The following is a 64341-nucleotide window of genomic DNA, read 5'->3' as shown; positions in this document are numbered from 1 at the left end:
ACCTTAGGAAGATGACAGGTATCAAAAACTTAATAGAACACGCAGAGAGGGTGACATGTCTCCCCAGAAGCCTGGGGCGCTGAGACCTTCAGAGATAAGCCCGCTTAGCAGAATCTAAATTAATATCGAACCAGCCAATAGAGATCACTACATAATTAAACAGGAAATTACACTAAAATCCCCATGGTAAGGTCTGAAAAAACGGCTTGCCATGCTGCGAGTGTTAGTTACAAGCCGGGTTCCACTATCTGTAACCTCCTGCCCTTCAGGAGGCTTCTGAGGAATGGTATAAAAACAATGAAGAGGGACTAACCCTGTCTATGGTGTATTCTTGGGGCAGGGAAAGCCATTGGCCTAGTGAGAGGCTACGCGCGGCTGCGAGTCTGGACGAGTGGAGAGACTAGGCTGACGGAACAAAGGCAATAGGTGACGCGCACCCTTCTAGAGAAACCTGAGGATGAAGCCATAGGTCTTGCCTCATACAATGGCATAGCCATCCCAGATCTACGTAGTCGCAGTGTACACTGCACTTGGAAAAGAGGTTGCCACCAAGTCGCCCTAATCACATAAGAAGACCTGGAAGGGACCCTCTTCTCACAGCCGCTAAAATCTAATAAACAACAAACAGAGAGATAAAATACATGATTGGTCCAAAATGGCTGAGACAATGAGAATCGCTAAACGAGGGAGTGACAGCAGAAGCCCGTCTCTGAAGTGCGCGTCAGCTCACTTTGTCCTTATCGAGAGAAGAGTAGACGCCACCTAGGGGCAAATTGTGCTCTGGACACTTTGAGTTCCCACCCACCAACCAAGTTGGTGAAGAACAAAAATCCCAGCCTCCGTGAAAGAACAAAGGACCCACTCGGTCCTTAGGCCAAAAAGGAGATTGGCCACCACAATCCATCTTTTTCAGATGGTGAGGTTTCGTTGCACGGAGGTAGCAACTTGCCTGGGAATGGAGTCCTGCAAAGACTAAGAACACGTGCTGAGGCCTCCTGGCTCTCAGTTAAATCTATAGCTTGCAGCACCCGTTGCATGAGTCGTGATATTGGTTTTATAGTTGTCTGCAGGAGATGAGAACAGCTCATCCAAGCCATGAGAGCACTCGACCAGTGGACCTGACTCGCCTTCCCCTTCCCAATAATGCTCGTGGAATGCATGGCAATAGCAAATAGGACTGCCTGCCCATCCTGAGTGTCTAGGATGAGTGGCGGCCCATGGTACCGCAGTATTGCAAAGGATAATCAACTGGAGTGAGGAGAGCCGCCATGGCATAACATTAAACCACCTGTCGATGCCAACATATCTTGTGGAGCCATAACTAGCTCCAACGCTCTAAGTTCATGCGTCTCCTCCACTCGACAGCGCTCAAGTTCATGCTCAAGGCCTACTGGCCAACTCATCTAAAGAAGAAGCTGAATCCGGTCTCTGGCAGATGCAAATACGTACTGTGGTGGTTGCACCTCAATCTGTCAGAAGGTAGGAAAACAACTCGTGATTACGGGCCAGCACGGCCCCCTCGCGGTGAATTCCTGCCAGAAATAAACAGTCAAATAGGAGGAGTGAAATTGGATCAAGGAAGAGCAGATATCGGGGAGACTCAGGTCCTCTGACGCACCTCCAGGGAGTACAAAGAGAGCCCACTGGCAGAGCCGGCAGCTCGGTCACCACAGGTAACTCCTCAGACCATGTCACGCACCAGTAAGCACATTGGTTGCAAGAAATAGATGGGAGCCAGGACTGTTTATCCGAGGTCTTCACACACGCAAACCGGATACTAGAACTGGGAGGCTCATACGTCGTGATCCTCCTCAGCTGAACCAAGATTCACAGGGCCATACTCAACTGTGAGCACGATTCGTAGAAGGATCACTCTCTCGTCCATTAAGCTCTAGATGAAGCCTTGTCCGGAGAGTGACCTTGCTCTAATGTAAAGCCTTGCTTCAGGCTAACACCTTGTTTCCATTACGTGTGATGGTTCCATAGGCTCAGGAAAGATCGGCCGCTTTGTAAAACCGATGTATGGGGGCCAAGAGAGTGAGAGTGGTTCCTAGCCTGATCTGGTACGTGGGCTCATCTCCTTTGCGTCCACAGGCAGATGTTTCTGCGAATACAAAATTCCAGCCTCGATAGAGTTGGAGGAAAAAAACAGAGCCTCAATCAACAGGAGAGCAAACATTGATGTCGCGCGCATCAAAGGAGTGCAAGTACAGAGGGTAGCCTTGGTTATCTGTTTGATCTGTAAAAGCGGTCCAAAGACCTGTGGCCACCTTATAAGACAACAGAGCGACTATAACTTCTTTAGAGCACCTCCCCACACGCACCCCCTGATAGATCTAGAGCGCAAGGCTGTCTATCTGGACCCTTTCTGCGCCTGCACCCGGCCCACCCAGACATCGATACAGTCGAGCACGAATCTGGAAGCCTCACCGTTTCACCGGATCTCGCACGACTCAAGAAGACTTCGAGGACAAACACTGATACATGCGCACTGAGACACAAGTACCCTCCCCAACCAACAGCACAAGCAAAAAACACCACATGGACACCTTCGAAGGCGTCAATGACAGGCTGGCGACCTGAATACATTCTAAATGCTTCCAATCCGACAGGCACAGCAGAATTGGAAAACAAATCGCTTGCCTCAAACTAGTCGTGCAGAACGCAAATGCCATCCACAGCCTCTGAAACCGATCCGCCCTGAGCATTACGCAAGTAAAAGACGGAACAAGGAGGTGCGGTCCATCCCGAACAGGTCGACGTACCAAAAGCGAAGGCCGCCAACAACCATGCCAATACCGTAAATAAATCCTACCAGCACCGCCTCAAGCCAATGAGGAATACACTAAGAAACGGCACAGCTACCAGGACACACCATACGCACTAAACACTGAAAAATCACTATACCTCAGGAGCCCAACGCAGGTAATCTATTCTACTACCGGCCCAAGACCACAACCCCCGGAAAAGCCTAGACGCCAAACCATGTCACTCGCACTGAGGCACCTCACGTGCGAAAGACTTGTCTCGATATGTTGCGAACTCCTACTGCAACCTATGCTCACTAGCACCACCCGACACCAACTTGATTTACTGAGGGAAACTACAAATCGCCATTGTGATCTTCCAGACACCACCAGAGCCACCCAAGGAGTAAGGCTCTTTACACCAACGATCCCACAGCGAAAGAATAACAAGAGGTCAGGACAGTATCCCTAGTGATGTCCAATAGCACAACCGTGGCTCACTTGAACTCGTGCCTTCTATACCACAGCCACACACACACCTTTCTCACAACTGCGCGCGCATCGACCACTACACTATCTCCCGATCAGTCGCACGCCCCGCCTCGGCCACCCCGGCAGGCCCCACAATTGACGGCACACAAATGATTTTGCTATGCCTTAACCTAGTAAACATGACGCCACCCCAGCTCTGTCATCAGCGGGGCCCCCTCTTCCTACATACTGCACATATATGACAGCTCATCATTGGACCCATGGGAAGGAGAACTCTGGAAAAATCCACCAACGTTCCAACAGCTTCCACCACCATCACCTCAGCTGGACCAATCGTACACGGGAGGTCCACTTCGCTAGACACCACGTGCATTAAGTATGGTCACAGTTAACACCTAACCCTATAGAAAACACCGACCACTTAGCCTACCGTCATGTCCTTCCACTCCAACAGGCAACATCACACGATCCATTGTCATATACCCAAGCACTGAGTAACAACCAGAGGGATCACGCTCACGTCTGACATCTGGCCGCAAACCCCGACTTGGAGTCATCCTGAGGGGCCATTTAGATGTGAGATTGTCACGCGAGCAGGGGTTGGTCTAGAATGATCTCCTGAGGTCCCTTTCCAACCCTAATAATAAATGATCAGCAACTGCATCTGCCTAACCCCTGCAGAAGAGACCACACCTTACAAAAGCCTCCACCATACGTTCTCAAAAACTACAATACCCACACACGTAGAAATAGAGGATAACAGATCAACAGAGCAACGTGTACCCAGTAAAGCTCCACTGCCAGAGACAAACCAGAAAGAAAGAACAGACACTGCCATTACATACAGTCCCCAGCTAAATACCGTCCTGCCAAGGCACAGATCTAAGGAGTCCGACCTAGGAGCAACAGGTAATCCCGAGACCAATGACGTCTCTCCGACCATCTAGTGCACTAGTACAGGATTGCGGACGAGCCCATCTGCCACACAGAACACAACGCGATGCGCCAACGCATGAAAAACATACCGACACGACAGTAAACGCTAACTAACACCCGAAAGTGGCTATTCTATCACAGGAGTCAAGACATAGCAAGAGTCAGAGACCAAGATGAATGGACCAGTCCTGCCAACAAACCCGATGTACCAAATCTAATCTGACCCACACAGCAGTATCTGACACGCGAGTGACACATGCACAAGGACCTGAACACGCAGAGATCAGTCGGCCTACAGGCACCCACAAACCGTTCGATGGCTAGCATGCCGACGCCGACTTCAATTAATATACGCCATCATATCCCAGCGAATGCCACACACTCTGCTAAACGTACAATGGATGGAAGCAGAGTCGAAAAGAAAGTGCGGGAGCACGCCTTATCGACACACAAAAAGGGAAAACAACAGGAATGCGATCGCGAACACAACACCTATTCTAATCAGTATATTAGGGCAGCAACGGCAGGCACATGAGGAGCACAAAACAACTACGTAAACGACACATCCGTCCGCCACAACCCCTCGGCAGCACGCAAATGAAAACCGAAACCCTTGCAGGACAAACGAATAGCGACGGAGACCTTCATAGATCGCGCGCCATGGCAGCTACCATCCTAGCAGTCTAATTCACGAGAAAAAAAAGGTCACAGGACCCGAGACGTTCAAGAGGAAATCCGGTAGGCAGAGCTGCACGTCTAATTGGGCGGGCTAAAATAGCGACAGCTGACTCGCACGCACACTACAGCGTCTAGGAATACAAACACAGCTAGTGAATCTTTGCCAACTACGTGAGCAGCGGAGGCTATCTTCTCCCCCCTTCCGGAGAGGTTGCAGCACACTCTCAACAACAGGACTGAAGAGCACAGTGGCTCAAATCAGCTCCGAGTTGGGCAAACTAACTGTGTGAGAGTATACAAACAGACTTGCGCACATAATAAATAAGTAGTCGACTGACCCACACTGGCCATGTAGAATGCTACCAGGGGACGAACCATGCAATCTGATATGAAGTGGTATTACCACCCCACAACAGCTCATGGCCCGACAGCGGCTGTTAATCGATAAGGTGCCACAGCAAAAGCAACAACACAAATGGATCCTTAAGTACTTGTGAGTGCTGCCTTTACCATCTCAGACGAATGGACTGCTTACGGCAAGATCAACAGGGATATTGATGTATTGTTCGCCAGAAATGGCACGTTTTGCGATCCCGTAAGGAGCATACAGCGCTCCAGCGAGAACTTCTCTGGGCAACGAGAACATCGATAAATAGAGAGACCAGAGTCACATCGTTCGGTTAAGTGGGTACCAGGCGCAGTCACGATTGAGCACGTGAAATGAAGGGAAGAAGGAACAGGAGAAATGAGGCGGACTGGGGCTCTCTTGAAAAGTCACCCAGTGGACAGAAAGGGGAGAAATAAACACCTAACTATACAGAGGCTAAACATAGGTCAGATTTGAGTTACTCTATAAGTTGACATAGAAGAGTACATGCACAAGACAAACAGGATAAAAGACGTGAGCGATACACTCATGAACAGAAGTCCACAGACACTATCAATTCCAACATGCAGCGTGTTCCTGGGATGTATAATCTGAAGAGCCTAACGGGTGAGCATTTGAGGTCAGTAAAACAGGTACGGAGACATACGGCACGTTGCAGAGTGAGATGACGCGACGGAGCGAGGAGTATAACACTGATATTGGTCTATACGGTAGGCTACGAGACTGCCATCTGTAGGTCGGGGCACAGGCATGTGACGCACCAAGCGTGGCAACCATCGACTGTCATCATAGTCCTTCGCGACTTGTCCTGGAGGGGGATCAGCCCTTGTTTGTACCGCGTGGAAGCATGATGAGTGTGCGAGCTGCGTGAGGTAGAGACTCGAGCCTTTTATCAGTACTATGGGACGCGAAAACACCTAATACAGAGTAGGTGAGATTAACCAAACAGAAATTGCAGCCAAGCAAGCTCGGTATCGCAGACAAGGTAGCCATAGAGAGGGCATGGCTTCCAATACTCAGAGGTGTCATTGCTAGCACAAGAGTAAAACAGTAGATTCCTTTAGGGACCCACAAAGATCAGATATCGACAGTATATACTCACATTTCGAGATAAAAGCGCGCATGACGCGGCCGGGAGCCTATATTCTTGCGGGATCAAGATGTTTCGCGACCTGTCCGCCAATATGTAGGGTGCAGTGTGGGTAATTGTGTGTCAAATCAAGAGACACGATCGCAATCATTTTCCCTTGTACAAAGTGCTGTTTTGCTCTGCGACTTTTAAGGGGCGTAAATTGGTTGTGGGATCAATCGAGGTAAAGAGTGAAGACGGAAAGCGCTGCGACTAATATAGTGAGGGCATAGCATTACATAGGAAAAAGTGATGAAAAGAACATGCGTGAAAAGGCAAATAGGGGGACCCTCATGGAGCTGTATCCACGTAAGCCAAAGGTGATTGTTGCATTCGACGCATGGCGTGGGGGTTGAGTTGGAGAGGGAGAAAACAACATTGCAAAAGATTAAATGAGATTTATATAAATAGGGAACAAAAGGCAAAACCCCGGAGTGATTCAGTTGTTTGGGTGGTTGATGTTGTGTCTGATTAATACTGGGGGGAACATCGTTACGATATAGGATCATTCATGACTTTGAGCGTACGGACTTTCCTGCGGTGTACTAAGCATATTTGTTTTGGTTCCGTCTTTGTACGTGTATCGTTTTTCAGGGTGTGCAGTATGATTCAGCTTCATGCCTGCACGCATCCAGTAGTGTGCGCGCATATGATATGTTACAGCCCGGACGCGTAGATCACTCAGAAGCTTACTCCCCCTTGGGGTTTTTCCCCGGCCGGACCAATTGTAGCCACTGTCCAGGCAGCTTAATGAGTTGTCCTAGGCTGCTTGGTTACTAGTCTGTACAGGGGGAATCGAAAGCCATGCAAGACAGTCCAAAACCTTACTAATCAAGAGTAGCACATTAGCTAAGTCACAAGCTGCGGATCGTGCAAAACTCTAAACCTAGGATGACTTCTGACATGCAGCACGTACCACTTACCTTGCAAACTAGAGGCAAAGTGATCTCATATTTTCTGCACACAACATTAGCAACGTCTGCACATCCATGCGGTTCATCTTTTTGTGATGGGAAATGCCCGTTAAAAGCTCTGGAATCTCAGCTCCCTTGAGCTCAGAAAGCGGAAGATCTCCTTCAGCCAATTCTTTAAGTATCGAGGATGCGACAGCCAGGCTGTTAGGGGCTTCAGAGCACAGATGCGCGTGCACTTACTGAAGATGCTACACAGAAGGAAGGCGGCCAGAGGAAAGCTCAGGGACAACACTCTTCGATAGATAGTGTATGCGATGAGGGGCGTAATGTACTGCTGTAAAGATTCTCAAAACTTGCCCAGTAGAAGCTCAGTGCCCATTACATGAAGTTGGGGGAATGCCTTCATAGGTTTGAGGAGTGGCGCACTAACCCAGATTGCATCAATCCTGACGCAATAAAAGAGGTTAGGATTGGTCCCGCTTGAGGCAGGGATTGACTAATACTCCAGTCCGCTTCAATAACAACCGATATTCTAGTCAGTATAAGCCAATACGGCGATTTTGGGTAACACATTTAACATTGGACCATCAGCAATTTGGTAGACCCTCCAGGCAGCTGTTTACCACCTGGGCCTGGTCGCCTCTGCGTTCTATTTGTAAAGATGTCTGTTACTCCATGCCCTGTAGGTGCTTGACTCTTATCAGCCCCTACAGGCTTGGTTATAATCCCATGATCCTAACTCTCAACATTTCCCACACAACTATCTTATCCGCCGGTCCGCTCCGTTCTCCCCGCCCCAGAGCCTTGCAAGGGCAGCGACTTACACCCAGGGCGGCGGAGGAAAGCAGGGCTGCCCCCGGGCGTCAGCCTCCACCAGCCCCAGCGAGGAACGGAGAAAAGAGCGCAGCGGTGGTCTGGTGGCAGCGGAGGAAGAAGAGGACCCCGATGCTTCATATGCTGGGGAGGTAAGCAAGTGCTTACCCCAACTTGGTCTCAGGTGCCTGGGCTCCTGCGCCCTTGGTCCTTGCTGTCCCTGGCTTCCTCCTCCCTTGTAGGCCGGGATGGCTGGAGAGAACAGCAAGCCTGCAGAGCTGAGCTGCCCCCATGTGCCCCAGGCACCCCCCAACCCAACGCCACCCCACGGCCACGACCCCCACTCCGAGCCCAGTCCCTCTGAGCTGGAAACCCCCTCACCCCCATCCCTCCCACAGCCCTGACCCCGCCCAGCTCCAAAGCCCAATCCCTCTGAGCTGGATAACCCCTCACCCCATCCCTACCCCAGCCCTGCACCCCCCAGCTCCGAGCCCAGTCCCTCGAAGCCTGGAAACCCCCTCACCCCATCCGCTCCCACAGCCTGATCCCCCACTTCGACCCAGCACATCTGAGCTGGAAAACCGCCCTCACGACCCATCCCCCCTCAACACGCCCTACCCACAGCTCCGGCCCAGTTCCCTCTGAGCTAGAAACCCTCACACCCATCCCCCGCACACGCCACTGACCCCAGCTCCAAGCCAGTCCCTCTGAGCTGGAAACCCCCTCACCCCGTCCATCCCCCACAGCCCTGACCCCCCAGATCCGACAAAGTCCCTGATGAACGCTCAGTGTTTGCTCATTCTCGACAATCGCTCTTGACTCTCGCCAGTTTCCTGTGGACCAGTGGTGAGCGAAAGCTTCTCCAGAAAGCTCAAGTTGATAAAAACATACATGCAACCGAACAACAGATACAGTTGCAACTAAGAGCTTGGTCATACGGTTGCGAATCGTACTCTACTCCTATTGTCAGTATGTAGAATTAATACAATCTACGACCATGACATCGGAGACAGTCCGTCCGCTACCAGCAAAGCGTAGGCGCTGCCGTACGGAGGAATACTGTGTGATAGATATTAGATAAGACTTAGCAGAGAGCGCAAACCGAATCTAAATTATACCACAGTCCTCTGTGACCGTGGTTGTGTAGTAGTCGTGAGTGTTAATTTCCGGGGGGGTCGGCAAGGGAGTGGGAGGAGTTTTGGGGCCTAGGGCGCAATCATGATCGCCCTTGAGCAGCGCCCCTGGTCGAGGGCGTCAGTGCGCGAAGGTTAAATGGCACAGGCAGACGGTGAGATGGGAAACAACTGTAACCATCTCTGCTACCCAGGTTGCAATTGGCAAATAATGCGCTATGTAGCACTGCAAGTACCGCCTCTGTCAGCGCATCCAGTTACACATACGGTGACAGGTGACAAAAGGTAAGATGGTTGCCCAATGCTATGGCATGCTGCCAGGACAATCCAGGGAAAAAGGGCGCGAAATGATGGTCGCCGTTGCTTCACAGAGGAAGGAATGAAAATGACGACATTTACACAGAATCACCCGCGACACTGTTTTTGCCACATCATGCATGAATTCTTGGTTGAGATCGCCAATGGGTGGGGGATGACTGCAGAATAACGTGCGATAGCTATGAATAGCTTTACCCACAGTGCAACGCTGCGGAAATCGACACTACAATGGTGCACTGTGGGATACTGCTCGGAGGCCAATACCATCAATTTGCGGCCACACTAACCCTAATCCGATATGGTAATACTGATTTCAGCGCTACTCCTCTCGTCGGGGAGGAGTACAAAAACCAGTTTAAAGAGCCCTTTATATCGATATAAACGGCCTCGTTGTGAGGACGGGTGCAGCCTTAAATCAGTTTAACGCTGCTAAAATCGGTTAAAACGCGTAGTGTAGACCAGGCCAAATTAACCAGACTTGCAATAACAATATCCCTCTGTGGACGAAAGCATTTGCGAAGGTCTAATAGAAATATTTCAAACTGATCTTACTGAAATCCAGCCTCCATTCACAGTTCTGTAATATGATCCTGTTTTCTTCAGTCATCTGCAAAAATCCTCAATGGGCAAGTTTCCACTCCTTTTAAACTTGGCAAAGGCACATATCCAGGTTATCCATCACAACTGCTACTTAATTCAAAGACTGCTGAAACAATAGTCATGAGGACTAGACAGGCGTATCACCTAATATTTCAACTTACAGAGTTTCAGTGGATGAAATTTCAGCCTCTTTGTTGATTCCAGAATTATTTGAAAGTCGATCTCAATTTTCTTGAATGGCTGCTGACCAAGTTAATGGAAGAGACAAGGCAGGTGGGGGAGAGTAATCTGAAAGTGAACTTTCAGTAGTCTTGATTCACTGTGTACATGGCAAATTCAGCACCTTTAATTCCATCATGCTGAAAAGATAGTTAAAGATTTTGGCATAAGTATTTCTGCCAATATAAAAACAAAATTTTAACTAAATGGCTCTATAATAACATCGACTGCTTACTGCTATACTACCTTGAGCCCAGTTTACTGCTGGTGTGAGAAGAAAGTGAAACTTCAGTGAAGCCAAGAGAGGGACACCCTCTTACACCAATGGAGAATGTAGCCAAAAGTTGGTCTGTTATAGGTAGTACATTTTGGGAAGCAATCAGCCTTAGTAAAATGGTTATAATACTGAAATGTAATACATTATTATGACACATCGGTACTTTTATTGCTTTTAAATGAGGGCTGTGGGCAAATGTTACATGTCCTTTCACTCACCTGTCACAATTTGGCCCTTAATATTTCTCTTTTTCACTGTGTAATTACTGGAAAGAGGAGTAAAGAAAACATTCAAGAAAAAATATTTAAAATTAAAAATCAGATCTGACCATATGGAGGGAAAGCTTTGCTAACTCCATAGCGAAGGCGAAGCGAATGGATTAGGGGCAAAGAATTGCTGGCGGTGTTTGTTACTTAGCAACTTCAGATCAAGGCAGATAGTATGTAAACAAGGCAAATCTGTTTGAGGGAGAAATGAAGTTTTGCCTGGGCCTTCTAGGTTAAAAAAAATGGAAACAAAAAGAGCTAGTCTTCTGAATGATTCATCGTCACTCTGATCATATTTGGTCTTTTAATAGAAAAGTCTTTTGAGTCAAAACCAAGATTTGCTGAATAACAAAATAGTCTGTTTCCAATGGCATGTATAGGACACAATCTTGTCCCTGCTGAAGCAGTAGGAATGCTTAAGATGCTTACATTCATTGATATACATGGTGCAGGTCTGATTTCTGGTACCACAAAATGTGCAGCTATGTACAGAATCAGATATGCTATGCTAATACTATGAGTGGCGTAACAGGAGGAAAGTGTTGTTGTTTAAGTAGAAAGAGGGCCAATGATCTTCCTCATGGACAAAGGAACATCAAACTCCTAACACATTCAGCAGATGCTGCCTTTTATTAACTATTATATAGCTTGCTATGCGCCACTGCACCTTTTGGCCATAAAGCTGTGATCTAGCCCACGTTATATAAATAACAGCATGTGCACAGAACAAGTGATTGTATAGCACGTAAGGCCTAATTCTGATCTCACACCTGTGAAAACCAGGAGTAATACCTCCACTAAAGTCCATGATATTACACTGGCATGAAATTGGTGTATATGAGATCAGAATGCACCCCTCAGTCATAGATGAAGATTAAGGAGATGGATATTGACTTTATGACAGGTATCTCACTATTTCCATCTCTTATTTATGCCTTCAAAAATACTAGATTATCAATACAACTCTGAAAAGTTTCAGGAATTTTTTTTAATGGACACTTACTATAGTTCTGATAGTCTCCTCAGCATTGGAATTATTCCAAGACTAGGCTCTAGCAGTTCAAGAAGGAGTCCCTGGCACAATTCATGATGGAAGAGAGAAGATAAAGTGAAGGAACCTCAGCCTCAACCCCAATGGCAGAAGAACCACTAAGTAAATGTGGGACCCATTCCTTAGCTCGGAGAGAGGATTCCCAACAGTAGACCTGATTCTGAGCTCACTTGCACCAATGTAAATAGGAAGGAACTCTATTGACATCAATGCAGTTACAACAGTGTAAAGTTGATATAAGTTAGAGAATAATCAGGTTCAGCAAGCCTCATCAGAGGAGAGACCATGGAATTACTCTTGATTTCCCCTGGTGTAACTGAGATCAGAATATGGCTCTCAGCTTTTAATATTTGTATCAAAGTGTTTTAAATTTTAACTCATATTAATTTTATATCCTGTTCTTAATTCATTATAACTTAAACTAACTACTGTAAAATTCAGTATCTTCATTGTTACATGCACTGTGGTTGTAGCTGTGTCGGTACCAGGCTATTAGAGAGATCAACTTTTGGATCTTTCATTGGACCTGAAGAAGAGCACCATATAAGCTTGAAAGCTTGTCTCTCTCACCTACAGAAGGTGGTCTGATAAAAGATATTATCTCACCTACCTTGTTTATACAGCACAATTAACAGATAAGAAGTAAATAATATTGTGTACTTATTAATCAACACACTGAATTGTTTTTCTTTATGCTACTCTAGTTCTGCTCTTTAGTCAAGCATATTTAACTGTCATTTTTCAAAAAAGGACAATATACATAAAGACACTCCTGCATGTTTTAGCTACACCCTACGTTTTAATCGACTTTAAATAAGTTATTTTCTACTAATTTATGAATTTTCAAAAAATGTATAAAAATTGTAGACAAATATGAGGAAAAATTGAAAAAAAGTGTTTAGTCTGGAGAAGAGAAGACAAAGGGGACATGATAATAGTCTTCAAGTACGTAAAAATTGTTACAAGGAAGAGGGAGAAAAATTCTTCTTAACTTCTGAGGCTAGGACAAGCAGTGGGCTTAAACTGCAGCAAGGACAGTTTATGCTGGACATCAGAAAAAAACTTCCTGTCAGGCTAGTTAAGCACTGGAATAAATCGCCTAGGGAAGTTGTAGAATCTCCATCATTGGAGATTTTAAAGAGTAGGGACGGTGCTCATCCCTAGTCCTGCCTTGAGTGCAGGGGACTGGACTAAGAGATCTAATTAGGACCCTTCCTGTGCTATGATCATTTCTCCTGGACCTACTTTGTGTGGCTGCTCTCACAGTCACAGACTGACATCACCTGGTAAAACACCACCAGTGTCAGCTTTCCTTAAGCCAGGTCTCCTGCCCCAGCCCAGGGAAACCGAGCAAGGGGGATGGAGAGAGTGGGGTGGGGGCGGGGCGGAGCAAAGGGTGAGCTTTTCTCCCGAGCTTATCGGCGCCACAGCAGCTGATATGAGCGCCTGGGAAGAAAAGGGCGGGGTGCTGCTCGGCCGCGTTGCATTTTGGGTAACGGCTGCCGGTCTAAGAGGCTGGCACCATGGGCCGTTATCTTTTCCACGTGACAGCCAGTGGACGGGGATCAGCTGATTGGTTCTCACGTGACCTGCTGCAGCTCCCGGGATCCTACTCTGGCAAGCCGGGGCCGCGCCGCGATGGCGGAGCCGGGCGGCGAGGAGGAGCGGCCGTTGCTGGGTTCGGCGCACAATGACTGTCCCCAGCGCCAGGCGCTGCCGGCCCTCTGCGACCCGCGGCGGCTGGCCCACCGGCTGCTGGTCCTGGTCTTCATGTGTTTTCTGGGCTTCGGTAAGTCCCGCCAGCGGCAGCCGGCTTCGTGCCTCCCCTCTGCCCCAATCCTCCTCTCCTCCCCTGCCCAGTTCCTTAGCGGCAGGACTGGGACCGGGCGCCTCGTCCGCCCACGGTTACGAGGGCGGCAGAGCCTCACGCTGCCCCACCCACGCGCAGTTCCCTGCGTAGCATAACTCCGCGAGCAAAGCTGCGGCGCGGCACTGCTGGGCCAGGGACTCGCTGCAATATTTCTAAAGTGTCGGTGGGAGAAACAGCCGCCCCAGCCTTGGGTCCTGTCCCCACAACAGGGTCCCTGTTATCCCGTCTTGGTTCCTGGGACCAAACCGTGTCCAGGCTGTGCTGTAAACGCTAAACCTACAGTCGTGTCCTGTCTGTACAGGCAGGAGTCAAGCCTGTTGCTTTAAGTAGGATTAAGAGTCTTGATGATCATAGAATATCAAGGTTGGAAGGGACCACAGGAAGTCATTTAGTCTAACCCCGTACTCAAAGCAGGACCAAGCCCCAGATGGATTTTTACCCAGTTCCCTAAATGGCCCGCTCAAGGATTGAACTCACAACCCTGGGTTTAGCAGGCCAGTGCTCAAATCACAAAACTATCCTCCCTACTACATTATATTGCAGGACTTGTTAGAGATTAGCAGGCTGATAGGTTTAGCATCTGTTCTTATTTCTTCCACCTTAAGTTTTAAAAATTCTTTTATATAAACCTTCCCTCTTGTTTTATTTTCTTCCGAATTTGAGATGAGGTTCCCTGACATGAATTTTGCTGTGTAGGCAGGTGCTAAGTTTATTTTCTTTTGGCCTTCCTTGTTTTTCACCACACTGTGCCAAAACATACAAACCTATTATTGATACAAATGTGCCTTTCTTGAGTTTGAAGCCTCCACAAGTTGTGAACAAGAAAATCAGGGCTGTGTCTGCTCTGTTTCCCTGCATAGAAATTATCACTGCACACCAAAATCATTGTCTACCTCTCAGCTAGTATAAACTTTCACAGCTTGTGATTTAATATGACAGTTCTTAGAGTTGAGAAGTTTCATTCCAAATGATTGTGGCTATTGTGCACTGAACTTGATGCAAACAGTATGTAGAGACACATTCAAGTTAAATCTTACTTTACTAATTCTTTGAGTTACTGAAAGCTTAATTCACTTTTCTCTTTTTGTACTTTATTTTCCTTGCCCAGGTTGGATGGAGTAGTCACTTATTTTTCAGTCTGACTTTCTGGTGCACTAGTGCAATGCTACAATGTTTAAACTGTGACCACTGCACAGGAATGTTTGAATCCAAACACTCTTTGACTGATGTGTTTACTTTTTTTAAAGTAATTAAAACATTTGCAGTAGGCTTTATTGACTTCTTACAAAAGTAAAACCTGTCAGAAGCATGGACACCTTCAGTTTAAAGAACCGCATTTTAATCAAATACTGTTTGTGTTTTTTGAAGGTTCATTGTTTATTCAATACAGATATGAGCAGATTCCTGATAGCAGGAAGGGGCTCCCGTTATCAAAAGAAAAATGGCTTCTGTATGAGCACTGGCACTTCATGTAGTTTTGCAGTAACAAACCTGGGGTATGGCTAGTATAAATGCAGAACAATAGATGTTCCGGAGAGGCAGTAATGGTTAAGATAAGTGTTTCTCTGATCAAGGGCCAGTAATGATGCTGTGGTAATTTAACTAATTAATTTAAAAGAAAAATCTTTCCAAAAAGTTATATATTGCATTAATGTGAAAGAGAACTTGCTTTGATTCACAAGAGTAGTTACTATTTAAGTATGTGAATGCTTTATATTGTCTGCTTAACTTATTTCCTAGCAGTTTGTTAAACAAACTGAAGATGAATGTCACTGGTTGGATTTTTTTTTTTTTTTTGACATTTAGTAAGAAACTTCTTTTAACTGGAAAGATTAATAGTTTTAAAGCTGTTAAATAGCACTGTAAATATACCATTGTTTTTAAATTTATCACAGACTTTTGCAATATTCATTAAGTTCTAAGAGAAATGAACTTAGTAGACAGAAATGGAAGCAACTTCTATTATCTGTGACATGAATTGTTGCAAATGTCATTAAAATACAATTCAACTTGATTTGTTGCAACTTCCACATGGAAAGTAGCTAAATCATCTTTATTAAGATAATCTTAATTTTGTATTCAGTATTTCTAAATAGTTTGTCTAAGCTTATTTAGTATCTTCATTCTCTTTGTAGGTAGTTATTTTTGCTATGACAATCCAGCAGCTCTGCAGACTCAGGTTCAAAGGGTAAGTGGCAAAAATTCCTTATATATTATAACTGACTCTTTTAGGGGGATTGTTTTCAGTAATAAGCTTACTTCTGAATAACATATAAAGAGGACTTTAACCATGCATTAGTGGAATGAGGAAATCATCCATGTAATTTAATTAACCAGTGGGTTGACTACTTATCTTTTTTTAACAAGAGCATTGTCAAGTACTGTAGTTGAAGTTTTAAATCTAAAACTATTGTATATGTGCAATATTTGGCGTTCCTTATCAAGGTGAGAGTTCATGAACTGGAGTAATACACTCGGTGTACATGCAAATAACCGGATACTCATGAGTGTGACCTTCTTGTGGTCTTTCACAGTGTGTTCTACATGAGCCACAACCTGTCTATCTGGAATAGTACATTTGCATGTCCATTTGTCTGTGGTCAGTTGCACCTGCCAGCTCCTTCTTTATTTAAAAAAGGGCTGGGGGAGGGGGTAGAACTATGGCTGAGACTTGGTGCTGATTTTTCCCGAAGGAACCATAACTCTCCCATGCTGCATGTATTGAAGGCATTAAGGCAGTGTCCACACTTCGGCCCTTACAGCGGGACAGCTGTGCTGCTGTAAAGTCTCCTGTGTAGTCACTTGATGCCAGCGAAGGAGTGTTCTGCCACCAGCATAGTTTAAACCACCCCCAACAAGTGGCGGAAGCTACCTCCTGCTGACCTAGTGGTTTTGTTGGTGAAACTTATGTCCCTCAGGCATGTGGTTTCCTCCTACACCCCTTAACAAAAAAAAACTTTTGTGGACAAAGTGCTAGTGTAGACAAAGTCTAAGGCTAGTGTCATATGCAGGAGTAAAACAAAAATACCGCATATATTGAATGTAGCAGCGTTAGAGTTGATTTGGAATGATATTTTTATTCAACGACTTTTTGCTTTTGAAGTGAACTGCTGTATAACACTTAAGTAGCTTTCTGCATTTAGTTATAGATGAGCTTGTGGAATAATGCTGCATAAAAACTACCAGATTCTTCTCTTTATGTGATTGCAGTAAGCATACAAATGACCTCTGCTTTAAAATCAAGGGTGAAAAATGATTGACATGTTGCATTCAAATTGCTCTCTAATTAAAGTTCTCAAACTCTAGAGAAGGGATGACCATCTGCAAATTTATTGATTGTTACAAGGAAGGAGTTGAGTACATGGGGTAGGGGGGAGAAGTCTGGGCCATTATTCTGTAACTGTTGATTCTATCTAAGTTGTTATACTGTGCTTACCACCATAGTACCTGATCACCTTCCGGTAGTGCATTAAGCAGTGTGATTAACATTCATGACCCTTACTCTCACTGAGTAGTATCTGTGCACAAATAATCCCACTCACTTAGTTGGGGCTACTCATGTGGGTAAATGCTACTCATTACAAGTAAAAATTGCAGAGTTAGGCTCTTTGTAAACCAAAACCAAGAGGAAATAATTACACTAATGTAGTTTACTCAAAGACAAATTGGTATGCAAATTGGTATTTTGTATACTGAAGGCTCTCCATTTAAACAGCGTTTATATACCTGTCAAAATTTTGCTTATTTCTTGTGTTATCTTAACCATAATTTCAACACTGAACCATGTTCTTTTTCAAGAGATTATAGAAATCAGCTTGGAGGCTAGTTTAATTTTAACATTCTGTAAGAATACAGTCCACATCTGACTGTTGTTAATGAAGAATATTGCAAAAGGACACATCTGTCCTTCAAAGTGTGACATTTGATCAGCTTTCTCTGAGTTTCTTTGAGTGTTTGAATCTGAACAAGCTGCAAAATCTATTTCTTTCACAAATGTTTTTCTATAAGGTGAATAATGTTTTAGTCTTAAAAACAAAAAACAACTTAAAATCAGGAGTGTGTGTGTGTGTGTTGTGTTTTTTTTTTTTTTTTTTTTTTTTTTACTTAAATGCATTTTAAAAAAAACAACAACCCTGTTTAAAATGAGACTTGAAATTGACAACTTATGTTAAGGCCTTTGTGTTGCTTGACACCATTCTTCCGCATGTCAGCAGTAAGAAGACTTCTCCTCTTCTATATCCAGGCTTCACTTTTGCTTCAGGTTGGGATGGGCAGGAGCAGTATGACTGAAATCTTCCAAAAATTGTAGATGTAAAAGCAGCTTTAGGGCAAATCTAAGGGCTTATCTACGCTACTGCTTAAGTCAATGTGACTTGCATTGCTCAGGGGTGTGAAAAAGCCACCTCTCCGAGTGATGCAAGTTACATTGACCTAGTGCTGGTGTGGACAGTGCTTAAGTCAGGGAGACACTGACATAGCTTCTGCCTCTTGTTGAGGTAGAGGAATTAAGCCAATAGGAGCACACTTGCCTGTCAGCATAGTGCATGTTTGGTAAAGACGCTACAGGCTGTGCTGATATAGCATGCTACTGTAGTCTAGCCCTAAGACTTCAGGGGATGAGGAGGCGGCAGGATTTGGGGATCCCATACAGAAAGTTTGCATTTGCTGCATCCCACTGAGCCATGCTGGGGTGGGATCTCTTCTGTGCATCTCTGGAGGTGAAGCAAGGACCTGGGGATTTTTAGCTGAACCTGAAGTACAGTATCCCAAGGTAGAGATCCCCTCCTATCTCTTCTTTTCCTTATTTTCTCCTGAATGAGCTCCCCAGCATACGAACAATCTGTTTGGGTTAGAATTTGAATCTCAGGTGGCTAAAATCTCTCATTTCATACTGTCCGCATTGAGTACATCTGTGTCACATTTGGAATGGTTTCTTTACAGCAAGAGTTAGAAACTAGTTTAAAACTTAACTAACTTGGGGGGGGATTTTCAGAGGCACAAAGGTCAGTTAAGGGCCCAACATTCCTCTTGACTTTCAATGGGTGCCTAAGGCCTGGGCTACACTAACTGGGGGATTTAAACTGAGATACGCAATTCAGCTACGCAATCTTAGTTCGACTTACCTGGCCATCCTCACGGTGGCGAGTCGACTGGCACAGTTCCCCCATCGATGCCGCTTGTTCCTCCTGCCAAGATGGAGTATGGGCGTCGATTAGCAGATCGATTTATTGCATCCAGATGAGACACGATAAATCGATCCCTGATGCATCGAACACTGCCGGCCAATTCGGCGGGTAGTATAGATGTACTCCAAGTGTTGTTTTATGCCTTTTAAAAATCTTCCCATTCAAATTCTGCAGAAGCTTTATAGACAAGGCTTACCTTTGCCTCTAGAAGTTTTCTCTTTACCTATGGTAATTGGATTTATCAAGACTTGCCTTTGGATTTGGTGACAGTTTATCTCGTAAAAGGAAGGCTGCATTTTTAATGTTTTAATTATTAGATGCTGTCTTAGCAATTGTCACTTGTCAATGTAATTAAAATAGCGCTAAATGACATTTTTTTTTTGTAAATTTTGCATATTCTTAGGATATGAAGGTGAACACAGCTACATTCATGGCATTATATGCCTGGTATTCCTGGCCCAATGTGGTTCTCTGTTTCTTTGGAGGCTTTCTGATAGACAGAGTATTTGGAATAAGGTAAGCATGACAAGCATTTTCATCTACACTGAAAATGTAGATGAGATTTTTCTGGACATGCATCTCCCCTTTCTAATGACTTGATCCTTCAAAGTGTGACATTCAGTCAGCTTTCACTGAGTTTCTATGAGTTTTTGAATCTGAACAACCTGCAAAATCTGTTTCTCTCACAAATGTTTTTCTATAAGGTGAATAATATGTTTGATTCCTAGGAAAAAAAGACTTAAACTCAGGGACACTTTTTTTTTTTTTTTAACTTAAAAGCATTTTTAAAAAAAAACTGTTTAAAATGAGACTTGAAATTGACAACTTACGTTAAGGCCGACATTTGCTCTAATGCAGCATATTTTTATTTAAATTATTGTGCTGTATCAGTGAGCAATCCTCAAATTTTAATGAGTTAAAGGGCAGTGTACCTTTTTTAATTATGTACAGAATCAGGGTAAAATATCTTTATATTTTGAGGTCAATTCACGGTTTATAAGAATCCCAAAGTCATGTACGGCATGAAGTATTGATATTACAATGGAGTGAATGCTGGTATTTGTTTTTCCAAATGTAAGTACTTTCAGTTTTTATTGTGCAGAAAAACTTTTACCTTAATTACTTTTGGGTTTCAGTTTAAGTAGCAAGTGTGGAGAGACTTTTCTTCGTGTGGACTATTTTGTTCAAAGTTGAGAAAATAACTGGAAGATGGAAAAAGCAGGAAAGTTTGTTTTCCTCCTCCAATCTAGGATTAAAAACTAGTTATGGAGAGGATGAGATCTAGTTTTGAGAAGTAGGGCCAGATTTAGGTGCCTAGTGGGATTTTTCAAAAGTGCCTTAGCTTCCTAAGCACATTTACTTCTGAAATTCTGGACCATAGTGGTCAGAAACAGTCAATTTGTGAACTACAGCTAATATTTCCATTCTGCTTCATTACATTTAGTTTTAAATGCAAAACGTTTTTTGGGAAACTTTGTTATCTATCAGCACATGTAAGGTGGCGTCATAAAGTAGAAAAATGCATTTTACAATACACTTTTAACTGAATTCCAATTTCCATCCAAATGCAGCTTGACACAAATACTATTGTATGTACTTGTTGTTAAGCCGAATTTTTTGTAAAAAAAAAAGGGAAGCACCAGAGAAGGGGATTGGCTTATGAACGGGTATAGAGAGAGAGAGGTGGGACACAGCCCCTCCCCCCCAACAGAGGGCGCAAGAAAAGGCAGCAGAGCCAGAAGGGAAGAGGTGCGGCCAGAGTCTCTCTGCTTCTGGCCACACTGCTCTCCCCCCAGCCTCCGAAGCAGCTGTGGCTCTGGGGCCGGCAGGCTGCAGCAGTGCCGCTCGGCCCCACCCCCCAGAGCAGGCTGTCGTCGCCTGGTCCAGCCCGCTGGAACATGCTTCGGCCGCGCCGCACAGTCTGGCCCGCCAGAGCAGGGTGTGGCCACGGTACTCAGCCTGCCAGAGCAGCTCCAGCCAGGCCAGAGACATCCTCCCCTGGCCCTCCCCAGATAAGGTGGGAAGGGATGGCATGGAGAGAGTATGGGGGTCCCGGGCTAGGGGTGGGGTCATGTGGGGGCTGATCACAGGTTATTCCCCTGACTCCCAGTTTGTGTGNCCCCCCCCAGTGTCCCCACCAGTTGCTGTCCCGGCCCGTCGGGGTAAGCCGCTGGTGCGCCAGGACACTTTGTTTACTTAGGTTTACCTCCATTCCTGCAGACACTCGAGGTAAACAAACCATCTTGGCCCACCAGCGACTTATCCTGATGCCCTGGGTGCCAAAGTTTGCTGACCCCTGAATTATAGAATTGGCTTATGAATGGATTATAAAAAAAAATTTCCACTTTTATTTATCCATCTTGGGGCGGGGTTGGGGGTCGGCTTATAAATGAACAGGCTTATGATTGGGTATATACGGCAAGTAAAATAAAGTAATCTAGCAAATAAGAAATGTGGTGTGCCATTTTCTAACATAAAAAAAAATGTAAAAATTAAGAATCTGGACAAACATGTTAGTTTTATAACTGCTTAAATAAACGTTTGTTAACCTGAAGAATACACTAAATCTATCAAGTACTAAATTTAGTGCAAAGACTATATTTGTTGCTAATGAATGTGTTTTAATGCTTCATTATTATTATTTGGTGTAATCCTCCTTTAGGAAAACAGCTAAGACTGTGTACACTTGAATCTAGGAATGTGACTCCTAGCTCAAGGAGACACATCTGCGCTAGTGCAGATGTAACTAGCATGTTTAGAAATGGATTGTAGCTGGGAAGGTGCGATTGACAGGATGGGCTAGCTGCCCCAAGTATGTACCCATCAGAGACCCTAGGCATGTACTTGGATGGTGGCTAGCCCTTTCCATGGCTCACGTGGCCACACCTATGCTCAGCACACTAGATCAGAGCTAGCACAAATGTCTCCTCAGGTTGGGAATGACACCCCAGCTCTCTATGTAGACATACCCCAACTACAAATGTAAAACAAGAATAACATTTTTTTTAAATCAAGGTTTCCTGCTTGCTGATTTAAACGTGATTTGAATTAAGTGACTAGGAAATATTTCACAACTTTAGTTTTCTGGTTTGTGTACTAAGTTATACTATATACTTATTTACTAAAAAACTGTTCCAAGGGTAGGCAGATAGATTCATGCATCTAATACAGGCTTATTTAAAGGAGTGTAGTATCTTAAAAGCTGTACTTCAAAAATAGTGCTGCAGTGTTTTTTAAACTGCTGAGTATATGAATCTCTTGTATATGCAGTAGTAGTATGAGAGTCTGGAAGTGGAAAAACTGTATAGGAGCTTTGATTCCTCCAACCTCTGGAGTAAATATTAAGTTCTGCCCTCACTACAGAGCATACTATTAGATTTTTGACTACAAAGTGCTGGATGAAGCTAATACATTTCTAACATAAAAATGGAAAGTGGAAAGAATATATTTTCTTCAGTTTTTTTAAAAAGTATTAACCAAATTGTGGTGATGATGAGGCATATGTGTCCTTTGCTATGAGGCTTCCCCCGGGCCTGGGTGCTGGCTAACCCCCCCTGCTCTGCCCCCACCCTGCCTCTTCCCGCCCAGTTCTGCTTCTCCTCTGCATGGGCCCTGTCCCCTCTTCTCCTCCTGCCTGATCGTGACAGGTGGGAGGCGCTGGGAGGGAGATGGGGGAGGAGTTGATTGGTAAGGCCACCAGTGGATGGAGGATGCTGAGGGGGTGGGAGGGAAGCTGGCTCCTGGTGAGTGCTAAGCACCCACTCACTTTTTTCCGTCAGTGCTTTAGCCTTGGAGCACCCACAGAGTCAGTGCCTATGCTGTAATGTTTTCACTGTATTCTAGTTATGTCACTTCACGTTATGTGTCACGCTGCCTTCCTCCTAACAATGAAGATTAAAGTTACAGATTTTAAATGAATTAGAAACTGATGATGGTACTTGAAAACCAGAGCATATGCACTCCTATTTCTCAAATCTGTTATCACCTCAGACATGTATCTATGAACACCAAACCCAGTGCAAAAGAAAGGATCAAGTATTGTTTGTAAACTATAATAGAATCGTAGGACTGGAAGGTGCCTCCAGAGATCATCTAGTCCAGTCCCTGTAATATGTTTACATATTAATTTTAAAGTTTTGGGGAAGGAACTATGGCATTTCCAGTGCAATTAATCTAACAGATACATCACGTTAGCACAAAGAAAGCTTGTATGAAGAGTGCCAGACTTTTTTACTGCTAATGGTCAGATAAGCAATATTTAGCCAGAGAGAGCTCTGCCATGTCCATATAATGTGGAGCTTTCTGATGTAAATTCTATTAAATAGAGCTAGAAGTGCTGAGCCATGCACTGGACACAATTACTCGTCCAGATAACAACATTTCTGCTGGTCATAGGCAATAGCAGTTTCCTCATCTTGGGGCACATGGTTAGTAACAGGTAGAAACGAGATTTCTGGGCAGTTTGATTTAAATCTCCAAACCTAAGAATGCTTCAGAAGCAGTTCTGTTTTTAATGTGTAGTAGTGTTAAATATTTTCAATGTACTCTAATACCTCTGGCTTTATTTTAAAGTTTTAAATATCTCAAATTTTCGTTGACAGGTTGGGCACCATAATATTCAGCTCCTTTGTTTGTGTTGGACAAGTAAGTGCGTGCAAACTAAAAGGGGCACAACAGGGTGTGTCATGTTGTTGAAGGGTTTGCTGAACAAAATGCTCAGATAGCATAATTAATCTGTGCTAATTAATATGCATCATCCCCTTCCATAACGTGCATTTCAGATAGAGGGTTGGAGGCAAAAACCAGGCTAGGCTTAACAATTGTGGAATTGCCTTAAACTCGTAGAGGTATTTTCTAAGGGCAGGTCTTCACTACCTGCTGGATTGGCAGGTAGTGATCAATCTATCGGGGATCGATTTATCGTGTCTACACTAGATACGATAAATTGATCCGTGACCGCTCTGCTGTGGACTCTGGAACTCCTCCACTGCTGAGAGACGGAAGCGGAGTCGACGGGGGAGCGGCAGCAGTTAACCTCGCACTGTGAGGACACAAAGTAAATCCATCTAAGATACGTCGACTTTAGCTATGCTATTCCCATAGCTGAAGTTGCATATCTTAGATCGATTCCTCCCCCTCCCTCCAAGTTTAGACCAGGGCTAAGATATACCTGCTTATATTGTTCATATTATAATTCTTTATTATTGCAAAGCAGTTATTTACGGTTTACAGCATCCATTTTGGCCTGGAGTTACATAAAGACTTGCTGTTGCCCACATTTTTCAGGGATGGTTATTGTTAGTGCATTCACCTGTACTTGATTTTGAGGTGAATCCTGTGCCTTGTTAACAGTTGTCCTGATTCTTCCCTTCTCTCTGAAAGCTGCATGGCCTTAGAACATAGATCACATCGAGTGCATATGTTCTGTAGTAGTTCTGATTGACTCTATGTAGTGGTAAAGCACAGTGCCCCATAAACATCATTCCTCCCATGTGGCCTTGCAGTAACCTGTGTCCATCTTCCTGCCATGAGGGGTAATCCGATAACATGGCCAATAATTAAGCTCCTTTTAAGATAGGAAAAACTATTTCTCAGCTTTATTTCCTATATTTTTAGTTATGGGAATACTGTATATACATAAACTGCTGTAGGTTTGGGTACAATTAATCAAACTTTGAACAATATCTTTATAAGGATTTTGTAGCAGTTTAAGTTTATTAGCTTGTTTATATTAATTGAAACTATAGTAACTAGGTAATGCATTAATCCATATTCTGTGCATGATAACATATTAGTGACAGGGACTGACTATAATTAATAATTTATTTAAAAAAAAAATTTCCATAGGTTCAAATGTTTGTTCATACTTTAGGATGCCTTCAGCAGCTGCTATGCAGAATACTTCTGCAAAGAGAATTTCTTTTTAGCTTTTTAAACTTAAATGCTTAAACAGAAATTCAATTTGCATCAGTTAACTGGATATTTGTCAATAGGTGTTTGATTACATTTCCTAGGTAGTGTTGTCCATACTTACAAATGTAGGTATTTAAATGTTCATTAGCAGCACATTAAGCATTAAAGTATTGCAAAGTTCCATATTTTTTTCCTGTAAGATAGTAAACATATCACAAAGCAAAAAACAGATTGTTAGCTCACATGGTATGTGATTTGTGTAGTTTGATGTTCCAGAATCATGTTAGTTTAAAGTTGGGTTGTTTAAAATTTGTTCTGTTTGTTTCAATGTTCCTATTTTACAGGTGATCTTTGCGATGGGAGCTCTATTTAATGCTTTTTGGCTAATGGAAGCTGGTAGATTTGTATTTGGGTAAGTCTAGGAAAAAGGTGAACATTGGATTGTACGCACTTGGAGGCATGACTATCTTTTTCTGTGTTCTGCAAAGTGCCTAGCATACTTGCGCTCCCACAGCCTACGTACTTAGGTCTTGATATACCTTCAGTGAGGTCTGTGAAGGGTTGCAATTGCATTCCTAAATTTATTAAAGAATTAGAAATTGGAAATGACTTTCTAATGTTTCAGTGCTGTATTTAATGCCTTTACTTAATTTAAACAGTAACAAAGCGTACATAACCAGCAGGCCAAGCAGTTGTCTGTAAAGATCTGAGTAGCACTGTGGTGCTGGTGCTCCTTGTCTCCAGTTGTAAAAGTAATGTTTTATAGCATTTAATACAATTTAACATGTAAATAATTGCTGTAGTTACCTCAGGGATGTTGCAGAATAAAAAATGAAAAGAGGTGGGCTATAAGATACCTTTATTACGGTGTGATCAAAAAAGGTTGACAATCCATGACATACTGTAGATGAGCAACAGTAAACACATACTTTAGTTTTGTGAAATCCTGGCTCTGTTAACTTCAGTCATCACCCTTGGGCTCTTACACTCTTCCATTTCCACTAAGAAGGTGCTGCAATCTCACTTATCTCTTTTGCCTCTGCTGTCTTCACATTGCTCTCTTTGCACGACCAAATCCATTTTCACAGACTTCAGCTTACTCTTTTCCACTTTTTGCTATAGTCTTCAAAATGCAAAACCATTGCTTTTCTTACATGTTTCTATTAGTTACGATTCATTTTACATTAGATGTGTGCGTGTGTAGGTTCACTTGAATTTTACAGCACTACACAGACTGAAGTCAATTCAGTGTACTGAATTGTTATATCACAACAGGTGTTCAGATTACATTTTTACGTATATTTCTCTTTCCCTCATTTAGAATTGGTGGGGAATCTTTAGCAGTAGCACAAAATGCCTATGCTGTCAGTTGGTTTAAAGGCAAGGAATTAAACCTCGTGTTTGGATTACAACTTAGCATGGCCAGAATTGTAAGTATGAAGACCTGTAAACGCTATTTTTATATAATCATATGTTTAAAATTTGACTTTGTACTCCTTTGAAATGGGAACTGTGTGGTGAGGTCAGGATGCACTGGTGGAAAATTACCAAAACTCCATTTACGAAGAATTTCATAAGAGACCATTTTAAACTCCAGCATGGATGTTGTGCATTACAGTTTGCATCATGCAACCACCGGGACACAGCAGTTCCTTGAGGTGTTAACTGTCAAACTTCCGAAGAGGCCCTGGTGAAAACTAATACTGCATACAAAGGCAGGACAGGAATGGCAGTAATGTCTGCCTTCTTCAAGGGTGAATTTTTAAAATGTACAACAGACTTTACTGATGCAGTGTACACAATATGTGTCAACTTGGCTGAATTTTGCTTGCTTTTTTTTTTTTTTTTTTGCCTTTTAATTTGCAGTATACATCAATTGATTTGGGACCTCAGTTTCTAATTGTGCTTACCCTACAACATGGCTGTTCAGTATGGAAGTATTAAAATAGTATTTTATGGACTTTATATAAATGTATCTGACCTGCTATCCAACGATGGGCCTGCTGTTCATTCTTCTTGGGCTAGGAAATAAGAATTGACTGTATTAAGAACATAGGAATGGCCATACTAGGTCAGACCAAAGGTCCATCTAGTCCAATATCTTGTCTTCTGACAGTGGCCAATGCCAGGTTCCCCAGAGGGAATGAACGGAACAGGTAATCCCCCAACTGATCAATCCCCTGTTGCCCATTCCCAGCTTCTGGCAAAAAATTCTTTTTTGCTTTTTCCTTTTCCAGCCTTCCCTTAACATATCATTGGAATATCCCTTCTTCTGGGAGGACTATCTTCTGCTCTGGTTAGACATGTCCTCCTGAAGTCTACTTGGTTTAAAATATGAGTTAAACAAATCACACATATAACACATAAGCTGTTGCAGTATATAATGTAGACTTCCTGGTAGTATTGCTGCTAGTCCAGGAACATCTAGGAGGGGTTTCTTCTGAAACTTTGTATGTGACTGGATTCTTATCTTTGTAATCTTGAACATATTCAATTCTTGTAGTAGTGCAATTTTAATTTTATACCCTGGGATACATAAATCAAGCTCATTTTGTAGATCCATTCTTTTTTAGATGGCTTTTCTTAGACACTGATATTTATTGGGAAATTGGTGAAACTTAGACTGTTCACCTCAGCTGATCCTTTTAAAACTATAATAGACTTGTAAACTGCAATATTCTTCATGACTGTCCTTTCTGTCTAGGGGAGCACTGTGAATATGAATATCATGGGATGGATATACTCCAGAGTTCAAGATTTGCTGGGGTCTACAGGTCATAGTACACTTGGATTTACACTTATGATAGGTTAGTAAATTTATTTTTTTAAGTCATCAATAACATGTATGAAAATCCTGGATGCTACGTGACATAAACAATGTACACTGAACATTTTAAAGAATATGCCTGAACTAGAAAAAGCAAAATAGTGAGGAGTTATAAGTTCTTCAGTTGAAAATTTGCTTGATAGTGTTGAAAAGAAGCTATAGATCAGTCTGAGAGTAGTAGTAAACTGGCAAGGCAAGTCTTCATGGCCAGCAATAAGTTAAGACTTTTTTAGCAAAGTTAACATCTGGGTAGTTATCACATTTGATTGACAGTGGTGTTATCATGAAACCAAACTTGGTCTTCATTCTGGGGATGTATAGTGGCCTTCATGTCTTGCATATGCTTGGAAATCAATGGAAGATTAAAAAAAAAAAATCTACCCATGAACTATGTGCATCCCTTGTCCCTCAGAAAGGCAGCATGTCAAAGTTCTTGTACATGTGTATTCATCTGTACTCTGAAGAGAAAATTTCCACTTGGTGAGGTCTTTGTTCCCTTTTTTCCCCAACAAAACCAAACCATGGGTATTAAGACATTGCTTCTGCTTACGTTTGGGCTTGAGTTTTGCTTCTGATATTCAAAGTACAACTAACTTCTGGTGCAGAATTGCTCACACATTGCACTCACTATCCTGTAACTGCTATTTTGTGTGTGTAGTCAGGTAACTATATTTCTAGATAACTGCACTTATCTGTAATCAAATACAGGCACAATTGTACTTGCAACATTTTTTTTGAAATATAAGGTAAAAGATTTTGAGGTGGTGTCTGTATAAGGTAGTGTTTAGTAAGATGAAATATCTTTACATTCTTCAGACTTTGAATTAGTCTGCTACTTAGTTTTATAATGCTAGCAACTGGTGTTGATCATAGTAAGCTCTGCAATTGTCAGACTGGTCTGTTCTGTTTAGAGATGTATGATAAAACATACATGAACTAAGTCTTTCTGGAGTTACTACTGTACAGTGAACTCCCTCTCTTCTCCCAGGTGGTGTAACATGTATCTTTTCACTAATCTGTGCACTAATTCTTGCTTATCTGGACAAGAGAGCAGGAAAAATCCTTTGTAAAGAGCAAGGAAAAACTGGTAAGTGATTAAAAATCATTAACGCTCAATTTGCATAGTATGTTCATATATAGTACTAGATCAGTTACTTAGAAGTGTGTGTGTATATAACCTGGATTCATATCTTTCACTCTAGAACAAAATAACTAGAACTTAAGTTTAAAGGGTGTCGTCCATTAGTCGTATCAGGTTCCTGTTGCTTTGATTTTTACCACCTCTCATCTTCTTCTCCTTGCTGCAAAATCCTTGATTTAATTAAAAAACAAACACTGCTTCTGGCTGTCATGATTGAAAATGAGTGAAAACTGGATGTAATGTCCTCTTCTAGAGCCTACAGAAAGGACAGTTCATGCCCCATGTTTTACCCTGTCAGGGCTAATGCTGAAATCAAGACCATATTAATGTAAGCTGTAGCTGTTTAATAACTGCTTATTATTAATAGAAACATCCAGCTAATGTGTCCTGCAACCTCAGAAGCCTCCTGTGTTCTCTAGGTATAAAGAGTCCAACTTTCTTTTACACAGGTTACAAAGTATACATCTTCCCCCAACAATCTGTAGTGATGTGTTGTATATACAAAAATCTGAGCTATATTGGAAATAATTTGCTCTGCTGTCTCCCCACATTTAATCACTTCTCCATAGTTCAGGGTTGCAGCAAAATTTCACTTTTCAATTGACAACTTCTATTTAAATAAAGAAGTCGTTGCAGATGTTCCAGTCTGCTGCACCAGACTGTCTCTGACTCTAGGGACCGTGCTGCAGAATTGAAGTCCAGCTTGCCATGGAATACTTTGGACTTTGGTCTTCAGTTTTGGCAGTTCTGTAGTGTTAAAACAGGATCAATGAAATGCTAGTTTAAACTTGTCATTAGTTCCCTCTTGCGTAATTTATTATATAGTGAGATTATATTTATCATAAAATATCTAACTACATGAATGCTCAGTTCTACAATGCATTATTTAGTTTTATTCAGCTTTAAAAATATTAAACTTGCCTATAGATAACTTGCATTGATCCCAATATCTGTCTTTCTTTCTGAAGGTGAAGTGATTAAATTAACTGACGTGAAAGACTTCTCATTGTCCTTGTGGCTCATATTTATAATCTGTGTTTGTTATTATGCGGCTGTGTTTCCTTTCATTGGACTTGGGAAGTAAGTGTCTCTCTTTTCTTCCTCTGTCCTCCCCTTTTTAAATGAAATATAAACAAAAACTGCATCAGAAACACCACTTCCTAACATACCATACCAGTTTGGCACAAAGTTAATGGACAGAACTACTTGTAGAGACAATGTAAATTTTTAAAGATATATATATATATATAAAACAAAATTATTACTGTTCTATTTTTCAAGAAATCATTAGGAAATGTTTTTGTAGCAGTTCTGCCTGTTAGTCTGCTTTTGATGTTTCTTCAGTGACATTGCTTGTGCCATCTCTTACCATTTGAGAGTTGTGATGTGGATTTTTTTATCTTTTGCATTTTCTAAAAAAATACACTTTTTAGGTTTTAGCATTGGTTGAATTGCCATAATGCATGTTACATTTGTTACCTAAAACTGGAATTGGGTTACTTAAAACTTAATGCAGCAAGAGCCATGGAAGGAAGGCTGCCATTCAGTGTTCTCCACTGTCATGTTAAGTGGAGATTTGACTTAGCATCACTGACCATCAGACTTCTCCAAGCTAAGATAGTTGTTCGGCTTTTCCATTTTGCTTATGCATCCTGTCCAAAAGGTCTTGCTTTGACCGGTCTAATACAGTGGCTTGGTCCTTGCTGTCCTATCACTAGGTTAGCCATCAGTGAGTTATGCTTTTGAGGACTATTTCTTCTGATGTAGAAGAGAACCATTTTTAGAACCTTCTACTGTATAGAAATCCATCTCCTAAATACCTTATGAAATTCTGTATTCAGTATCTATGTTCTCCGGAAGATTTCATTTTCTGTAACATGCATTCTTATGTTTTCGTCAAACTGTTTTAAAAAAAAAAAATAGTAAATCTGAATTTTTTTCCTATTTTCACTTTCAAATTTAAGCTAAAATTGTAACATTTTAAGTGGATAAATATTCTAAAACTCCTCTATGGATTTTCCTTTAGGGTTTTCTTCATTGAGAAATTCAAATTTTCTTCTCAAGAAGCAAGTGCAATTAACAGGTATTCCTACAAATTTATTTGATTAAAGGCTTTGTATGTCAATCACATGTTAGTCTAGGGAGAGAGTAGAGTCTCTGTCAAAAATCTTGTCTTCAGACATATTTGTGTTGTGCTGTATGGCTAATGCATTCCTGGGAGCATGGGTAGGCTCTTCTATCAAGGAGCATCAGTCTCTCCCTTGTGGGAAGTCCAAACTATAAAAATGAATGAAGGAAATGATTGTTTGACAAGGAGCCATGGACTGAGAAGCTCTCCTTTCCTGAATAGAGCTTAAGGTAGGCTAATTATGCTTTGTAGCTATATAGTACTCAACAATCAACTAACTAAAGTATAATAACAAATCTGGGTAGACTGAGGAAACAGAGGGTGAATGAGTTGCTCAACATCATACAAGTGACTGTTAGTGCCAGAAACAGAATCCATTGCTCCTAAATCATTCCTGTGTTCTAACCAATGGACCAGACTGCTGGCTACCTAGACATCTTGGTCTCTGGGATGATGCCCTTCTGACTCCTACAAATGGCTAATCACCTTTCTGCAATACAAGTGGGCTAGATTTTCTTCTCTTGAGGCTGACCTGTGAATTATCAAGGTGGCGAACGTTAAATTTGCTCCCGTCTCCCAACTACCAGACAGTAATTATGCTGCTTTGATATTTATTTTTGGAGGGGGAATGTATTTGTTATGCACTCAAGCATCCCAGAACAACTCAAGCGTGGGGCTCCACAGTGAAGAGAGAATTTGGTGTTGTAGATAGTGATGCTTCATGATGAAAAGACAGAAGTTGCCTTGTGGTTTAAAATGTAGAATAAATGTGTTTTCAAACTACCTTTATCACTTCTTTGTAGCATTGTATATATCATATCAGCACCCATGTCCCCTGTCTTTGGATTCCTGGTGGATAAACTTGGAAGAAATATTATCTGGGTTATGTGTGCTGTAGTGGCAACCCTTGCTTCTCACATTATGTTGGCCTTCACTTTCTGGAACCCTTGGATTGCTATGGTAATTCTTGCTAGTAACAATGACTTTAATTGTATACATATGTGATCTTATTTAATAGCCATATGATAAATTGTATTTTTCATGCTTTTTTGACCATGTTGCTGGCACTGTGCCCACTAGTCCACCCCCATGGAGATATGAGACAGAGGATAATGAATGGCATTGAGCACTGCTATTTAGTCTTTTTGAATACAAGAACAAGGGAACACTACATGAAACAGAAATTAAAAGTGAAGTTAGGGAATATTTTACATAACATGATTATTTGCCTGAAGTTATGGCTGTCTACGCTACATCATACAAGTGACTGTTAGTGTCAGAAACAGAATCCATTGCTCCTAAATCATTCCTGTGTTCTAACCAGTCAACCTAAGTTATGCTACTTTAGCTACATGAATAACTTAGCTGGAGTCAACTTAGTTTAGGTCCACTTATTGCGGTGTCTTGATCACCCTGGATTGATGGGAGACTCTCTCCCATTGACTTACCTTACTTATCTCACTCCGGTGGAGAACTGGAGAGCAATCTGCTGTCAATTTAGCGAGTCTTAACTAGACCCGCTAGTGTCGATTCCCGCGGTAGTGTAGACATAGATAGTTTAGTAAGATTAGACACCAGATTAGACACTTCTGGCTAATGAGCACCCCAGTTACATTAGCTCAGCAAACTTTTATAAAGATTATAAGCCTTTATGCTTCAGGATACAAGCCAACCACTGGGAGTGAGGGAGGTTAGCAGGACAGTTCCCCATAGGTAGGTCATTTTAGAACTGTTATTTCAGGTCTGATCCATTAGGGTAATTCCTATGCTTCTTTGGAATCTGGTAGGGGGCAGAGGGTGGGTTGTAAGACTGCAGTTCTGCAGCAGCCTCCTCCTACCTGTATGGAGTTGGCGGCTATAGGAAAAAGGTCCCAGGGTCTGAGGCTTTCCGCAGAACATACGTGCATTTTCCTCTGGTATTGGCCACTGCTAAATGAGATACTGGGCTGGATGTAATGCTATTGCAAAAAAAGTGAACATCATTCTGGGATGTATTGGCAGGAGAGTTGTAGGCAAGACACGAAGTAATTCTTCCACTGTACTCCATGCTGATTAGGCCTCAACTGAAGTATTGTGTCCAATTCTGGGTGCCACATTTCAGGAAGGATGTGGACAAATTGGAGAGAGTCCAGAGAAGAGCAACAGAAATGATTAAAGGTCCAGAGAACATGGTCTATGAGGGAAGATTGAAAAAACTGGGTTTGTTTAGTCTGGAAAAGAGAAGGCCGAGAGGGGACATAACAATTTTCAAGTATGTAATAGATTATGAGAAGGACGAAAAATTGTTTTTCTTAACCTCTGAGGATAGGACAAGAAGCAGTGGGCTTAAACTGCAGCAAGGGAGGTTTAGGTTAGACATTAGGAAAATATTCCTAACTGTCAGAGTGATTAAGCACTGGAATAAATTGTATAGGGAGGTTGTGGAATCTCCATCATTGGAGATTTTTAAGAGCAGGTTAGAGAAACACCTGTCAGGAATGGTCCAAATAATTAGTCCTGCCACAAGTGCAGGGGACTGGACTAGATGACCTCTCAAGGTTTCTTCTAGTTCTGTGATCAGCTGTTTTCTGTTCTGGCAGTTGTGTCCAAACACCTGAAATGCCTAGACACCTTAATGCACCCATTTTATTGACTTGGGCCTGTGTGTTTGAAGAGACTTAGAAAACCCCCACCTTCTGTCCATACCACCTTCCAAAGACATACTGGTTGAGGCTCAAAAAAGTCAGTCCTAAAGCAATGACTGAAGATCCTAATGACCCATCAGGGCTAGCAGTGCGTTTTTCTGCTTTCCAGTGTGACACAATACTTGTTTTGATAGCATTACTATTTTAAGGTCTGACAGCTTTTCAGCACATACCTGTTTCATCTAACTTGGATATAATTAAAACGTTCACTCCTCTGAAGGCCTGTACGTGGACTTTTACTAAGGCACCTGCCTTTCCAAGAGGTAGGAGAGAGAAGAGTTCGTAATTCTTTTCTTATTGGTGTGAAGATAGTCTAAAAGGTTCCTGTAAAACATGGTGCATGTCGTGATTGGTGTAAAGGTTTCATTGGTGCTTGATTATACTGTTCAGAAACCCATGGGTTTTTTTAATATTTAATTCCTCAATTCAGAGCTTCCACCATGAGTTGTTGAAGATCCTTACAATGGTACCAGGTTATTCCTAATCATACCTGGTACAATTTAACCACTCAGCTTGGTTTTTTTAATTAATTGGCTTTTCTGTGTATTTTATACTCACATAATTAAACTTTTTTTTTTCCTAATTGGCTGGTTCTGCTTCTGCAAAGCTCTCCCAGAAACTTGTTGCCAAAACACTTCTTGGCTTATGCTCATATCTTTGAGTCTGACACTTCCGTTGAGGAAACTGTTGACAGAAATGTCATTTGTTTTATTAAAATTCTATACCAAGTACTATATTTTTGTACTTCAACACCAACATACATATAATATAATCTTGTTTCCAACAGTGTATGTTAGGAGTAGCCTATTCACTGCTTGCCTGTGCTTTGTGGCCAATGGTGGCTTTTGTTGTTCCAGAACATCAGCTGGGAACTGCTTATGGATTGTAAGTATTCATATATTTGTCTCCTAGGGGCAGTCTACAGTGGGTACTTCCAAATACAGAACCACTATTTAAATTTTGAGTAGCTTATTCCAGAGTGGCTGCTAATAGTTTCATTGCAATGAAAATATTTTATAATATTACTCAGGCTAGGAACAGTCCTCAAATTCTTCAAGATATACTTGTTTTGATATCAAACAAATCTAATACATTTTCATTCTTCTGAAATTGTGACCAAAATAGCTTTTGCTGTTCACATTTAAAGGATTACTGGCAAAATTAACAGGTCACAAATGTAGAACTTGATTCTACCCTCAGATTTGTGGGTGCAGTTTGTACAATCTGAGAATGTACTTGTTGCATATCTGCCTCTCTATGCCATGATGCTTGTGCCGGTGTACAGAGTCTTTCTTGTAGTTGTACTTATAAATGCAAATAAGAAAATTCTAGGTACGCTTTGTACTTTAAGCATGTTGGCTTCTTTAAAAATAATTAAATTCCCAATGTAATGTGGATAACAAGATTGTTTTGCCCTGTGTTTTAGTATGCAGTCTATCCAAAATCTGGGTCTGGCAATTATTGCCATAGCAGCTGGTACGATACTGGATTCTCGAGGGTATCTGTTTCTAGAAGTCTTCTTCAGTGCTTGTATTTGCTGTAAGTACATTATTATGGGAACTTATGGCCCCTGAATGTTGGGGAGCTCACATGACATTTTTTTTCTTAATGCTCAATGTGTGTTTAGCCATGTGAGCGAATACTTTTTTTTTGTGTAGATTGATAACTGGGTGCTTTGTTTTATAAGCTGATGAAAGTAATTAATTCTCACTGGAGTATTGATCATTTACCCTCAAGGGACTTTATACTGGGTACTGAAGAAATTTTTGAGGGGGGAAAATGAGATCAGATGGATATTAAGTATAGTCAGAACCTTTTTAGGTAACACTGAAACACACTAATGCTAAAAAGGTATCTTCAGGGAAAGATGTTCCCCCCCCGCCCCCCCATGTTAAGTGACCATTTTCCTGATCTTGCTTTAAACACTCTAGTTGGCATTTTTGAAGTGGCTAAGTGAGTTAAGAGCATAAGTCACTAAGACGTGCTCCTAACTCACGTAGCTGATTTTTAAATTCTAATGTCTGTCAACACTGCTGTCTAAAAGATTTGACTGTTACTTAATTGCATTTTAGGGGAAGAGTTTGGTTTTCCTCCCGTCACAGTAACCTTGCTGACTATAACTCTCTTCTGCTTTTCTAGTGTCACTGATAGCTGTAGTCATGCTGTATTTTGTGAATCACCTCACTGGTAAGTGCATGTTTATATTATCTCTTTACATATTTTCTCTGTTCTGTTTGAGTCAGTAATTTTAGTTACAACAATGATCTAAATGTTTCCTCTATAACTAGTATTAATTACACAGGGTAACAGAAGCTGTTCTGGCTCGACTCTTCATAGATTATTAATGGAGGGTAATGGAGACCTTTTTAAAATCACCTCAGTATAAAAGTTTTTTTTTTTTTTTTTCTTTGCCGATTACCATCAAAATTCCCTCAACCTTCTCAATATGCTGAATGCTCCCAATAGTCAGGGTAAGCAGGGGATTCAGAACCTATCCTTTGAACTAACTTGAGCACTAGTTTCAACACACCTGGTACTTAATATAGTTAGATCAACCTTATTAAAGGAATACAGTACAGCTGCACATGGATATCTGATTTGGTCATTTATACTAGGCTTTGAGTAAGGCTGTGACCATTTTCCTATCCCTCTTTGGAAAAATTTTCAGATTGCTTTTGTAGACCTCATAGTAACTGAAGTGTGGTGTGTTCGCATATGTAAAAATTGCATTGGCTCTTCAGAAAGCAAATTATCTTAGTTCCTCCTTGACTGTTATTGCACGTCTAATTGTATTTCCAACATTGGGGTTGGATAACGATAGAGCCGGAGAAAAGCTGCTGGATTCAGTCCATTTTGCTGCTAATATTGTTTCTATCAAGGACATGCTGGCATTTTATCCTGTCTATGTGTAAATGCCCGGAGCTGTGTACGGCTTCCACCACTTTCCTTGGTTTAAAACATTTTTCACTCAAGGAAACTGTTCCTGATGTTCAGCCTGAAACTTTTTTCTTTACTACATGCTGTTAATCCTAGCCCTCTCATCCTAAATTCCTCTCCTTTTTGGGTGGTGATCTCTTTAAATTTTTGTTCCTACCATATTATAGCTTAGATGAGGTGATAGCTAAATAGTTAACTTTCTAAAAATCTTTAATTTCTTCTAGCACTTATCAGTCATCTTCTCTGAACTCAACTTGTTACTTATGACTGATTTCACTCTAATAGATTCTAGATCCATAGCTATTATGTCCTTGCTCTGTGACATGTCTATTTGTTTATGCAGCCTAGAAGTGCATTTACTTTTAGCTGCCATATCGAATTGTAGTCTTCTGTCAATTTGCTGTATTGTCTTATCCCAAGGTGTCTCAATATTACTGATTTCCCCCCACCCCCCTATGTATATTGACTTTCATTTTCTCAGGTTATAGAGATGTTTCTAGTGGAGTATACCATACAAATACAAATATTTCAGAAGTTCCTAACTCAATATAACTTCTGTTTGTAGGAGGTGATCTTAACTGGTCTGCAAAGAAAAGGGAAAAACTTCAAAAGCTAACTGCAGCTGAGTAAGTATATAAAGCTGAGAATTGATGTCCTTTTAAAAGCTTTATTAACTTGGAAATCTTTTTTTTTATTTATTTTTTTTTTTAAACATGCATATAGTATATTGCAAAATAAATTGACTACAAAGGTGTGGTTAAGGGGAGACTATGCCAAAAGTCTAAAATGGAACTCTCAGGAATTAATGAGGCAAGAAGTTTTTACTAGAGTAGGAATACTCTTCACAACTTCATTCTGCAAAAAGTTGAAGCCAACTGGAGTTGAAGATGCTCAGCAACTATGAAAAAGAGGCCGTCTACCAGTATCTAAAGTTGGGTGCCCAAAGTTTGCACTGTAGTGAGTGTTGACGTTCTCCTTTTTAAAATACACAACTATTTGCAATTGTCTATTTGAGAGACGGGGTGGCGATATCTATCTTTTATTGGACCAACTCCTGTCAAAATTTAGTCCGCTTTGTGAATCGTGGCTTTCTCCATCACTGAATTACATGCTCCTGCCTCCTGTTATTGAGTAAAGCAAAAGCTGGCTTATGTCCACTCCCCAGGCATCATATCTTGCTGGTCCTAACTCTTGAAAACATACCTTATATTAAAGAAGAAAATAGAGTTTCTTCCAGCTGAATGAAAGTTCTAAGGCCTGGCCTGCACTAGGAAATAATTGTTTGTATAAGTACATCATTCAAGGAGGTGAAAGAAAACATCACCCTGTGTGACTCAGATAAACTGGCTTAAGCCCCAGAGAATACTCCTGCTGACTTAGCTACTGCCTGTTGGGGAGCTGGAGCACCTATGCCAACAGGAGAATCCTTACCATTGTCATAGATCATGTTTCCACTGAAATGAGTGTAGACAAGCCCAAGTATATTTAAAAAAAAAAAAAAAAAAAAAAAGACTAGCGCTTCCTACTTCTGAACTAAAACTGCTTGCTGGTGACCTTTTTATGTAGGTGTGACTAGTCAAGAAAAGACAAGTAGCATGTTGTCATTCTTTAGTCATGCTTTTGGGTAATGGCATACCTCTTAATTGCCATTGCAGAAGTAAAATATAGAGCAGAGTATATCTGGGGCCACTTATGAGTCAAGTAAGATTATCTGGGTTTAATATCAGAAGCAAGACAAATTAAGACTCTGATTTTTTTCAAAATAGGATCCTAAAGTTAGACTTCTAAAGCCATATATAGAAACAGGCCCATAAATAGGCTTTAGAAGCCTAATAATGTAAAGAGTGCCGAGCGCTCACAGCCTCCACTGCCCTTCAGGTTACTGAAGAGTTGAGTTTAAGGGTCCTATTTCTGAAAATCTTGGCTTTTAGTTGTGAATGGGAAGCTGTCAAAACACTACTATAATTCGTATCCATTCTTATCTAGTGCAATGGACATTGACAAGTCTCCTCTTAGTTATTAGACAAAAAAGTGGGCATAATTGCCTCTTGTCAAGACACAGGATTTATTTCAAGTTTATTTTTACTGTCACTGACATCTGAGTTTCAGGGAAGGTAACTTCCCTAACTTAAGGATTTCAACTGAAGGTATGTCAACACACAAACGGCACTGCTGCTGCGGTGCAGCTGTAGCTATGGTAATGCTTCAGTGAAGACACTACCGATGCCGATGGGAGAGTGTCTCCTGTTGATGTAGGTACTTCAGCTCCCCAAGAGGCAGTAGCTAGGTCGACAGGAGAAGTCTCCCATTGACCTAGCACTGTCTACACCACAGGCTTACCTGTGTCTCTTGGGTGTGGATTTTCACATGCTGGAGCAATGTAGTTATACTGACCTAATCTCCTGGTGTAGACTAGGACTTAGTAATGTGTGACCAAAAGGGCATTAACAACACTGCAGTGAAGTTGAACTTTGATATATAACATAAACTTGTTTAGGGTTTAATAGTACAAATGTAGAAATCCGGCATGGCTGGAAAATACAACCCACTTGTAGACACCAAAAAAACCCAAGCAAAAACAAGCTGACTGCTTTTTAGATAGGTTTTTCCTAAAAACTTAGTCTAGTGTCCTGTTTAGAAGGACATAAGACTAAAATCTCTTGGAGTTAAATTCCTGGCTCAACCAGACTTCCTATGTAATTTTGAACAAGTTACTCAATTCCTCAGCTATAAAATGAGGTGGTTAATACTTCCTTGTCTCGGGTGTTGCAAGGATAAAATCTAGTAATGACTAAGGTGTTTAGATAATATGGAGATAACTACAGAAGGAGATATAACTGGCTTTAGGGTCAGGCACATTTTTGAAGCAGACACTTAAAGGATAGGACAGTTAAAGTTATAAGGTCCATTCTTTCGGTTTGAGATAATTTATCTTTGTGTAATATATTTTTTATATAATATTTAAAGACGTATCACAATGTTTAATACAGAACACATAATTAATGTTTTAATGTCATGATAAACTAGTCAACAGAATTTGAAGTTAGCTAGGTATTATGAAGACTTCATTCAGATGAATATTTTTTTTATTTAATAGACTTCTTGTTGTGAACAGTAAAATACCTTTACCCTCTCAGTGCTGCTGCTTAGGTATCTAGATGTATGTTAAAGAAATTAACTTACACAAACAAAAGCATTGTAGTTTAGGCAGAAGACAATTTATTGTAAGTGCTAAAATGTGAGGTGCTGAACTTGCATATGTAATCTGTCTGTAGTGAATTGCAGATAGACACTTTTTTTTTTTTTTTTTACTGCAATGGCTACAGATCTAAATTTAGTTTTTCTGTAAAGTGAAAGATAGAAGATTTCTGTATGTATTGTCTATATATAAAAACAATTTTACAACATCTTCCACACCCGTGACTTCAGAATGAAATCTCCCAACCAAAACTCTCTCTCCCACAGTGGCTGGTGGGGGGTGGTTTCATACTGGTATGTGGCAAACTTGGCTTGGATTTCTGTTCCCAGCCTGTGGGGTGGCACTACAGAGATGGGAGGAGGACATCTGGGATCCCACTTTAGCAATGTAACTTGTTGAAACCTGATAAAAACTGGGTTCCAAAAGATATAGTATATGAGCTAACAGATAGTGGCCAAGATGTGAAGCTTCTTTGGGTGGTAAAGGAGCAGAAGAAGAGGTTATGTAAGGCTCTTGTCAGGATGTGGAGCCCATTCCGTCTCACCAGAAGCAGATACGTATTTTTACTTGACTTGCCAATTTTTCTGGTCAATGTAAGATGTATGCAGCGTTTGATAAAGCACCCTGAATGTCAGGGTTCCTTGTAGCATGTTTTCAATAATTCTCACTACAATGTTTTTTGCAGAAAAGAAATTTGAATAGCAAATATCATCCAGAAGTGGGGAGCATTTGATCAGCAACTTATCAACTTGAAGAATTTATAGTGTATTTAGAGCTCGATGCTTAGCACTGGACAATACAGTTCATTGGAAAACATACTAACATGCCGAGGATTTTACAGTAAACTATTTTATGATGACACTTATGCTTTTGTAACAATTTTTAATAGTTACCAAACATTCATCTTTCTCAGAGCAGTTACACTCTGAGTCATAGCATTTTAAACTGAACTGTAATTGCAAAATGTTTCCTTTTCAACCTAAGCAAACATTCTTGCAATAAAACTAGATCAAATATCTCACTTACAGGAGCAGCACTTAAGTAGTGTCACTTTGGTTGATGTCCAGAGTTTTTGTCTAATAATGGTTTTAAGCAATTATTTGACTTGTACTTTTTGTGTACTGAAAAGATCATTGCCTTCTAAAACTTGTTAACAGGTCTCTGTTAATGTGGCTTTTGGCACATTCTTCATGCAAAACACTATCACATGTAGCAGTAAAACACAGTTCAGTCTTCCAAGACTTCTTTTTACTCTTTATGGAAAGGGCTCAAGTTGAAACTAAGTGGGAGTGGGGAGCTGTCTCTAACAAGTACTGTGTGGCCGAATACTGGATCTTTAATCTGTGATAAAACCAAATCCTGATTACTATTAACTCTATAAGACTGCTGAGCAGTCTCTCTTTAGTAAGGTTTTTTTTGTCATTTCTCTTTGTGCTATAATCTTAAAATATTTTAAGGGATCAAATCTTGTTTAACTGGTAAAGGCATAGTCTGAATTTTGTTGAAAAAATGAGTCAGCATGTTGTAACTTTCCAATAAAGTTCTAAATGCTAAATAAAACAATTGCAGAAATTAGTCTGTTTTTCTTGAATATCAAATTAGTGTGGCTTGCCGAATGTTTGTCTTAGGTTTTTGTTAACATGCAGTTTTACACCTGTAAACCGTTAGTTACTAGAAGCAAAATTAACAGACTCAGAGGAACAGAGATTCTGGTTTGCGCATTTCTTAATTTAATCCATTTTGTTTTACAGAGCAGAAAGTCGAGAGAAACTCAGACGTCAAAACGAAGATGACTTGGCCAAATTACAGCCAAAGAATGACTTTAGTTTAAGGAATAGGTATCTTTCCAGACTAGGAGCTCAGGTATTAGTAGCAAAGCAGTTTTTCCCTACAGAAGACATTCCAATAAAAAAACAAAAAAAATCTCTGTCTTCACATAAGCAGTATATTGGTTCTTATGAAAGAGCTAAATTTATCCCATTGCTATTAGAAATAAATCTTGCCTACAATTTAAAAAAAATAAAAACCAAACGGAAGGGGTAGAATAAATCAATAGTTTTAATTTGAGAGACAGAAAAGCTGAAGAATAGGTATCAATAAGATTCATTATTCTTGCAAACTTTTTTTGCAGCTGCCCAATAATTATGCTTCCTACTTACCTGCATTGGCACACAAAAGTGTGTTGAAATAGCATCACTCTGCACAAGTTTGTCAAGAGATGGAAGTGCTCTGAAGTTTATGCAGACAGAAACTTGCTCTTCCTAGTCAAGAACTGCACATAGAACAAAAGCAGAATAATGCACCATGTTCTATATTTGAATCCACATGCTGTCATCAGCAACCACCTTACCTTAAAAAATGTAGTCAATATATGGCTCCTGTTGTAATGTGAAACATTAGTTCAGGTTTGAAGCATTAGGTGAGGTTTGACTTCTATGTGCCATACAAAACCAAATCTGAAACTTAAAAGCCTCGGGAAACAATAGCCTGTTAGCCATTCTACATATTCTTGATGTAGGCATTAGTCTGGTCATACTACATTTTATACTGGACGACCTTGTTAACTTCCTGCAATAATTCAGTTTCTTTCTTTCACTGTGGAAAATGTAACAGTAGAAATAGGACTGCCTTTTTACATTCTGTCAAATTGAGATTTTTACAAAAACTTGGCTGTTCTATTTAGTTAAAAAAAACAACAACAAAACAACAAAAACCACCGTATATTCATTAAAACCAGACTTGAAAGTTGCACTAGTACATGGTGATGGTGTTAATGAAAGCTGAGCTATCTTCCTGTGGAAATAACACAGTACAGTTTTTATAACTATCAAATTGTTAACTGTAATATATAACCGTCAATCAGTGTAATATTTGTACAAATGTAGTGTAGAGTATCTACTAGTTTTAATGTTATCTGCAGCGAGAAAAATGGCTTTAGGATGAACTTTTCCCCAAAGATGTGTGGACTCCTATGCCTGCAATGTAAGCAGAACTGGACCCTGAAATCTCATACAACATGTATATTTCTTGCTAAGTGGCTAGTAGAACACTAAAAAAGTAGACTAACTTTGACTGAATTTTCAGTTTTTTAAAGTGTGCTCTTAATCTGAGCTAAATTATTATTATTCTCTGACCTTCATTACTTAAAATTTGTCTTAACTGCAAAGGGAAGCCAGTATTTTTTTCTAATAGCTTGTTACCTTAACAGTTACTTCTGATTTATTAAATTAATACAACTTGAGGAATGTTGACATTTATATCTGGAACTCATGGTTCTATTAAGAATTTTGTATATGCAAATATACTTTTATTTTGAAGTGAGTTACTGTGACTTTCAGTATTCTACAAACTTTATCAAAGATAGTATTATAATTGTGTAGAACTGCCATAGTCTGGCCTCATGAAATCTATCCAGGAATATCAGTATAAAACTTGGTGCTTTTATGTGTTACTGTTGAAGACTGCATTTACACATGGTAGTACTAAGCTGTTTTGTTTGGTTTTTTTTACTATGTTACCTTCAGGAAGAATGCAGCATAAACTATCCATGGATGGATTATGTACATTTGATTTGCTTATACACTTATAGATGCTGATCTTTTATAGTAAATAAAACTAAATGGATAGGGCCACTTGGCTCTCTGTGTTTAGTGCTTCATTGTTTTTTAAGCAGTGCTGTATAGTGGTCAGTGCACATATGTGGAGGGAGGGCTTCAGGAAAGAATAACTTGAGGAAACTTATGCAGTTGTTAGTCGAGGAGGATAAAACTGTGTTCGTCCTCTAAAGAAAGAAACAAGGTATTCTTCTTTTGGCCTCCCTCCTCTCCCCTCCCCCCCCCCCAAAAAAAACCTGGATCTCATGGCTCGCTGCTATCCATGGCAGTACTGCACTGGGGGAGCATGGGCCAAGAAATAATTTCACAAATGACATGGTAATCTGTACAAAAGTGTATGTTAATATTGGCATCCAGTCCAAATTCCCTCTGGTCTTAAACATTTGCTGTATTTAAATGGTGGGTGAGCTGATCAGTATGCAGAGGCCTTAATCCTCATGGGGTATGTGTACAGTACAATCAAGCACTTCTCTTGTTTCCTTCAGCTGGAGAGGTGTGTGGTTTGTTTGTGTTTTTTTTTGAGAGAGAACTCCTTGTTTGACAGTCTCTTAAATGGTAGTAACTATCCTTTGTGGAAAAAGTCAATTGAGATGGGCTGGAACTGTTAAAATCCAATTCCCAGTTCCTAGAAGATGTACAAAAGGGGGAGAGAAAACAGCAGAATGAATGCAGTTTGTTTCTGATGATCACTCTCACTTGCAACCTCACTGCTGAAAAATGTAGGCACAGCACTCAGTCTTACTAGCCACTTTGAGACCTGACAACATTCTGTGTGATTCTCTTTAGGGCATTGCACTTTGCTTTGCTTCTGGTCAAAGGCTTACAGCAGTGTTGCAGAGCAGACTAGGATGGCTAAGCCAAATTTATTAAAGGGATTGGAAGGAAGAAATAAACTGGGGAAGGAAGAGGACAGTGGGTGGTGTGTGCCAGTCTGACATCCACATTCGTGTTCAGGATTGAGCTGGTGGAGGTGGTTGTCAAGATCTCTCTCAGGATCAGGATGGAGAAAGGTCCAGGAGACCTAGGGGTAGGGGTGGTGGTAACAACCACGATGGTGAAGCTTACTCCTTCCCCTATTTTTCAGTCAGCTGGTTTAGCAGTACCCTGCTTTCTCCCTCCAAAGTCTCTGAGGACTGCAAAAAGGCAAGCTACGCAGAAGTCACTAACTACTCACATTTTTGCCCAACAATTAAGACTTCCTTGTTTACCAGGCATGATCTTAACGCAGTAGAAATTATATCAGTAGACCTTTTCATTTGGACTAATTCCCTCTTTCCATATTTTTTGCATCTTGTGCCGTGAGCATGTATTATAGGTTGTGACCTCTCATTCACATTCACTCTTTTTACAGCTGAATTCACAATTAGGCTAATTTTGTAGGCCCAGTTATCACAACAATCCTCACATGCTGGCTGAAGCACAAGTGCTTCAACCCTTTCATATGATCTTGTTCCATCTACAATTTGATGCCTTTGTCAGCAAAGGCAAGGGGCATTCATCTTCCCCCTCTCAAGATGGGCAGAGTCCAGCAGCTGCAACAAATGAATGGGCTTCAGCCCTTTGCCACTGAGAAGAATCATTACAGTCAGCAAGTGCTGTTGGGGTGTACTTTGGCAGTATTTGTATCTATGTAGTTTAAAATTCCTTGGAATGATTTGTTTTTTTGGGGGGGAGGTTGTGGGAGGGAGACTGTTGTGATCATCTAGTCTAACCTCCTGTATAAACTGGCCATAGGACTTTCCAGAATTACTTCCTGTTTGAACTTGAGCTGAAAGGTTCTGTATAAATGAAAACAGTTGTGTCTCTGCATACATATTTGCTTTAGATTTTTTTCTCTTAAGAGCAAAGGCTATGTTGGTGGCACGTAACTGTTCACAGAAATTCTTTTCGTGTACTAAGGCCTTTTTTAGTACATGGACTTCCCTCATAGCTGCAGTGCTGCACTTGAACAGTTGTTAGTGAAGAAGCACACTTGTTTATAATGTCGGTGCAAGGCTGTGTAGAAGAGCTAACATGGTAAAGAAATGCCTTACTAAATGCATGTTTTACAATGTTCTTTACTATTTGCCCAAACAGTCTTTGTTGCTATTGCATAATGCAAGTTTAATTCAAACAAAATAATTGGTGAGCTACAATTTCTAATAAGTGTTTATAGAAGTCTCCACTCTTACTTTTTTTTCCCTTAGGACAGGTCAGATTATACAGCTCATACTTCTGCTGTCCAACCTAGTTTTTCTAGGTGCAACCCTTCCTTCCTTTTTGATAAAAGGGGCTCTACTTTCCACTGCGGGATGTTCTGTTGTCCTTTCTTCCTCAGTTGCTTTTATCATTAGATATGGGTTAGAATATTGCCATAGCCTCTTATTTGATTTCTAAGTAGTTTACTAATATTTACAAATTAAGTGTCTGAAATACTACCCCCTATTTTACAGATCTGTAAGCAAATTTATGTCCCAAGTTGGGAGGAATTTTCAGATTTGCTGAGTTCTAGTTCTCTGAGTGCTCATCTCTAAACTTTTCCCTAACTGGTAATATTACTAACCAAAATCCCACTTCGACTATAAACTGCACTCCAGTGGGTGGTATAACAGTGTCAAAGCATGACAAAGGCCAGTCCCAGGCTTCACTGAATATTTTATATAGTGTATCATGTAAACATATTAAAAATCAATATTTGATACGAGTAGACAAATATTCTGTCACTATTTAAACACATTTTCATATTTTAGAAGTATACTATTTCAAACATTCAAATAATATTGAGTCGCTGGCTCCCTGGGAAAGTTGGGAAATCAAACTTCAGCCTGGCAGGCTAATCTGCCTGTATCTTGTATTTTTCTTGAGCGTTTCAGACTTCGTAGTGCTCTCCAAGTACGAGAACTCCTCACTTAGTCGTCCTGGTTAATGCTGTTTCAATGTTAAGTTGCTGATCAATTAGGGAACGTGCTCATTTAAAGTTGTGAAATGCTTCCTTCTAATGTTTGGCAGTCACCTGTTTTGTCCACTGCTTGCAGGAAGAGCAGCCCCTTGAGGCTACCTGGTGGGTGGTTGGAACCAGGATGGACCAGCAGCCCCTCTGTCAGCGCCCCACTCCACTAAGTTCCCTGTACCTGCTTGCTGTGTGGGGGAGGGGGGAAGAGGGGGGGGGCTAATGTCAGGGTATCTCCCCCTCCCTCTCCCCCCTGCTCCTGCAGCCTGCTTACCCCATCTTCCATAGAGCAGAGGGGACACACAACCAACAGAGGGAGCTTCTAGGCAGTGGCTGTGGGTCTCAAGTCTCAGCAAGCTGATTTAATTAACAAGGCAGTGTACTTAAGCCTGGGATCAGCTACTTAAAGGGGAAATGCCCATTTCTTCTCTCATGCACTGGGTGTGTTTCTCTGCTCTCCGTCCTTTCCTGCTGCCTTGTAGCATGTTGTGAGAATTAACCCTTGAGGGCTCAGTCAATTGCTAGTTCATTTAGCAGTAAGGCATTCCCTGGGAAATATCCCACCCTCTGATTCCTCCACCTCAACCAAGCTTCACAATTCTCATCACTGTGTACCAGTATTAAATTGTTTAAAACTTACACACTCTCTCTCTCTCTCTCTCTTTTGTCTGGTGAAAAGAATTTCCCTGGAGCCTAACCCCCTCATTTACACTAATTCTTATGGGGAAATTGGATTCACGTAACATTGTTTCGCTTAAAGTTGCATTTTTCAGGAACATAACTAGAACATTAAGTGAGGAATTCCTGTAGAAGAGTCTGCTAGCTGTTATCTATAAGCATTGGTCAGTATGCGTAGTGCTGTGTGAGGGGTTTTGCTGGAGAGACAGTGCTAGTGAAAGTGCTTGCCATCCACTGAGAATTAGAAGCCTCTACTCACAATAGGAATAACAGTGAAGACTTCTTTACTTAACTTTGTACTTTAGCCTTGAAGTGTGCCTCTAGCAGTAAGAAGCTATTTCAACCGCTAGGCCCCTTCAATCATTGGCTTCTATGGAAAATGCCAGGAGTGGTGATTTTGTTTGATAAGACACTATCTACCAGGAACTGGACTGAGACCAACTCACTGGAACCCCTAAAGGGCTGTCAGATAGTAACTCCAGGTTGCTTCCAACCTGGGCTCAATTTGAACAAGCATACTGGAGATTAAAGGCTTCATCCCATTGCTGATCCTGAGTCATTCAGTTCCTAAACGCTGGAGAAAAAGAAATAGTAACATCTTTGTGTTTTCTTATTCAATAGCTCAATCCAGACACTAATAGTCTAACATAGTTGGTCTCCTAATTATGGGAAACCCCTTGATCTTCATTTCCAATTCCATGAGTAATGTAAGAATACGTGCAATCCTCCCAGAGAGTTCTTCAAGTAAGCACATTTCAAAAGATGTTTATTAGATGGGTGTTTTGGTAAATGTTGGTGTGCTGATAGAGAGGATGAGGATATGGAAAGAAGATATTTTTAGTAGCTGACTCGTTGACTGGTTGAGTAACTTGCTCAATTAAATGTTTTTTTCAGTTCTGCTGGCCGTATTATTCTGTTTTAACATTGTCAGGTGAATAGGTGTCTTATTTTTTTAAAAAATTACTTAAATTTAAATGAGGGGAAACTGCTGCTAATGTTAAAAATTCAAACTGATAGCTTTGCGTAACTCTTGTTCTCTGTTTTGGTGGGACACTTTCCGTTCCATAACGGATGTGCTGTTTAGAGTCAAACATGCAACTACTAATTGTGTCTGTCTATTGTGGGTTGAAAAGTCTGTTATGATATATGGAATGTCGTATGTTGGGGGGGCTACTGGCTAATGAAATCTTACTGCAATATGCCTATTCGGTTTCTCTTTCATATGTGTTGGACAAACAGGATGTTGGGCTGAGGGCACTGTACAAACTTATCACTGTTTTGTTTCCCACTGAGGATCCCTATAAGGGTCTCCTCATACCAGGCACTGTACAAATGAATAAAACACAATTTATCCCTATCCCAGAGAGCTCACAATCTAACTTTTAGCCATGCTTCAAGCTTTTTTTGGTGACTTGGTTATTGCATAGAGTTGTCTTTGCAATGGGGCATTGAAGAGTTTGGAAACAAAACTTTAATTGCCGTACAATGTATGTCACTAATTTGCAATTATATGAAACTTCAATATACAAAATCCTCTTTTTAGGGTAACTGCTTTTCAGGGACAACATCCAACTGGAAATAGATCAACAATCTCTGGCCAAGACATTGGCCAGATTTTTGGTCTAATATAATCAGTTCCATGGTGCTGTACAGAGTAGTGAGTCTCAACATTTCCAGACTACTGTAGCCCTTTCAGGAGTCTGATTTGCTTTGTCCTGTGTACAGCAAGTTTCACCTCGCTTAAAAACTACTTTATTTACAAAATCAGACATAAAAATTCAGAAGTATCACAGTACACTAAATTGCTTGCTTTCTCATTTTGTCTATTAAATTTTACTTTGTACTGACGGCACTAGGCTTTTTATGTAGCCTGTTGTAAAAAAAGGGAAAAAAAAAAAACAACTAGGCAAATATCTAAATGACTTGATATACCCCTTGGAAAACCTCTGCATAACTCCAGGGGGCACACATACCCCTTGTTGAGAACCACTGCTCTAGAGCTCTTGTGCTTTCTCCTATTCATCCAACTAAGTGTGACTTTTTTTGAAAGTCAGTAGCATTCCAGTGGCTGCTGGAGCTTTTTTTTTTTAAAAGGCTGACAATAGTTCTTACAAAACTATAGTAATGTAGGGCTGGAAGGGACCTCAAGAGGTCACCTACTTTTCTTCCCCACTCCACGTGCTGAGGCAGGATCCAAGTATAACTAGATCATCCTGACCGGTGTTTATCTGAGCTGTCCTTAAAAATTCTGGTAACAGATTCCACAGCCACCCTACATAACCTATTCTGGTGCTTAACTATCCTATAGTTTGTTTCATCTCTCAATGCTTGTGTATCAACATTCTAATGAAAGAACACTAAAAAAAAATTACAATGTTAAATAATGAAAATCTACTAAATTAGCCAGAATCGTCTCTGAAAAGATGGCCATTCTCACTCTGTAGTAGTAGGTACATTCACTGAAACAGCAACAGGGATTCGTGAAAATGGCTTTGGAAATGTAGTGTATAATAAGCTTTAAAATTGTATGAACTGGTATGTGACAAATGACTGGAAGCTCTGCCTCCTCTTGATTTCAATGTGAGTCTCTCAGCTATACACATTCCTCTCCATATGTGTACATGGCTTCCCTTTCCATTGGGAAAAGAATAGTGAGTAGTGGAGATCTGGGATTTGTTTTGGGAGGTGGTGCAGTTTAGTTTTATTTCTCAACTGCTGCTGCTGTTTGACATGAAATGCTAACAACTTGCCTTCTAGTCCTTTGTAAAATATTTAGTCTTCCCTCCTAGCCTCTTTTCCAAAGCTTGTCTCAGCATTATGGGAATTGCTGTTATACAGTATCTCTCATCAGTGCAGGTGAGTGTTTTACAGCTCCTCAAAGGTGTTCATGCGATAACTTTAGCAATTTAAGTCTCTCTTCTTTGGAGTAAATCTGCCATGAAGGGAAGTTCTCAGAGATCACTTTCCTCAGGCTTCATTCCACCCTTCACTGTAGGCCTAGGAAGGGGATCCACTTTATGCAGCCTCAGTTCCAGAATAAGTCTGACTGTGTTGGTTTGGCCAGAAAGAAAATACAAGAGTGGGGAAAAGCAACTGTTAAGGCCCACCAGCGGCCTCCAAATCTTATAAAATAAGGTAGCTCCGTGTAAGAGATGGCAGTCAGCTTTCTGATGGACTCGGACGTAAAGGTAGATGACACGAGTGATATGGAAAGGAGCTAAGCAAAGGGCAAAAAGCCCGCAGACTAGCAGGATGGTCCGGATTGATTTAGCCTGGACAGCGCTGCTTGTGAGGTTGGTCTTACCAGTGGTTTGAATCAAGCTTCTGATCATCAAACAGTAGCAGATTAAAATGATAAGAAAAGGACAAAGGAAACCAAACACAGTTAGAACCATACCATAAAGGTAATAATTGTTGAAGTTATCAGGGCTAGTCAGGTCATAACAGACAGTACGGTTATTGATGAAGCCAGTGCGAGCATAGATCAAGCTGGGCAAGACTTGAATGAGTACCAGTATCCAGGATACAGCAGTGCCAATGATAGCTAGTTTTCTGGTTTTATAAGCCAGTGACCGGATGGGGTAGCAAATCCCCAGAAAGCGGTGGACACTTATGCAAGTCAGCAGCAAGATGCTGCCATAGAGATTGTTGTAAAATAAGAAACGTACCAGTTTGCAGAGCAGCTCTCCAAAGATCCAGATGTCCTGCATGGCATAATTGATGATGAGCAAGGGCAGAGAGAAGATGTAGAGAAGATCAGCCACAGCCAGGTTCACCAGGTAGATAGTGGTGCATGTCCATTCCTTGGTGTGGCAGCAGCACAGCCACAGCATGGCACCATTTAGGAGCAGCCCCAGCACAAACACAACGCTGTATGCAAGGGGGAGTAAGATGTGCTTATAGTTCTCTTCTAGGGGGCACAGGGCTGCTTCTGATGTATCATTCAGAGTTTTGTTCAGCATCTTCATGGTGGATGCACCTCAGTCACCACTCACTGCTTTAAAACCATGTCCTTCCCCTGCCAGAAATAGAAACAAGTGTACAGTTACAATTGCTACCCTTACCTCTTGCCATCTCAGAACTACTTCAGAGTCTTAATTACTGTTTGTAAAGTTCCCAGAATATATAAGAAACTATGGAAATGCTACATATTCCCCTTATTAGTTGGATTCAAAGTAAGCGGCGACTGCTGCAAAATAAACTTGCAGATACTACTAGGTCAAGACAATTAAATAAAACTTGCAACAAATCTAGACATTGAAACAACAAGCAAACACTGAAGAAAGAGTCTTCAGCTTTGACCTTGTGCATGAGTTGAGAACGTACTTACAAGCACCTCTGCTTCTTAGAGTCTATTTAGTATAGTCAGCTACAGTGCTAGTCACTAAACTCTTCTGAGGGCAGGAGGTGTCCTTTTCTTTCTATAGAGATGAGAATTATTTACGCTGCTGACTATGCTTAAGGTATACTTGGGACTGGAGTGCACCCAGGTGGTGGTGATATCTAGTGGCCGTGCCCTGCTGCAATACATAACAATGGAACTGTTACAGGGGGAAGCATAAATTTTGCATAGAGTGCTGCTTGCAATTTCTGATTTGTTTGGTTTAATATTATAGGTACTTTATTTGAAAAAGGAGGCAAATTTTCAGCCTAACCATAGCAGCTTGACATAAAAAGAAAACAAAGCTGATTGCTAGCCACAGGTGGAAGTGGTTACTGATGTAGAAATAGATCCAAATTGCTGAGGGACGGATAAGGTTTCATCATGGTTCAGAAATACATCTTCACTACACTCCAGGAAGATAGGATAGAATTGTTTTTATACCAAAAGGTAGGAAAGAGACTTATCCTACTTTCCAGTTTCCTCTTAGTCAATCTTCTTCTTTGAAAATATTCAAGATTAATTAGGAAAATTAAGAAAATTTTTAATGTTTTATACCCAATTAAGCATTAGCTGTGGAATATCATAAAACAGTAAAAATTCCAATGCTCCAGGAGACATGCATACAATCCTCATTATTTGAAATTGATCCAAAGCAGAGAGGAGATAGAAATGATATTCCCTTTTAGTTCCTTTTAGTTTAGGCTAAAGCTCATTCAGTTTCCAGTACTAATCAGCAAGGCCAAAATTATCCTTTTCCTTGCAGCGGTAGTGGTGTTTCAATGCACGGGTGGTATGGTTTTCTGCTAATGTGCACAATGGACACTATGGCGGGTAGTAATAGATTTATCCGGGATCGATTTATTGGGTCTCGTCTGGACGCGATAAATTGATCTGTGAATCGACGCCCGTAATCCACCTCGGCAGGAGGAGTAAGCAGCGTCGAGGGGGGAACTGCAGCAGTCCACTCGCTGCCGTGAGGATGGCCAGGTAAGTAGAACTAAGATACGCAACTTCAGCTACATAACTGAAGTCAAAGTATCTTAGATTGATTTCCCCCACCCCCAAACAAGTGTAGACCAGCCCATATGATATACACTAATTCTGTAAGTCTGGGATGTTGGCTTTGGGGTGCTGAATGTTTCATAGAGGGCTTGGTACTCTACAGCGCTCAGCAAAGGGACACATTTAAACTCTTCAGGTGTTTGTATTAGAGCCATGCTAAATTCAGCACATTCACTTGAAAGTTTTGTGCAGCCATTTTATATGATTTCAGTGGTTATGGGTTTTATCATACATATTGGCAAAACAGTTACAGACTCATTTTCTTGTCATTGCCAGCTGAGCCATACAATCCTTTTATCAAATGTAGAGTAGGAACTTTAATCAAAAATTTGTTGCTTCTTAGATTTTGCTCTGTCATTAAAAATCCTGCTTAGTCTGCGTGCATTGTGTAGACACAGAGCTTAGACAATCACTTTTGGCTATAGCCATTATCAAAACCGTGTAAGCTGTTGTTGTCACAATGGCAACATTTTGAGTTTTGTGTTTGTACAGTTACTGGCACTATGGAGTCCCTCTCCAGGACTGGACTGATAAGTGCTACCACAATACAAACAATAATGATCTTCCTCCTTGACGTCCCAGACAAACACATTGTCCCCTTCCACTCTTCAGATTATAGCCACCAAGGCATCTTCCTTTCCCGTTCATGTGATCATGTTGCTCCCCTCTTGGAATCCCTCTACTAGATCCTCGTCTGCTGTAGTATCAAATTTAAATTTCTTGTCAGCACCTTCAAAATTCTATATAACTCTTCCCCTTCCTACTTCTACTTCCTTAGTGAGCTTCAAGTTGTCCCCGTATGCCTTCCATTCTGCTAGTGTTCTATTCATGCCCTTTTTTGCCTATTTGTCAGCTTCTCGCCCAGTCTCCTCTGAGCGCGATTCTATGCATCCTATTGACCTCCCTAAGCTCATCTGCAAAGCCCCGACCTGTGCATATTCAAATCCCTCTTAATGAATCACTTCTGCCATCTTCCCACAGCAAATGTAGCTGACTTATTATTTAAGTCCCTCTTTGTTGCTCCTCTTCCCCTAAGTTCTCTTTGCTTATTTGACTGTCCTTAGACTGTAAATCCTCAAGATAGGGACTGTTCTTTCTTGAATGGCTAGAAAGTAGCTAGTGCATAATAGGTGCAACCATATGTAATAACATAAATGTCTTTGGTCGATAACTTTTAGATACCAAAATAACTTGCCAATAAAGATGTTACAAGATTTGCTTTGACTGGCATTGTTACTTTGTTCCACTTACCACCATAATTAGGAGATGGCAGCACAATGAAGAGTGTATTGGAAATCAATTTACTTTTTCAGCTTTTGAGATGTACTGAGTCGTCTCTAACTTGTTGTCTTTAATCTAAGTGACAAAATGTGTTTGCAACCTCAACTTTTTCAGACCGACATTTTCCTCTGATCACTTCCAATATTCCATCCACTGAGAAATAATTTTGAATGATAGAATTCCCTTGTTACTATCCTGAACATAAAATACAAACAAACCAGTAATTAGACATATGATACAACAGATGGAGTTTGCCTATTTCATAAGGCAGTTGAGACCGAGTCTGTTTCTAGACTAGCAGATTTAATTATAATGGAAGATCTCAGGGAAAGGTTATTCTAGTGTATACCTATGTTTTCTATGACTTACCAGCCACTGGATGTCACTGGTGGCCCATTAATACACAAAAAATAGTTTTTCTGCATTAGTGACAGAATTCATACTGGAATCTACAACAATAGTTACATTTTTTAAAGCTGCAGTTGCTGCAATGGATGAAGGCTCCATACACTTAACATGTAAAAAAAAATTACACTGTTTATCAGAACTGGGATCCTAGAGTCTCAATATTAGCACCAATAATATTCAATAGCTGTTGGTTTTTAATTCTTCTGATGCAAAGAAAATGGAGGGGTGGGAGGAGACAATAAACCAATCAAACTTCTAGCTGCTTCTGAGCTTGTTTAGTCAGTATTTTAGTGGTGTGAAATTTTAATGGGTTCTGACTCTAATTTCCAGGCCCAGGACACAGGCTTGAATGTTAGTTGTAATTGTTTATGGAGCTATCTAACTTGATTCAATAAAGCACAAAGATGCACGTAAAATAAAATACTTGCTATTAATCATGTTGCATATAAAATATTTTCTAACTTCTCATTTACTATTTACCATCTTATTCTATTTCACTGAAAATACCCAGCTAAGAGACAATGAATATGATACCAAAGAAGTGAGAATGGTTTGATCTCTCTTAGCATGAATAGCAGTGTTTCCTACAGCTTTCAGTTTCACTGTCAATTTTGTTAGTGTTGCTTCATAGCGGAAGGCTTTACTTTCACCTAAGTTTTGATCCTGCAGACAAGGTTAGTGAGACTAACATTTAGCCATCAGCAGGGCAGCTGAGCATGGGGCTTAATTACTTCCCCTTACTGGATCATATGTAAGAGTAGGGGAGTAGGCTGGCAATAACACTGTATTTTGTATACATCAGGAGGCATTGACTAACTGGCTGTGTTTCTTAACTTCTTTCAGCTGCTGGCAGAACAAAGTCCAAATTGTTGAATGATTACATGTAACAATTAAGGGCCTGCACTGGTGAAGCCAGTGGGCAGGACTGTAAGGCAATGGCTGCTGAGGGCACTTAAAACTTATCAGATCAGCCTCTACAATCTTCTCCCATCTTTTCCTAAATGGAATTATCAGTTTGGTAAGTGATTCTTGTTTGTCTGAAAACCCCTGAGTTGTTTGGTTTTGGGTTAAGCAGAAATGTCACGATGTGAACTGATGATAGTATTACCAATGAAATATTGAACATGTTCATTCAAACAAACTGACGTACATAAAAAGTAAGTGCTGTGCGTACTGTTAGTTACAGTATATTACATAAAGATGTCACCTATTTCTTTACAGCTGTGAAGAGACAATGGCAATTAAATGAATCCATCCTAAGAGCATACACCCTAACAGAGAAATACAGAAGATGTGAAAGGTCTTTAAATTTAAAGAGAACTTTGAAGCATTTAACAAGGTTTTAATTTATTAAACTTTCTGCTACTTAAACTGAAGTGTTTTTGCCCTTTTTAGCTTGATTAACTGTAAATTTTCATTTTTAGTGTAGCGCCAATAGAAATTTATATTATCAATAAAGGATGGCTGAAAAACAGCATATTTCCAGTGTTCATAAGCAAGAATTAGTGAGAATAGATTTTGATGTCATGATCTGTGAAATGTGTCAGAAATGATATATTTGAGAGGCAGAGTGGAATATGAAGAAAAAATATGGGATTGTAGAGCTTAATTTAAATACAAAGCTTATATTTTGATTTGATTTATTTTTATGCCAGGAAGTTATGACACAAACACACAGACCTATGTCACATTATTTTAAAAGTGACTACGGAAAAAAATCTCCGTGTTAGTACGGATATATAATGCTCTATTTCATTTGAAGGAACCCTCTTTCATTTGAAGTTAACCTCTTTCTTCCCACCCACTGTGTGGTAATCTAGCCGTCCAGTCCCAGACCTGGACTTTAGGGTCCACCAGTCTGGTCCTGTCCCAAATCTGGACTTTTGCGTCCAAAGTTTGGGGGCTTACCTGAAACTCCCCCAAGCTCACTACCAGCTTGGATATTCTCGCTGCCACCAGATCAGGAATATTACGACTGTTTTCAGAACTGGGATCCTAGAGTCTCAATATTAGCACCAATAATATTCATAGCTGTTGGTTTTTAATCTTCTGATGCAAAGAAAATGAGGGGTGGGAGGAGACAATAACCAATCAAACTTCTAGCTGCTTCTGAGCTTGTTTAGTCAGTATTTTAGTGGTGTGAAATTTTAATGGGTTCTGACTCTAATTTCCAGGCCCAGGACACAGGCTTGAATGTTAGTTGTAATTGTTTTGGAGCTATCTAACTGATTCAATAAAGCACAAAGATGCACGTAAATAAAATACTTGCTATTAATCATGTTGCATATAAATATTTTCTAACTTCTCATTTACTATTTACCATCTTATTCTATTTCACGAAAATCCCAGCTAATAGACAATGAATATGATACCAAAGAGTGAGAATGTTTGATCTCTCTTAGCATGAATAGCAGTGTTCCTACAGCTTTCAGTTTCACTGTCAATTTTGTTAGTGTTGCTTCATAGCGGAAGGCTTTCTTTCACCTAAGTTTTGATCCTGCAGACAAGGTTAGTGAGACTAACATTTAGCCATCAGCAGGGCAGCTGAGCATGGGCTTAATTACTTCCCCTTACTGATCATATGTAAGAGTAGGGGAGTAGGGCTGGCAATAACACTGTATTTTGTATAAATCAGGAGGCATTGACTAACTGGCTGTGTTTTCTTAACTTCTTTCAGCTGCTGGCAGAACAAAGTCCAATTGTTGAATGATTACATGTAACAATTAAGGCCTGCACTGGTGAAGCCAGTGGGCAGGACTGTAAGGCAATGGCTGCTGAGGCACTTAAAACTTATCAGATCAGCCTCTACAATCTTCTCCATCTTTTCCTAAATGGAATTATCAGTTTGGTAAGTGATTCTTGTTTGTCTGAAAACCCCTGAGTTGTTTGGTTTTGGGTTAAGCAAAATGTCACGATGCTGAACTGATGATAGTATTACCAATGAAATATTGAACATGTTCATTCAACAAACTGACGTACATAAAAAGTAAGTGCTGTGCGTACTGTTAGTTACAGTATATTACATAAAGATGTCACCTATTTCTTTACAGCTGTGAAGAGACAATGGCAATTAAATGAATCCATCCTAAAGCATACACCCTAACAGAGAAATACAGAAGATGTGAAAGGTCTTTAATTTAAAGAGAACTTTGAAGCATTTAACAAGGTTTTAATTTATTAAACTTTCTGCTACTTAAACTGAAGTGTTTTTGCCCTTTTTAGCTTGATTACTGTAAATTTTCATTTTAGTGTAGCGCCAATAGAAATTATATATCAATAAAGGATGCTGAAAACACGCATATTCCAGTGTTCATAAGCAAAGTAGTGAGAATAGATTTTGATGTCATGATCTGTGAAATGTGTCAGAAATGAATATTTGAGAGCAGGTGGAATATGAAGAAAAATATGGGATTGGAGAGCTTAATTTAAATACAAAGCTTTATTTTGATTTGATTTATTTTTATGCCAGGAGTTTATGACACAAACACACAGACCTATGTCACATTATTTTAAAAGTGACTACGGAAAAAAATCTCCGTGTTAGTACGGATATATAATGCTCTATTCTTTGAAGGAACCCTCTTTCAATTTGAAGTTAACCTCTTTCTTCCCACCCACTGTGTGGTAATCTAGCCGTCCAGTCCCAGACCTGGACTTTAGGGTCCACAGTCTGGTCCTTCCAAATCTGGACTTTTGCGTCCAAAGTTTGGGGGCTTACCTGAAACTCCCCCAAGCTCACTCCAGCTTGGATATTCTCGCTGCCACCAGATCAGGAATTAATCTATGGGGCCTGATCCCCCTTCCTCTCTCTGTGTCCCCAACCTCCCTTGGTGGGACACCCAGATTCCAACTCCTTGGATGCAAAGCAGGGAATAACCCCTTCCCTTCCTTCTCAGGCTTGCCTCGCGGCTAACCTGTGTGACCCAAGAAACCAGCTTTTCTGCTTTCTCAGGACAATGGAGATGCAAAATACCCACAGCTGGGCTCTGCACCCGCCCTTGCCCAGGAACGAAGGAAAACTGTAACCACCAGAGAACAGAGAGAATTCTTCGTCTCTTTCCCCGTAGTCTGCTCTTTCCTGGACCCAAATAGGGAAAATAGCCCACAGCCTGGTTTTCCCTTTGCCTCCCTAGGAAAAGAACTTTCACAAGGTTAACAAGAAAACTTTATAGAAAAAAAGAAGAAAGAAAATATTAAACAATCATCTTGCATTAAGAAACTCATACAGGCTCTTGCTTATAAAAATATAAAGAAACAGTCTGATTTAAAAGATAGCCAATTAAACCAGACAACAAATAACATACAGGTAAAAACACCCCAAAGACCATCATAGCTGAATTACTTGCGGTTCCTGGTACTTACGATGGTTTAGAAGAAGAATTAGGAGAGATTAGAAGAAGACTTGTTTCCTCATAGCTAAGAAACACAAAGACCCCGAGTATACAAATTCCCGCCCCTGACTTTAACAATCCAGTTCTCTGATTGGTCTCTGGTCGGTGTTCGGTTACCCTTTTCAGGTAAAAGAAACTTAACCCTTACCTTACCTATCCATTTATGCACGCCCCCCAATCACCAACAGTAGAAACTTTCACTGGAGGTGATTTCTACCTAAACTTTAAACTAAACAGAGGAATACCACACAAGCACATAGAAATAAAAGCATGCAAGTACAAGACTTCACATTGTCGAAAAGTTTAACTAGTGTATTCTGGGAAACTCTCCGGAAGAGTGCATCAGCTACTTTGTTAGAAGCTCCTGAAATGTCGAATTTCGAAATCAAAATCTTGAGAGCTAGACTCTACGAGAAGTTTCTTTTGTTGCTTTGGCTGTATGAAGCCACTTTAGCGCAGCAGGGTCAGTTGTAGCTGGAACGCCGTCCCCAAACGTATGGGCGTAGCTTTTCCAGGCGTACACATGGATGCATCCTTTTCACTGACTGACCAGTGACTTTCCCTCTCCGATAGTTTTCTTGCTGCAGAACACGAACAGGATGGAAGTTCTGATCCTGGTCCTCCGCATAAGAACTGCTCCTATACCACGCTCAGATGCATCGGTGTTACTAGGAATGCTTGTCAAGTTGGGCCCGTAGCACAGGGTCAGACGTGAGCGGGCCTTAAGTTGGGTAAGCGTCCTGACACTCATCAGTCCATTAACGTAGTTGGCTGAGGCTTTTTGGTCAAGTCGGTCAGTGGTGCAGCGATTTGGCTGTAGTTGGTACAAATCGCCTGTAATACCCGGGCCAAGCCTAAGAAGATGGACCTGGTTTCTTTGACTTTGGACAGGCCACTTATGGATAGCCTCCACCTTGGCCTGTAGGGGTTATGTTCCTCGACCCACCTGAGTCCGGTAAGTCACTGCTGTTTTGGCCCTATTTGACACTTTTTGGCCTTAAACAGTTAGTCCTGCCTGCCTGATACGGTCAAAGACCTTTTCCAGTGTTTAGTGTGTGCGGGCCAGGAGTCAGAAAAATGCCACATCATCAGAGGTAGGCAACTGCATATTTCCAGTCCTGCGAGTACCATCTACCAGTCTCTGAAGGTGCGGGTGCAATTTCGACAGGCCCGAAAGAAGTACATTAAATTCATATACCCCTGCAGGGTGACGACGCTGACCTTTCCTTGCAGGTCACTAGTGGTACTTGCCAGTACCCCTTGGTTAAGTCTATGGTAGAGATGAACGTGGCACGTCCCAATTTTCCAATGCTCATCGGTTGCGTGGCATTGGATAGTGTCTGGACGAGTCACCGCATTTAGCTTATGGTAGTCACACAAAAGCGTATTTCCCATCTGGTTGGGTACCAGAACACGGAGATGCCCATGCACTGGATAGACGAGCGATATTATACCCATCTGTAGCATGTTCTGGATCTCCGCTGTTAGAGCCCTGCGGTGGGGGACACCGCTAGGTAGGTGGTTCTAATTGGTGTGAGCATTACCGTGTCGATGGAGTGGTATGCCGTTCAGTCAGTCTCTGGTGGCTGAGAACAATGGTGCAAGTTGGTGCACAGCTCCTGGATTTGTTTGCCGCTGCACTGTTTCCAGGTGGTTGAGAGGTTCACTCTTCCCACGCGCCGTCCTTTCTGCCGTCATAGTAGACCGCATCAGGCCACTCGTGCTCTCTGCTCCCTGGACCTGTAAACTGACAACCTGTAAGTCTCTGGATAAAAGGGCTTGAGAGAATTAACATGGTACACTTTGGTTTTAGTGAGAAGGAAATCATATGAGATAGTTAACAGCTCCCAGGCCTCTTGGACTGTGAATGCCCTCCCAAGGATTTCCATCTTATGGACCTGTTGCGCCTTTAAGACCATAACTGGTCTCCTCTCTTGAAGGAACGGTCTCTGGTATGTTATCGTACCAGCCTTCTTGCTCTCCCTGAGTATCCTGTAGGTTTCTCTAGCAAGGGCAGAGAATGGCGGAGGTGTTTGTAGGTTGCTCACAAAATCCGAATGTTAGTCTGCCGAAGGGTAAATCCTCCCATTGGGCTTCACAACTGTCAATGGCCCCTTAACTTCATGGCCATACACAATTCAAAGGGTGAGAACCCTAAACTGGGATGTGGACCCCTGTAAGCAAAGAGCAACTGTGCGAATACTACGGTCCAGTCATTGGAGTATCATTAACCGATTTACGTATGGCCTCCAATGTTCCATTAAACCTTTCCAGCGAGGCCATTGGTTTTGATGGGTATGGGCTGGCAACAAGTGATCACCCATAGATTTTCCCACAGGTCTCCATGGTGCCTGCCAGGAATTAGATCCTGAATCGTAAGGATTTCGGAGGGCCACCGACCCTGGCGAAAAGTGCGTTAGGCCTGGCACACTCCTTTAGCTCTGGTGTTACCCAGAGCCCGCTGCTGGCCACCGGTAGCAGAAGTCCACGAAAGTCAGTACGTACTGCTTTCCCTGGTGTCTTTTCGGAAAAGGACCCAGAATATCCCAGCACTTCGCTTGAAAGGGACTCATTATGGGGAGTGGCTGGAGAGGGGCTTGGCCAGATTTGAGGCTTTCCGCACTTTGGCACAGCTCACAGACTGGACATCACCGGGGCAATTCCTTGCCTCCCTCCCAGTAGAAAGACTGCTCCAACCTTCTTGGTTTGTTCACCCCAGCATGACCTACTCGGGAATGATCATGGCTAAGCTCCAAGAGCTTTCCCCGTGTATAGTTGGAACCTACAACCGCTTGTGCAGTTGCCCTGTTCCTGGCGTCCACCAGAAAGAATTTCCCTATAAAAAGTCCTTGGTCTTAAACAAACGCGGATCGTCAGCAAGAGCTGAGAGGCGGTGGGTTGCTCCGTGCCGCGCCCAAGCTCGTCTGAAGGTTATTCATCGTGCTTCCTGCTCAGTCTGGAACTGTTCCCTTGAAGCTGGGGACTCCAGTTCTTCCTCAGACTGGGGACTTGGCTTGGCCCTCTGGAAGTGATGTATTGATGGGTTTGAGTCTGGTCGCTGGGCACCCTGGTGGTATTTCAGGCTCTGCCTGAGCCTCTTGGTAGGTTGGTTTGTTGCTTCTGCAGTTCGGCTCGTTGGTCCCTTCTGGCATTGGGGTGAAGGCAATGTGTTGCGCTTGCTTGTGCTGGTTGCTGGTCTCAGTTTCCGGGTCTGGTGAGAGTGTTGTGCTGTTCAGCCGTGACGATCGGATCCGGTCCACTACTCAGTCTGGCGTCTCTGGTAACAGAGACAGGTTCATCTGTGGACGGCTCAGGAATAGGAATGGGTCTGGAAGCTTGTCTGGTTTGTGCGTGTGTAACTTCCTTCTCTCTGGACTGCTTATCCTGATTCCAAGTCTTCTCAGGTAGCATGGGGATGGATGATATTGTCTTAGACTGCAAAGTCCACATTCCTGACCAGCCTTGACTGGACAGCGCAGTTCAGCTGTAGGCAAGTCCACAGCGTTGTGAAATGAAGGGGTAAATGGTCACTTTGGCCCTGGGTGATGAGCTTTGGATCGACGAAGGATTGGTGGATAGCTGACACTCGTTGCTCCCGTGTCTCTCCCACCGCGGGTAACCTTCTTTCCGCTCCACTCTCAGCTTTTCCCTTGCTCCAAGGGGATTTGAGAGTATCTGGACCGGGTGTTAGGTCCGCTGGGGGTCCATGCTTGCACCGGGTGGGTTATTCGGGCAGTTGGCCTTTGGCAGTTGGCCTTATGTCCCGTTTCATTACAGTGAAGCATTTCAGATAAGGCTGTACTGGATTGAGGAAAGTCACTGGAGACAAGGCTTGAGGTGGAAGGATAGGTGTTCTGCGGCTTTTCTTGGTGTGTAGCGGGTTTGGGTTGCCCTTGGTTGTAGGGTTTATTGCTGGGTGGCTCCTGGGGTTTTTACTCCCCTTTACAGTAGATTCTTGCTCTCTGCCACGGCATCCATTTGGCTCCAATCTCCCCGCCTCGGTGAAGTTGTGGGTTTGGCCATCTAGATGTAGTGTTATTTCCTCCAGGAACACCAGTCCAAGAACTGCTCCATGCATATGAGTGGCGCAATTCTTCAAAGTTGTTAACCTGGTTCCTGATATCCAGCGTGCGCAATGCTTCCCAACGTAGTAGGCTGGTCGGGAAGGACCCCTCTGGTTTCCACTTTTGTTTTGAACCGCCGTAACGCGGCGTGCATCCGGGGTTACTCCAGTCTGATCGGCTGGTTTGAAACAGTTTATAAATCATTCATTTGCTTCCCTCGGCATTTTTAGCCGCCACATCTGCTAAGGGTCCACTGCATGTGTGACCTCAGCTCTAAATCATGTACTGGTTTTCAGGATGTTGTACCAAGTACAGACCCTTCGAGAATTTTTCTAAGAAGGTCTCCGGTCCTCACCTGCCTTGTAGCTGGGAAATTCCTGTGCGGTGGAACAACAACGGGCGGCGGAGGGTTAGGATTGTTGGTCGGCTGCTTACCGTTCTAATTCAAGGCGCCTGTGTCAGCCTTCTCTTGTGTTCTTCTGTTCTGTGAATGCCTCTTCTTCTTGTGTTTTCTTCGTGATCTGCCTTTTTGGCTTCTTGATCTGCCTTTTTGGCTTTCTGATCTCTTCGTGTAGCTGCCTCTGGGCATCGTTTGTTCGGCCTTAAGTAGTTCCAGCTGTCTCTATTTTATTTCCGTTGTCTGGGCTTGTAGCGGCTTTTACCTCTTTTTGCTCATCTTTTGAACTCATGGTTTGTTTCTCTGTGTTGGAGTGCCTCTGGATGTCTGTTGTCTGAAATGCTGGCTTTCTGCCTGCTGGTTGCTAGTTCTGTTTGGATTGGCAATTAACCACACCAAAGCTACTGTATGTTTACCTGTGTGAGTTTGCTGAGCTGGGGTACGTGTAAGTTTCATTGTTTAACAAAAGATATGTAATCGGTCTCTGTAATGAGCTGAAAAAAAAAATTTTTCTTTCAAGCTGCTACAGCAAGCAACTTGAAGCGAAAAAACAGACATTCAAGTCCTATCTAGCCCTGTAAAACCCCTGTCTTCCTTAACAGTAAGATGCTAGAGCAGCAGGAGAAGAAAAAAAAATTTTGCTGTTGTAAAACCATCTCTTCCTCCTGGACTAGTGGTGATTGCTAAGCAAGCCCCCTGTGAAGAGAAGGTCTATTGTTCCAACCAAATGACTCTCTAATCTCTCTTATGGGCCTAGATAAAATTGACCGAAGGCTGAAACATGCAGCAGGAAAAGAAAATTTTTAGACTGTCTGCCCTTTAAAAATTCCTTCTGCTTGCTTAATGCCTAGCAGGGAAAAAAAATTCATATGTAGCTATGGCTTATGGATTTTACTCCAATCCGCTGCACACCATGTGGTATCTAGCCGTCCAGGCCAGACCTGGACTGTTAGGGTCCACCAGCTCTGGTGCCTGTCCAACATCTGGACTTTTGCGTCCAAAGTGTTGGGGCTTACCTAAACTCCCCCCAAGCTCTACTACCCAGCTTGGATATCTCTTGCTCCACAGATCAGAGAATTAATCCTGATGGGGCCTGGAGTCCCCCTTTTCCTCTCTCGTGTGTCCCAACCCTCCTTGGTGGGACACCCAGATTCCCAAACCCTTGGATGCTAAAAGCAGGGGAAAATCACCTTCCCCTCTCCTTCTCAGCGCTTCGCCTCCGCGGCTAACCTGTGTGACCCAAGAACAGCTTTCTGCTTCCTCAGGCACTCAACTGGAGATGCGAAA

General features: G+C 41.7%; 2 protein-coding genes across 4 annotated transcripts; one reads left to right on the top strand and one right to left on the bottom strand.

Moving 5' to 3' along the window:
• The first annotated feature begins 13515 nt into the window (after positions 1-13515).
• Positions 13516-43478, top strand: MFSD1 (major facilitator superfamily domain containing 1). 3 transcript variants are annotated; one of them, XM_032805505.2, is made up of 17 exons: positions 13516-13750; positions 15967-16019; positions 19421-19533; positions 23619-23661; positions 25275-25342; positions 26252-26360; positions 27635-27737; positions 28746-28844; positions 29867-29978; positions 30925-30981; positions 31830-31986; positions 34498-34595; positions 35137-35249; positions 35850-35897; positions 37213-37273; positions 41598-41709; positions 41978-43478. In XM_032805505.2, the coding sequence occupies exons 1-17, from the start codon at positions 13600-13602 to the stop codon at positions 42035-42037; spliced, it is 1557 nt and encodes a 518-aa protein (XP_032661396.1). In that variant the 5' UTR covers positions 13516-13599; the 3' UTR covers positions 42038-43478. The 3 variants fall into 3 exon arrangements, with proteins under 3 accessions (XP_032661396.1, XP_032661395.1, XP_032661397.1); XM_032805504.2 differs by lacking the exon at positions 41978-43478 and having other exon boundaries at positions 41598-41970; XM_032805506.2 differs by lacking the exons at positions 41598-41709; positions 41978-43478 and adding an exon at positions 40532-41406.
• A 6540-nt stretch (positions 43479-50018) lies between these two features.
• Positions 50019-51141, bottom strand: LOC116839514 (P2Y purinoceptor 3-like). Its single transcript, XM_032805507.1, has 2 exons — positions 51132-51141; positions 50019-51046 (listed from the first exon to the last, which is right to left on the bottom strand). The coding sequence occupies exons 1-2, from the start codon at positions 51139-51141 to the stop codon at positions 50019-50021; spliced, it is 1038 nt and encodes a 345-aa protein (XP_032661398.1).
• Positions 51142-64341: the final 13200 nt, after the last annotated feature.

The sequence above is a fragment of the Chelonoidis abingdonii genome, chromosome 8 (assembly GCF_003597395.2).
Source record: "Chelonoidis abingdonii isolate Lonesome George chromosome 8, CheloAbing_2.0, whole genome shotgun sequence".
In the NCBI taxonomy this organism is placed as follows: Eukaryota; Metazoa; Chordata; order Testudines; family Testudinidae; genus Chelonoidis; species Chelonoidis abingdonii.
This window is presented reverse-complemented; position numbering and strand designations above follow the sequence as displayed.

Coding starts and splice junctions, on each gene's coding strand:
- MFSD1 (XM_032805504.2), top strand. CDS start 13,600: ATGGCGGAGCCGGGCGGCGAGGAGGAGCGGCCGTTGCTGGGTTCGGCG. Junction 23,662..25,274: donor CCTTTGTTTGTGTTGGACAA/GTAAGTGCGTGC, acceptor CCTATTTTACAG/GTGATCTTTGCGATGGGAGC. Junction 28,845..29,866: donor TAAAGAGCAAGGAAAAACTG/GTAAGTGATTAA, acceptor TTCTTTCTGAAG/GTGAAGTGATTAAATTAACT.